This window comes from Ornithorhynchus anatinus, chromosome 7, assembly GCF_004115215.2.
Source record: "Ornithorhynchus anatinus isolate Pmale09 chromosome 7, mOrnAna1.pri.v4, whole genome shotgun sequence".
NCBI lineage: Eukaryota > Metazoa > Chordata > Mammalia > Monotremata > Ornithorhynchidae > Ornithorhynchus > Ornithorhynchus anatinus.
Window position 1 is genome coordinate 10436426 of NC_041734.1, and position 69139 is coordinate 10505564.

The 69139-nt window shown below is 44.6% G+C and overlaps 2 protein-coding genes across 3 annotated transcripts; both read left to right on the forward strand.

Moving 5' to 3' along the window:
• Positions 1 to 1435: 1435 nt before the first annotated feature.
• LYPLA1 (lysophospholipase 1) lies at positions 1436 to 27372 on the forward strand. 2 transcript variants are annotated; one of them, XM_029068879.2, is made up of 9 exons: positions 1436 to 1618; positions 3688 to 3719; positions 16391 to 16456; positions 18252 to 18299; positions 20214 to 20284; positions 20647 to 20720; positions 21412 to 21513; positions 23306 to 23482; positions 25407 to 27372. In XM_029068879.2, the coding sequence occupies exons 1-9, from the start codon at positions 1550 to 1552 to the stop codon at positions 25458 to 25460; spliced, it is 693 nt and encodes a 230-aa protein (XP_028924712.1). In that variant the 5' UTR covers positions 1436 to 1549; the 3' UTR covers positions 25461 to 27372. The 2 variants fall into 2 exon arrangements, with proteins under 2 accessions (XP_028924712.1, XP_028924714.1); XM_029068881.1 differs by having other exon boundaries at positions 1568 to 1618; positions 16391 to 16416.
• Positions 27373 to 31244: 3872 nt separating this feature from the next.
• Positions 31245 to 60475, forward strand: TCEA1 (transcription elongation factor A1). The gene is made up of 10 exons (XM_001514516.6): positions 31245 to 31436; positions 46565 to 46627; positions 49725 to 49830; positions 50958 to 51045; positions 52818 to 52966; positions 53356 to 53412; positions 54777 to 54931; positions 55909 to 56055; positions 57141 to 57212; positions 59434 to 60475. Exons 1-10 carry the CDS (start codon positions 31365 to 31367, stop codon positions 59440 to 59442), a joined length of 918 nt encoding a protein of 305 aa, XP_001514566.3. The 5' UTR covers positions 31245 to 31364; the 3' UTR covers positions 59443 to 60475.
• The last annotated feature ends 8664 nt before the right edge of the window (positions 60476 to 69139 follow it).

The following is a 69139-nucleotide window of genomic DNA, read 5'->3' on the forward strand; positions in this document are numbered from 1 at the left end:
TGCATATAGTCAGTGCTCAATAAATACTATTGAATGAATGGGCCGGGCTGGTCTCTATCTGGTGTCGAACTGTCCATTCCAAGCGCTTAGCACGGTGCTCTGCACATAGTCAGAGCTCAATAAATACTACTGAATGAATGAATGAATGGAGAAAATAGGTCCAAAGTCGCCATGGATTGAGAAGGCCTTGACGGCACCTGAAGAACTGAGGCCCAGTGAAATGACTTGCTCAAGGTCACCCAGCAGACCTGGGGCAGAGGTGGAATCAGAGAAGCAGCGTGGCTCAGTGGAAAGAGCCCGGGCTTGGGAGTTAGAGGTCATGGGTTCGACTCCCAGGCTCTGCCACTTGTCAGCTGTGTGACTGTGGGCGAGTCACTTCATCTGTAAAATGGGGATTAACGTGAGCCTCACGTGGGACAAACTGATGACCCTCGGTGCCTCAGTTACCTCATCTGTAAAATGGGGATTAAGACTGTGAGCCCCACGTGGGACAACCTGATTCCCCTGTGTCTCTCCCAGTGCTTAGAACAGTGCTCGGCACATAGTAAGCGCTTAACAAATACCAACATTATTATTATTATCTCCCCCAGCGCTTAGAACAGTGCTCTGCACCTAGTAAGCGCTAACAAATACCAACATTACTAATCCCGGCTCCGCCACTAGTCTGTGTGACCTTGGGCAAGTCCATTCACCTCTCTGGGCCTCAATTCCCTCATCTGGGGATTCAAAAATGTGAGCCCCACGTGGGGCAACCTGATGACCCTGTATCTCCCCAGCGCTTAGAACAGTGCTCAGCACCTAGTAGGTGCTTAACCAATACAATAATAATAATAATAGTTATTATTATTAGAAGCCAGGTCCTTCTGACCCCCGCCCCGCCCCCCCAGGCCCGGGGTCTATGGCCTAGGCCGCGCGACTCCTCGAGGCCAGGCCGCCTGAGGGAGCACGTGGGCGGGCCACCCTCAGGGCGCGCGCTCCCCGCCCTCGCGCTCCCCGCCCTCGCGCTCCCCGCCCTCGCGCTCCCCGCCCTCGCGCTCCCCGCCCTCGCGCTCCCCGCCCTCGCGCTCCCCGCCCTCGCGCTCCCCGCCCTCGCGCTCCCCGCCCCCGCAGCCAATCCGGAGACGAAGCGGTCCGAGGGAGGGCGAGGGCGGAGGCTGGGGGGGGGGGGGGCGGTGTGCGGGGCGCCTGTCACTTCTCGAGGCGGGCGCGCGCAGGGAGGGGGCGGGAGGCGCGGCCTCCGCGCACGCGCCGGGGGGGGAGGTGCGGCCTCCGCAGCACGCGCAGGGGTGGAGGGGAGGGGGCGGGAGGTGTGGCCACCACGCACGCGCAGGGACGGGAGGGGGGGCGAAGGTGTGGCCTCGGCGCACGCGCGGGGGAGGGGGCGGGAGGTGTGTCCTCGGCGCAGGCGCAGTGGGGCGGGGCGGGGCGGGGCGGTGGGGCGAGGGAGTCCGGCGCTTGGCGGGCGGCCGCCCCACACCGCCGACCCGCCGCCGTCGTCCTTGTCTCCTCCCTTCCGTTTCCGACGCTCCTCGTCGGTTGAGTCCGGTGCATGTGCGGCAATAACATGTCCGCTCCGCTCCCCGCCATCGTCCCTGCCGCCAGGAAGGCCACCGCCGCGGTGAGCAGGGGCCGGGGGGGAAGGGGAGAGGAGAGGAGAGGAGAAGAGAGGAGAGGAGCCCAGCCCCGGAGCCCAGCCCCCCGCGCGTCCCCCCTCGGGAGCCCCGGGGGCTTCTGCATTGCGGAGGAGCGTGGGGAAGGGCGACGGACGGGGGCGGCCCTCCTCTTCGCCTCCCACGCTCAACCCTCCTGCTCTGCCTCTGGTCAGTCCCCCCGGGCAGCCCCCCGATCAGTCCCAGCGGTCAGTCCCCCGATCACACCTTCGCTCAGCCCCCCGGGTCAGTCCTCCCGATCAGCTACCTGGTCAGTCCCCCCTAATCAATCCCCTCCGGTCAGTCATCCCCAATCAATCACCCCTAGCCTGTCCCCCCATGGTCATTCTCCCCTAATCAGTCCCCCCCCCGGTCATTCCCCCCTAATCAGTCCCCCCCCGTCAGTCCTCCCTAATCAATCCCTCCCCGGTCAGTCCCCCCATATCAGTCCTCCCCTGGTCAGTCCCCCCAATCAATCCCTCCCCGGTCAGTCCCCCCTAATCAGCCCCCCCCTTCCGGTGAGTCCCCCCCAATCAATCCCCCCGGTGAGTCCCCCCGATCAGCCCTCCCGGTCAATCCCCCTAGCCAGTCCCCCCCGGTCAGTCCCCCCTGATCAATCCCCCCAATCAATCCCCCCATGGTCAGTCCCCCCAATCAATCCCCCCCCCGTCAGTCTCCCCTAATCATTCCCCCCCCCCCCCGGTCAGTTCTCCCTAATCAATCCTCCCCTTGTCAGTCCCTCCAGTCAATCCCTCCTCGGTCAATCCTCCCTAATCAATCTCCCCCCATGACATTCCCGCCGATCAGCCCCCCGGTCAGTCCCCCCAAGTCATTCCCCCCAATCAGTCCCCCGGTCAGCTCCCCCTCCATCAGCCCCCCAATCAACCCCCTTGTGAGCCCCTCTGGTCAGTCCCCCCTAGTCAGTCCCCCCCCCAGGTCAGTCCCCCTTAATCCCCCTGGTCAATCCCCCCCATCAGCCCCCCGATCAACCCCCTTGTGAACCCCTCTGGTCAGTCCCCCCAGGTCAGTCCCCCCAAATCAATCCCCCTGGTCAGCCCCCCAATCAACCCCCTTGTGAACCCCTCTGGTCAGTCTCCTCTGGTAAGTCCCCCCTAGTCAGTCCCCCCCAGGTCAGTCCCCCCCAGGTCAGTCCCCCTAATCAATCCCCCCCAGTCAGTCCCCCCTAATCAATCCCCCTGGTCAGGTCAGTCCCCCATCAGCCCCCCGATCAGCCCCCCCGGCCAGTCAGTGCCCCCCTGGTCCTCCCCGCCGGACACCGGGTCCCCCCTTCGGGACCCACCAGGAGCCTCTTCCATCCCCTTTAAGGAGCTCCTACTCCGTGCAGAACCCTGCACTAAGCGCTCGGCCCGCATCTCCCGCCGGAGGGGACCCTTGAGGACACTTTTTTTAACTTCAACAGTTGCCGGAGCGATCCCCCGCACCGTCCCCCCCTACCCCCGTCCTGTTTTGGTAATAGGAGCCCGCCTTTGATTTTTTTTATTTTCACTTTTTTTCTCAGCATGGGTTTCTGAGAGCTTGTGCCCCGGCCAGAAAAATTGCCGACTTTCCACCCCCAACGGGCGTGCGTGGAAGAGGGCCTTCTAGAGGAGGGGGTAGCTCTTGAGAAACGTTTGGAAATATAAAATATCCAGTATTTGGGGGGCGGGGAAGGGCTTGGTCGTGTGGCCACGGATTTTGCAGTGTCGGAGGTGTTGGTTTCGAACCGAAAAACTACGGTGAAAAGAGACTCTGAGCTCCCCGGAGTCCGACTGGGTTTAGGACTTACAGAAGTCGGCCTTTAGGAATGCCTTTCTGGGCAATCTCGACGAGTTTGAGGTGCACAAATTAATTAATCCTCCCCGAGAGAGATGGAGGAAGTGCTATTGCCATCGTGGGTGAGGCACAGAGAGATTAATTAACTTGCCGATGATAATAGAGTCTAGCGGAAAGGCAAAAATGATCTGTGCCCCGATTTTCTCTCTTGGGCCAACCAAACGTTCTCCGTTGCCGTTTGTGAATTTTTGCTTTTTTATTCTAGGTTATTTTCCTTCACGGATTGGGAGATACCGGGTAGGTATCGCTTTTAATAGAGTAAAGAGAATCGTTTATAGGAGTGAGAACTGGCTTTATGCATCATAACCAAACAGGAAGTCAAGTTTCACAAGAAGGTGTTTGACTCCCAAATTTCTGGATCACGTGTCATGTGAAACCTAATTACATCTCCGTCGTATTTTGGTAAATAAGAGCTCCCTCGACTTTCTCGTGCTTTTCTGCCTCTGGATTTTAAATCGAGTTGGCCCCTCGTTTCCAGTTAAGGATGCACTAGATTGTAAACTCCCGAGGACACGGATGGCGTACTCTGTCGTACTTTCCCAAGAGTGTAGTAGAGGGCTCTCCGCACCTAGGCGTTCAGTAAGTAGCATCGATCGATTAGGACAACCTCTTTTAGCTAGGGGTTGGTTAGTGGAAGGAGCGAGCTGAGGTGAACAGAGTTGGTGGCCTCATGAGAGAGGCTAGAGGCTCGAGGGGGGCCGGCGACTGCCGGAGCAGATCAGTAATCCTGTAACCCATGCTTTACATACTCCCTCTCCACCCGAGCTGCCCCAGTTTTAATCCTAACAGCACACTCAACCTCCAGATCCAGCCATAATGCAGTTCTTCTGAGGATTGATTTGTCAGTGATGGAATTTCATCTTTAAAAATTGTGGCTGAAGTACCTGTAAAAGCTCCACTAACTTACCTCGCTCCTGATTAATTCGTTCTGGGTGAAAAGATTGTGCAGCCTTTCCAAACTACCTCCTGTGGAGATTTGCCCTGTGAGGGGTAAATTTAAATGAAATAGGAAGCGCCTGGGAATTTGCTGGCTCTGGGCAAGAAACTTTCCGCGGTTAAATGCCCAGCAAACAGCACCAAGTAGATTGTTTTTAGCACGCCTGGTAGAATTCTGTACAGGTGAGATTTGGGGGGGACCTTCCCTAGCCTGAGCTGAGCCATTCCCGATAGGTGTTGAGAAAGGCAGGTCTGGTCCACTTTTAATAAGTCTGGGCAAGAGAACCCGCGTTTAAAGGAGGTGGGCCCCTCCGTTTTCATGCCCTTCATTTTGATTTCCTCTGAAAGGATATATAAATGTCATCTCGGATGTATTCCTCTCTGTGTTGCTGGGCAGCAGGGGTGGGATTGAAGGGAGACTGGAAAGACCTGGTCCAAAATCAGAAGGATTCTATGCTGGCCTGGCTTGACCCGACTCTGAATTCAACAGGACCCACAGTTAGGGCTCCCGCAGCCGCTGTAGATATTTGCCCAAGGACCAGGAAGTTGAAATGGAAAATTGGGGGTTACAAGAGGAACCAGTGCTTCACTAGGGCCTGCGCAGTGACATAGTGCAATGTAGTGGGTCCCACTGCATTCTTTTGATAACTTGATGAGAGGTTTTTGTTTGGCTTGGAATGTTTTGTCTCCCTGCAAGCCGGAATGCTACCTGATGATTATGAGACCCCTGTGGGATAGGGACTGTGTATCTGACCTGATTATCTTGAATCTGCTCTGCACATAGTAAGCACTCAATAAATGCTATTGAATGAACTTGATTAGCTTGTATCTACCCCAGCGCTTAGTAGAGTCCCTAGCACATAGTAAATGCTTAACAAATACCATAAAAAATTGAATACCTCCGATATGACATCTTGTAGGAAAAAAGCAGCATGACCTTCCCCTCCCCTCAGCACTGTGCTCATTTGTATATATTTTTATTACCCTATTCATTTTGTTGATGAGGTGTACATCCCCTTGATTCTATTTATTGCAATTAAGTTGTCCTGTTTTTGTCCGTCTGTCTCCCCCGATTAGACTGTGAGCCCGTCAGTGGGCAGGGATTGTCTCTCTCTGTTGCCAAATTGTATATTCCAAGCGCTTAGTTCAGTGTTCTGCACATAGTAAGCGCTCAATAAATACGATTGAATGAATAAATGAATCTGCCTCAGTGTATAGTACAGTGCTTGACATATAGCAAGCCCTTAACATGTACCACAATTATTATTTTTTGATGAGCACCTGGAAATGAAGCCTCAGCATTAATCAGGGTATTTAAACTGGGTGTGGCCCCTTTCAACCTAAATCTGGGCAGTATATAGGGTGAAGCTCAAACAAAAAGCATTCATGGATAGAATTTAGTCAATTTGGGCTTAGGCGAGGCCGGTCCAGCCTGGTCTCTCCTTCCGGAGCTTGGTCTGAGGACTGGTTGGGTTGGAAATCATGGTTGACTACAGCTCAAGCAGAGCTCTAGAGCAGACTCAAGTTGCTACACTTAGAGAGGCTTAGTAGTATCCTCTAGTTCCCGATTAGACAAAGATTCAGTCTTTTTTTTCTTCTCGGTGTAGATTCCAGAAAGCTCTCACAGAGGAAGGTGATCTCCAAATGTTAGGTGTAAAGATGGGAATGAGTCGAGCTACTTCGTGAGAGTCTCTTGCTTCTGCGTCTGTTGGGTTTTAACGTTAGTTATGTTAATGTTTGACGTTAGTGAAATATTTTGACCTCAGATTGGAATTTCACATGTAAAGCCGGCAAGTGGCAGATCTGCAGAACTGAGGGAGGAAAAACCGCAACTAATTCAGTAATTCTAGAACTGTATAAGCAAAACAGTTTCTGCCCCTTGGTGACAGAAAATGATCAGTTTCATCTAGAATTAGATATTGTTAATGTAAGCCCTTTTTAATAGTTGAAAGCAGAGTGTTTGGGTACGTTTGACAACAGAGACTCCTAGCCGAAAGAGTTATTCCACTTCGTGCAGAGCGTCCCTTTCCATCTCAGCAGGGTCAGTGCCCATTTCCACTGTCTCCTGGGAACTCCAGTCCAAGCCTTGTAGAGAAGAGGAGCAAGAGCCCAGGCTGAGTTGGTAGGGTAATAGTGAACAGAGTCATGCTCAAAGCTACAACATCATCAGTGGTATTTATTGAACGCATACTGGTTGCAGAGCACTGTACTAAGCAGGATGCTCACCTTTTGCTGCTTCTTTCCCGTCAAGGGTTTTTCCGGGGTAAGAGTCAGCCCGCTTTCTGCATTGTACTCAGATAGCCAGGAGACATCATGCTTTTTCTGGAGCATCTACACAAATGATACGCAGGACACTGAGCTCCTTGATAGAAGTCCAAGCCAGTCCTGCTTGTATCTGCATCTGGCTGAGGTGCGATAGCCGTGACACTACGGCACTAACTACGGATGAGGTGGGGAGGACCAGAAATGGCTACAAGCTTGCTTCCAGGGGAGGCTGCAGTGCGTTCATCACAGCTGCCCCTGAGGCCACACTTGAAATGAATCCCAACATATGGTCATTTTTTCCCCTCGAATCACCAACCAAGTTTCCAGCCTTCTGGGGAGTTTGGCCTACCTTCTGGTTGAGTAGTATTGCAAACTACCCTGCCTGAAGTGAGGGTGGCCTTTTTTTTGGGGGTGTGTGTGTGTGTGTATGGTTTATTATATGCCAAGCTCTTACTGTATGCCAAGCACTGTACTAAGCTCTGGGATAGCTACAGCATAATCCGGTCCAACAAGGGACTCACAGAGTAAAAAGAAAGGAGAACAGAGTCCCTGTTTTGCAGATGAGGGAACTGAGGCACAGAGAAGTTGTGACTCACCCAAGATCACAAGACAGGTAAGTGGCGGAGCCAGAACTAGGTCCCAGGGCCTCGGACTCCCAGACCCATATTTTTTTCCACTAGGCCACGGTGCTGTAGAGAAGATTGGTGGATCACTGAAGACCAGCTAAATTGAGCAGTTTACCAATCTGGACTGGCCCCGGGACTTGAGAACCAGGAGGTTTTCCTGATTCACTAGGAGGCAATTTGGTCACTTCCAAATAGTAGAGGTGACTTGACCAAACTGACTCTGGAGCCCTGCTGATTGACAATCTGAATACGAGAAAATGATTTTAAGAAAAATGATGTTTCATCTAGAATTAGATATTAATGTAAGGTCTTTCGAATAGTTTATAACACAGTGTTTGACAAGCGGAGTTTTATAGGGAATGCATTGGCGGTATTTTAAATGCTATCATGCCACACCGAAGGGAGGCAGCCGGGTATAGTTGGGTAGAGTTTGAGCCGATTCTGCGGTGGTGAAAGCTTGGCTCTCACTGATCCTCCTTGCCCCAGGCCTCCCCAGCAATTGGCAGAAGAGGCCAGAGCAGCAAATCGGGCAACAGGGGCTTCAGTAGTAGAAGCAATGCAAACGGTGGGAGAAAGCACAGGAGCCCACCTGACAGTGCTCCGTCTGTGGCTAGGGATTGGCACGCTAGCTGGTGCGTTCTGGTTCGCTTGCTGCCCCCTCATGTGGGCCACGGATTAATAAAGTTTCCAAAACACTTTAAATGGCGTGGCATCTTTCCAATCAGGTGGGTGTGTATAAATAGAATTGACCTACCATTGTGACCAATTGATCATAAGGCTGTCTTTAAAGGTAGGCAGTAGAGTTGTGGCGCCCGATGGGGCTTGAAAAATTCTGGCCCACCCGAGAACCAGTCACCAAGTTTAAAGAAACATCTCCTGGTGTGAGGACAGATATTTAAAGGGGGTCACAGCTGCTCCGAACAGCTCCTAAATATACCTGTTTCAGTCAGTGGGGACAGTAAGAAGTAAATAGAGGTGTCCACATTCTTGGATTTCACCTTCCCGGTTGTCAGTCGGAGGTGAAACCAAAGCACGCGGCATTTCAGGATGTGTGTTTCTCCCTACTTCACCCTCTCTATTTATTAGCTGTCTTCCACAGGAAGGACCACCCAACCGTGGTCAATTCTCTCTCGGTACTAGCCTGAGGCCGGGGTTCCTGGGCTCGGCCCAGACAGGACTCTGCCATAGCAGAAAGGTAGCTTGGTAATGTAGTTACAGTCAGTATTATTTGCACAGGTCTTTTGCTGCATCTGTCCTCCTACTTAATAATAATGTTGGTATTTGTTAAGCGCTTACTATGTGCAGAGCGCTGTTCTAAGCGCTGGGGGAGATACAGGGTCATCAGGTTGTCCCACGTGAGGCTCACAGTTAATCCCCATTTTACAGATGAGGTCACTGAGGCACAGATAAGTGACTTGCCCACAGTCACACAGCTGACAAGTGGCAGAGCTGGGATTCGAACTCATGACCTCTGACTCCCAAGCCCAGGCTCTTTCCACTAAGCCACGCTGCTTCTCTAAAAAGGGAGTGTTCACTGAATAGTGTAACGGTTCTCATTAGTTCAGCACCCTGCGTGTGTAACAATTTTGTTATTTTCAGACACTGTCCAGTAGATCACAAATGGCAGTTTGGTGGTCCTGGTTGTCGTTCATTCAGTTGAATTTACTGAGCGCTTACTGTGTGCAGAGCACTGTACTGAGCTCTTGGGGAGAGTACGATACGACAATAAACCGGCATTCCCTGCTCACAGTGAGCTTATAGTTTAGAGGGAGAGGCGACAGCGTGAAGCTCCTGGTTCTCCTAGATTGCCAGGGCTGCACTGTGGAAAAACAGGCCCCGGTTCCGATGCTGCTCACATGCACGATTTCTTGGCTTACAAGCTGAGCCCGAACAGACTTGCATTGTTGGAAGAATGTCCCCTAATTCCCTAATCACCTTCTAGCCAAGACACGTATTGAAAACAAGTGTTAGGGGAGAACTGAATGTTATAGGAAGTGTGAGGGGAAAGAATAAGCAGTAGTATCAAAGTACTTTCCAGGATGCAGTCTGCTTACGGGGAGGGTTGCCCTACAGAGTTGGTTTTGTGGTGGGACACTTTAAAATATTTAATGTTTTTCTTCCTGAGCAGCCAAGGTTTTTTTTTCATTGTTAATCTTTAGATTCTGCTTATTTAAGGCACAGTTAATATTAACTAAGCTTTTACTTAACCCTCTCAACATTTAAACAAATTGTATTGTTGTCTGGAGATTTGTATGGATTTTGGACTCGGATCGCTAACCGATATAATTTAGCAATTAGTATGCGACTAGCATACTCCAGTACTTAATAGATTAAAACAGATAGGTCGATAGATTAAAAACAACTGTTTCTGATGGTAAGCTATATGAGGGCAGGGATCGGGCCTACCTATGCTGTGTGAGTTTGGGCAAGTCACTTAACTTCTCTGTGCCTCAGTTCCCTCATCTGTAAAATGGAGATTAAGACTGTGAGCACCACGTGGGACAACTTGATCTCCTTGTATCCTCCCCACCACTTAGAACAGTGCTTTGCACATAGTAAGTGCTTAACAAATGCCAACATTATTATTATTACTCTCCCAAGTGCTTAGTACAGTGCTCTGCGTGCAGTATAAGTACTCAAGTGCCATTGATTGATATTTCAAAATTTAGCTCTCTTGAGGATTTATACTTCACGCAGATCTGTTTGTGATGAAGCAGATTTATATAGCATGATTTCAACATAACACAGCTTCCTCATTTCCTTCCTCCTCCCTTTTTTTGAGGAACACTGGGATTTCCCTTCTGTGAGAGTTGTCTAATTATATGCAAATACTTGCTCCTTCTCATGTCTCTGTCAGAAGAGGGCAGGTTTCCACCTTTAGCAGGAAATTTGTATTCTGACTGGATATCTGTTAAGCCTCGGTTAATTCTCCGTACTCCATCCCTCTAGTCCGTGAGCTCATTGCGTGCAGAGACACACATCTACGTCTCTGTTGTTGCGTCCTCTCTCCGGGGTTTAGTATTACGCTCTGCCCCTAAGAATGCACTCAATGAGTACCGTTGCTGATGATGAAGTGATGCCAGAGGGAGAATAAGAGACACCCAAAACCAGAAGGAAGAGTAGACCAGGAAGGTTCATCTTGCATATGCAGGGGTGGAAACACTTGGAACCAGAGAGGAAGAAAAGCCATGCATTTTTTTAGGTCCAGTGATCACTTATCAAACTGTCCTTTTGCTATGTGCACACAAAAAGTGGGATCTAGTGGAAAACTTAAGCAATCTAAAATCTAATTTTGAATTAGGATAACATTTAAATCTTGAAACTTGAGATCTCAGAGCAGGGTCCTCTTTTCCTTGGAACAAATAACAGAATGCACACGTAAAATGTCTTTGGAAACATATGAGAACTTTCAAATGTGAGCCATTTAAATCTTAGCCTTGCCAAAGGGCTCGGTTTATATATTCCGAGCAGTGGATTTTTAAGTTAATGCTATTATGGATTTTTAAGGTAATGCTGTTTATTTTCAACTCACATTCCCTGTATTTCCTCCTAACCAAAAGGCTTTTTACTTTTAAGAAGACAAACTGTTTTGCAATAAAAAATTAATGTCTAGTATTCAAGTCAGACTTAATTGTACTGCTCCAGAGAAATCCAGTCGCATTTTTGTGGAGTTGAATGTAATCTTTCAAATTACTAAAGTAAATTTTCCCCTGCAAACTTGCTCATGTCTGAGGTGAGTAGTGGTAGTTTATGGTAGGTGCTAGGTGCTCTTAGCGTGACAGGGAAATATTTTGAATAGTCATTATGATGTTGCCTTTGTGAACAGTTCAGAATTTAGTCTAAATCAGAAAAATAATGATCCATTTCCAGAATGAAAAGGTGCCCCAGGGATTGGGACCGCCCCCCACACTCCACCTACCAGTCTCCTGGCCTACTTTTTTAGTTTTGCACTTTCTGTATTGGTTTTAGTGACATTGCTGATGCAGAGAGAGGGAAAGCACTTGGTTAAAATGGAAACAGGGAAGTCGTGTGCTAGAAACACTTTCCGTAGAGGGAAGGAAACCAGACAAGAGATGGAGATTGGATAGCATAAAGAATATGTTGATAGTTCAGGGGCGGACCTAAAGATGTTGGCAGTGTCTTGAATGTTGTGTCAGCAGAGGATGAGGGTGGGAGAAATGGTTGGTGAGTTTTGGGTGTGGAAGCCATCGCTCAGCTTTTGCCCACGCACTCCGATCCAGGATGTTACACTGGGAGGAGGCAGAAAATAACAGAAGGAAACAGGGTGGGAAGCAGGGTGGTGACAGAGGCCTGGGGATGCTCCTCATTATGGTGAGAAATGAGTCTGGGATCCTAGAGCTGTGGTGAGGGAACAGGCATGCCTGGAAAGATGGCTGGTGTGGCACCACTCTGCCACGTGTGCCAAGGTTGCTGACGCCCGATCGAAATTGTCAGACGCGGAAAGAAAGAACTAAGGGTTGCCTTCGGCGCTGTCACTTCCTGCTCTTTTTCCTGTGGAGAAGGACAGAAGGGTTTTTGTTCTGTTTGAACTTTTCTCTACTGTGTGATGCTAATTTGAATTGCTTATGTTAGTGAGAACCACATTGCTCTTGGATCGTCTTATGACATTGCAACATCTTTTTTTTTTGGCACCCTATCTTGTCAGCTAGTTCATTTACAACTGACATTTATAGATGAAACATTTCTTCAGTGTGTAAAGCAACGAGAATATTATTTTTACAGGCTGCCCTGTTTAGATTTTATTCCCTCTCTCCTTCGCCACCCACCAGGCCAGACTCAAATGCTTAGATAAGCCTTGTGAATCATCAGGGCCCTCAAGCCTGTTCTGAATCTCCACATGTTCCCAAATGGCTCTTAGTGGTCACTCTCCTCAAGATCTTCATAAACGCCGCCTTCTCCAACCCTCCATACCCCTGAGTCGGCCGCAGAATTGGAGCTGGTAGGGAGTAGTGTCTTTTGTTTGAGGCACGCTCATTATTCAGTCGATCATTTTTATCGATTGCTTACTGTGTGCAGAGCACTGTACTAAGCGCCTGGGTGGGTATAACAGAACAATAAACAGACACATCCCCTGCCCACAACGAGCTTAAGCACGAAGAGCGATCCTGCGCTTCGGCCACCCAGCTACCTTTCTCCGTGCCACAAGCCAAACGGCCACTAGCCTTCTTTTCCAATTTTTAAATTTGGGTAACAACACAGGGCTGGCCCGACCTGGCCTGGGGCACCAGGAAATCCTTAATGGGGCAGCGTCAGTGTGGGCTGATCTGGGTCCCGTCCACAGCCTCGGGCAGCCTTTGGCTCCTTATGGGCCCTAGACAGGCCTGAGTAACAGGTGGACGAAGAGTAGTGATCGTTGTTGTTGAGTGTCATAAGGAGTTTTAATGCCTGACATGCAGTGATGCTTTTTCTTTTTCCTCCCTCACTCTCAAACCTTCAAGCTGGAGACTTTGTGGTAGGTATTTTTGGAGGCAGGCGAGTCCTGGAGCTGCGTATCTCTCCGAGTTCCTACAAAATGAGGTTCTTATTTATTAGATTTATAAAGCGCTGGCTTGGCGCTAAGCTCTGGGCTAGACCTGAGAGAATGAGATCGGGCACAGTCCCCGTCCCACACGGGGCCCGCATTTGGGGAGAGCACAGAAATCACAGTCTGATGTTCTGAAAGCATCTTCTGTTTTAGAACCAGAATTTTGTTTTGGGACTGTTTAGATCAGGCTGTTAGCCCCAGGTCATAGCTAGCACCAATTTTTGTAATTGAGCATGCAGTTGCAGAATACGATTGAAAGGTTGAGAAAGTTTACCGTACCCTCACGTGTGGCTCAAAAATGTTATAATAAAGCTAGTGGCCAGCATCACCCCTTGGTAGCTAGCGAGGAGAAATGGAATAGCCCTCTGAAGTCAAATAGCTTGGTCAGAAATCAGCAGGGAAGAAAAGAAGCACCACGGCCCAGTGATTGGAGCATGGGCTTGGGAGTCTGAGGTGATGGTTTCTAATCCCGACTCCGCCGCTTGTCAGCTGTGTGACTTTGGGCAAATCACTTAGCTTCTCGTTGCTTCAGTTACCTCATTTGTCATTTTACAAATGATTAAGATTGAGTCCCACGTGGGACAGCCTGATTACCTTGTACCCCTCCCCCCAGTGCTTAGAACAGTGCTTTGCACATACTGTAAGCCCGTTAAAGGGCAGGGACTGTCTGTATCTGTTACCGATTTGTACATTCCAAGCGCTTAGTACAGTACTCTGCACATAGTAAGTGCTCAGTAAATACTATTGAATGGATAGTAAGCTCTCAACAAATGCCATTATTATTATTATTATTAATCCCAGCTCTACCACTTGTCTGCTGTGTGACCTTGAGTAAGTCACTTCCCTTCTCTGTGCCTCAGTTCCCTCATCTGCAAAATGGGGATTCAATACCTGTTCTCCCTGCTACATAAGGACCTGATTATCCTGTATAATCATATTATCATGTGCTTAGTACAATACTTGGCAGCTAGTAAGTCCTTAACAAATACCACCATTATTCAGGATAATCCTGTCAGACGCAGTCCCTGGGCATCAAGGCGCTGACCGTCTGACACTGTCATACTGTATTCAGTCGGAGCCTTGTTTTCAAAAGACCGTTCTCCCACTCTGCTTGTTGCATCCTATTTTCAATGACACGTCCAGGCAGAACTGAGTGGTAGGATAACAGAAGGTCCTAAAGAATTTCGATTTTTGTTTTAACCAGTTTCACAGCACCATCTGCTGCCAGAGAAACTGTCTCTGCAGTTGTTTCATCATTGCCATTGCGAAGCACAGAAAGGGTCCAGCTCGGCCTGCTCTCTGATCTCCTTCACTAGCCAGACTAGACGACAGCCAGTTCCCCCTAAACATGGGCGTTGTGTCCTTGAAGAAATTTTTCCCAGATTAGGGAAAACTTAAGTTTCATTGTTTCTGCATTAACTGATGAGGTGCGCAAGCACGCGATGGTTTCTTCCAAAACCATATACGTACTACAGGCGGATGTGCACTGTTCGGAAGAATGATATAGTCCTGGTAATAGTAGAGTATTAAGAACTGACTTTGTGCAGAACACTGTACTAAGTGCTGGAAAAGAATAAACAGTTGGAAATTAGCCGTGGTCCCTGTTCCTCAGGGAGCTTAGAATCTACCTCTGCCTAATTCCATCTTTGTGTTCTACCCAAAATGCATAGTGGAATCCCATGTTATGGCAGAACAGACTTTATGTATAAGATTGCAGCAAGTGGTGAGTGTGAATTTTGAGCATTGTTATTGTATCTGTTCAGCTCTTAACTATGTGTCAAGAACTGAAATAAATACTGGGTTAGCTACAAGGTTAGACCCAGTCTCTGCCCCACTTAGGGCTCACAGTGGGAGGGGAAACAGGTATTAAATTCCTTTTTTACAGCTGAGGAATCAAGGAAGTGTAGCGACTTGCCCATGGCTACACAGCGCGAGATTGGCAGAGCCGGGATTAAAATCCAGGACTTCCGAGTTTCCCTGGCCCATGCTTTTTCTATTAGGCCACCAAACCTTAATTAATTACATACATCGTTATTTATATCAACAATGAGAGAAGACCTGTTAACTCCTGAAAACACTTCTAATAATTTTTTTGATGGTTTCGCTTTAAAATTCCACTTCTACATTTTCTAATCAGTTGACAGTATAACTGATTGCATCTTACTCTGTCTTGATTTTGGCTTTGCAAGTAGCCACTTGGATGATGAAAAGATTGTAGGTGCAATCAATATGTAAAATGCAAATTCAGGTAATTGATGCTAATTCTAAATATCCTTGTTTAGTTTAAATTTCTTGGTCTTTTTCTAATTTTGAGTAGTTTCAGTTCTCTGAGCTCAACGTTATTGATTTTTACTCTCCATAGTTTGTACTAATGACCTCTGGGGTTGCTCAATTAGCCCTTACCATGTGTGCTACCGTCTGTTTCATCAGAGTTGAGGGAATAAGCAATCATTAAATTAGGCCTCTAGGGAAATGATGGTCATTGCTACAGCACTTTTATAGCAGTGATCTTGGCCTTAGGTAGCCTACTGCTCTGGGTCTCTATTTGCTGGAGATAGAATCAAAAACAGGACGGGCCAAACAATCTTTCTCTGCTGTAACGTGGTGGTTGTGTTGTTGAATAACTTGTATTATGATTCAGATCTCATTATAACCATTCATTTAATGGAATTAACTAGCTGGGATGGTTCAAAGATACTACGAATAGCATTTTTGGATAACAAATTCTTATATGTTTTCTTCACCACTTACACTTTTCCTGCTTTTTCTTATGTACTAGATAAATGTTGCAAATCACCTAGCGTCTCTATCTGCTGCCGGATTGTACATTCCAAGCGCTTAGTACAGTGCTGTGCACATAGTAAGCGCTCAATAAATACCACTGAATGAATGAATGAACATAATAACTACAGTAAGGAAAAGCTGAGGCAAGGGTCGGAAAGCTTAAGAGCATCACATCCTGACTCACACCACACACAACAAAGAACCATTTCTTCCTTGACGGAATCGACTTTGGCTCACTCGTGAATCGGGTTCTATCCAGAAGAGACGTTATGGGAAGAACATTCCCCGCCTCGTCCATCGTGTTCTATCCAAATTGTGCAGTGGAAATGCAAATTATTAAATAACTTACTGTAATTTCTAACTAGTTTCAGTTTTATTTCTAGTTTAGAGATGTCTTCAAATATGAGGACTGACAAATATATTCTAAAATTGCATTATAAATATACCTTGTGAAATGTGACTTTGTGCTTTCTTCAGTTCTGAATGTAGCCATATTTGAGCGGGACAAGTAGCAATTTATACAGAATTACTGGTAAAGAAAACTGTTTCCTGAGGACAGTATGAACTGCTAAATTTTTGTTATTCAGTTTCCAGGTGAGTGTGCAGATATAAGACAAGTAATTGAAATTGTATCCTTATTATAATTTAAACTTTCTCATAGTGCAATGTACAAGTATTGTCGTTGTTACTAACTGAAGACACTGTTGAAATGACATCAGAACATTTTTGATCTTTTTTTTTCCCTCTATCAGGCATGGCTGGGCACAAGCCTTTGCAGGTATCAAAAGTTCTCACATCAAATATATATGTCCCCATGCGTAAGTCTTTTTCTTAGTTTTTTCACTTCAAAATTTGGGGGGCTGGAGGGCCAGGGTAAGTGATTATATTTTGGAAATTCAAAGATTGACTGTACTTGAAATCTTTGTTTCATCTATTTTAAGTTAAAAGTTACCAAAAAGAGTGCCATAGGTTTTTTTTTTTTTCTGCTTCATTTCCTTGCATTTTGATTATTCTTTTAATACAAGTTTGTCTCTTGGAAGAGGAATCCCTGAAACAAAAGAATAATTGCACTTGTTCTGGGGAATCAGTTGACCTGGGTGCTATGTTATTAAAACTTAGAGTTTTTATTCTACTCAAAATTAGCTTGGACTGTTCTGAAATCTGTAGTCAGCCTGATACAGTATTTCCCCTCCACTTCTCCCTGTAACTTCTCTACTGTTAACGAAGAGAGGTTTTAAAGATTTTAATGTGTCTAGAAACTTGAAAAGAGGTCATTGGTTGAGTCCGGAGTAGGTTTCTACATCTGCTGCAGTGTACCAACCCGACCCACTCGCATCCAGTTCCAGCCTGCAGCTCCTCCAGACTCTCTAGACTATAAGCTTCTAGTGGGCAGGGATCATGTCTACCAACTCTGTTACATCCTACTCTCCCAAGCTCTTCAAATAGTGCTCTGCACACAGTGAGCGCTCGGAAATATAATTGATTGACCTAGAATTAGATTTGGGGCTGCCAGGGGAAGCTCCTGGGCAGGCCTAGTGTTTTCAGCCTCATGCAGTTGTCCTTGAGTGTTGCTCCGACTTGTTGACCCAACAGCCCACGGGGACAATTGTGAAAATGTAAAAAAAAAAAAATCCACACAATGGATTGGTGGATTGTCTGGTGGATTGTCTGGTCCTGGGAAGGTTTGATTTTTGTTTCCTCCTGAACTAGCTTGACTGTCCTGCCTCTGACGCCTAGCTCATGACCTTCCTCTTGCCTGAAACTCCTCGCCCCTTTTAGGCCACCTCTCCGCAACTCACTCTGTTGTCAAATCACTTCGGAAATCTTACCTCTTCCAGGAAGCTTTCTTTGATTCATTTACTTCCCTTCAGGTCACGTCCTCCCAACTACCACTCCTGTGCTTTTGTGCTCCTTCCAAATGCACTCCTATAAATACCAACTCGCCGGCTCTTTCGTCACTTTGCCAGTCACATATCCATCATTGCATTATCTCCTTCTTCCTGTCCATAAATTATCTTGTATCTGTTTCCCCTTTTATGCCGAGAGCTTGGGGCCAGGGATTGTGACTCCTCTCTGTATCGTGCTCTCCCAGGGATTTAGTACAGTGCTCTGCCCATAGTAGGCACTCCATAAATATTATTGATCAATTGTTGCCACTCAGTCCATGGACATTAAAATCTGCAGACCATGGCTACCCTAGAAAGAGGAAGCAGGCTTGAGTATTGTACCTTCCGGGAGCTTAGTCGAGTGCTCTGAACACAGTCAGTGCTTAATTAAATAGCACTGATTAATTGGGTAGAACCAGACCAACCCTCCTCTAGCTAATCTAGCTCTGAGGATGAGTAACTTGGTTAGATTGGATCTGGAAGGAGCAGAGAGGGGTGCCTCAAACCCAATCTAATCTAGCTCCACACCCTTCTTGAGTAAAAATAGTTTTAGAGGTTTGAGAACAACTGATCCGGGCCCAGATGCGACAGAGTATCCGAGGCCAATAATCTGAATTCACAATATGATATCCCAGTAGTTTTTCAGTTTTAATCATTGCAACTAATAGAATTGTGTATTAATTGGTAAGGGAACTAAAATCTTGCTTTTAACGCTTTTTTTCCCTAGGCCTATTATGCCCGTTTCCCTAAATATGAACATGGCCATGCCATCTTGGTAAGTGTATATTCACAAGAATTCTTTCTGCTTTTGCCTTCTTATCAACAGAGGAGCTTTTGTGTAGAGGTTTTTAAATAAGGATCCACATAAAAATTTGGGGTAGCATACTCGTTGGAAATTAGTAATTTAAAAGAATAGGAGTTGTTTTCCTTGACACCTTTTATGGATTCCCTAATATTTCAAACTATATCAAGTGAAGGAAAGAGCACACGGCAAACACAAACTCAAAATATGACTCAAATCAGTATGAAAAATACTTGACTACCGGGTACTGAGTCTTTAGTACTCCTCTAGTTTTTTTTTTTTCATGGATAATGCATGGAACAAGCAGTAGCCTTGGTAGAAGTAGCCTGGATGGGTTGTGAAGTGGGCCGGGAAATTTGTTCCCATTTTCCTGTCAAATTTTGATCGATATCAAAATAACTCAGCATGTTCTATTAGGGCAACGTGTTTCATTCCGACACGTTAAATAAAGCATTAGAAAATGGATTCAAAGAAGCCAGAATGGCCAAAATCCAGCGGTCCTTAACTTGAACCAAAACAGTTTGGGGATGAGCAACTGAGTCAGCAGGTTTGGAGCCGTTGGATGGATTGAGATCAGGATGTAAGATCGTGGGTTTTGTCAAGGAGGTCAGGAAAATCGGATGGAAGGGGAGGAGCGGCCATGATGTTTCTTACCTTGTACTCATCCTTTGCATGACCCTGCAGAGGAATTGATAGCGGCACTGATGGTTTGCCCAGTATCACTCGCACTGTTTTCGACCAAAGGAGACATTGGATCCAGCAAATATGTGGAGGGCAGGGGTGCAGTACATTGCCAAGTATACACAGTAGTCTGTAAACTCGTGGGCAGGGAATGTGTCGGTTTATTGTTGTGTTGTACTTTCCCCAGCACTTAGTACAGTGCTCTGCACACAGTAAGTGCTCAAAAAATAATGATACAATAATCATGTATATCAAACAGTTTGTCGCCAAAATGACTGCCACATAGAGCCCCTAGCACTGTTGTCCGGGGGCAGTTTCCAGGGTAGCCACCATGGTTGTCACTGACCGTCTTAGCCAGAGGTTTTCAGGATTCCTGCCGAACGTGTCCTTCACGTGAACTGCTCTAGGTGGTTGTTTGGTCAGAAACCACAATCTCAGGCATTCCCCTACTTTTTGGCTCTTCCACCCCCCCACACCGTGCAAGGTGTGGATCAGCCTCGGCAGGTGCCAACACGATGAAAGCCTTTAACAGAAATAAAATGTTGACATGCTGTGAATGGTTTAAAAGTCAGCCCGATTTGCAAAGCAGCGTGGCTTAGTGGCTAGAACCCATCTCGGAAGTCCGAAAGACCTGGGTTCTAATCCTGACTCTGTCACCTTTGCCAAGTCACTTAACTTATATGGGCCTCAGTTACCTCATCTGTAGAATGGGGATTGAACGTGAGCCCCATGTGGGACAGAGACTGTGTCCAACCTGATTACCTTGTATCCACCCCAATGGTTAGAACAGTTCTTGGCACATAGCACTTAAGTTCAATTTATTATTATTATTGTTTTCATTATTATTATTCTTATCCAGTTAGCCGAGAGGTAGATTGATACTCTTTAGGAAATGGTGAATAGAAGTCAAAGCCTATAGAAGCTGGGAGGCTTAGGAGCTAGTCCACCAGAATAGTTGAGGCAAGTGGGTCAAGGAATTGGCGTAAATTACTTTTGAAACGAATTGACCGGCCATCCCACCGACCCCTTTCTAAGAGTAGCGGGGACAAGGAGGTAGGAGCGTAGGCAACGTGTCTTGGCACCCAGATCCTCTCAGCTGCTTCACCCATAATGCTAGAGTTTCTGGAATTATTGCAAGGAAATTTTTGTTCTAGATCTCTTTAGCTGCATTATGAAGACAAAAAACTTATTCGGTGTCATTCCTAGGTTTGATATTATTGGACTCTCTCCAGATGCACAGGAAGATGATACTGGAATCAAGCAGGCAGCAGAGAATAGTAAGTTCAGAAAAAGCGCTCGTTTAATAGGGTTTTTTTCGAAAATCAATTTTGAATTGGTGATAAAAACTACTATTCAGAATTTTTGAAGTTGAAGTAAAACTAAAACCTAAGGACATCATCTTAGAATCATTGAGTTAAATGGGGATTCAATACCTGTTCTCCCTCCTGCTTTGACTGTGACCCCATGTGGGACCTGATTATTTTGTGTCTAACCCAGTGCTTGGCACAAAGCACTTAACAAATACCAGAATTATTATTCATTGTTACTATCATTACTATCATTGAGCAAATAGAACAAAATTAAATTTGAATGTAGAGCTAGCTGATTTTCTTTTTGTTGTTTTTTTTTTAATTTATAGTCAAAGCTTTGATAGACCAAGAAGTGAAGAATGGAATTCCTTCAGATAGAATTGTTGTGGGAGGATTTTCTCAGGTAAAATAAACAATTCAAAGCAATCTCATTTTTTTATAGGAATTTCTAGTTGTGATTTTTGCTATTGTAGAATTCTATTTTTCCAAAGTAAGGCATTACAGTATTATAGAATAAAGCCTCTAATGGTCCTTGAACATAGTGACTCGAGTTATTTGCTCTGAAGAAGATTTTTCCTTTCAGAAGTATTAAGTTTAAAGTATTAAGTATTTAAGTATTAAGTTTACAATCCATACTTCCAATTCTTCCCACTGCAAATTATTTCTGTTATCTATGCCTGGGCTTCCTTTAATTCTCATTTGTGCCATAAATTATGGTTTGCAAGAAATGGAGCCTTATAGGACAGTTACAGTACATTTGGAAAGGGTCAAAAAATTAAGCAGCATTTTCTTCTCCTCCTCCTTTATTTTGAAATAATCAATACTCCAGTATCAAAATTGTTGGATTTTATATTTCCCTGATTGTTCCTTTTTAATTAAATAAATCCACATTCTTCAATCCCAAGACAGTTCTAACATGTACAAACAAAATATCCCTGTAAGCATAATGGTGAATAAATAAAATGTTGAGGTTTTTGTGTAGCTTTCTAGAATGAAAAAGTATTAACTCACAAAGACTGAGAATAATTTTGTTGGGATGAAACCAGTTAATTTTAGGGAACTTTATCATTCACTTCAGTTTCATTTTTTCATAGGGAGGAGCTCTGTCGTTGTATACTGCTTTGACAACTCACCAGAAATTGGCAGGTGTGGTAGCCCTGAGTTGTTGGCTTCCTCTTCGATCTTCATTTCAACAGGTACTGGATTAATAGGTTGTAGGTCTAGCTGTAGAAATTTCTGATCTAAAGGAAGATTTAATTTTTCTGTTTTCCTCTGTCTCCCTCTCAGGTGCTTGAAGTAATTACTGTATTTGTAAGATTTGGTCTTTAAGGTTTATTTTTCCTCTCGTGGGAGACCCAGCTAATTGTTAGAGTTGCCCGCCTCCTTCCCATATTTTTTGATCATTATGTCTTTTATTAAAGCCTTTAAGATAACTTATGGCCATCTTTACTGAGGCCATAAGCTTTGAATATATAGTTTATTATTTTCTGTGTGTATGCCTATTCACCTAATTCTTCTGTAATACGGGGATCGTGTTCCTAAAGAACACTGCATTAAGGAAAACTCATTCTGTAGTTTCCCCAGGGACCAAGCGGCTCACGTGTGCACCACCATTTAGTTCTTCCACACGGTGTCATGTTGTATCCAGACATGCTTGCATTGTCAGTAGAATGGTCCCTAGTTCTCTAACCTGTGTACTTGGTGAACTGTGGTTATATGTAAATCAAATTCCCTATTGTACCATTATATACACAGAATAGTGTGCTTTAGCAGGATCCTCTCTCTTTCCCTCTCCCAACCTCGGATAACTAATTGGCAGGATATCCAGATTTCTCAGAAGGTGCTCTTCTCAAGACCTTTAGCACATGCAGCTAAATTGAGATTGCTGCCATTCAAATGGGTAAAAGGCAGTCCCAGAAGCACCGCGTATTCCGAGGCAGCGGGGAGGTGTGCTTTGCCTTCCCATTCCAGCGGCTGGTAAATGCCAGCAGCTTTGGTGCTTCTATGTGGTCGCTTCTTCATTGAATGAGGTCAGTAGAGATCGTTCTGTTGACCATTACACTCAAATATGGTCAGTGGGGACATTTTGCATGTTTCCAGTTTGCTTTTTGTATAGAACGCTATTAAGGAATCAGGGACATTGTAAGTCTGGAGTCAACACGGTGCACAACGTCAGTTCTCTAACACAAGCTTTCATTAATGCCAGATTCTTCAGAAGAGCTGACCCTACCTATATTGGTGTATGTTGGGTATGCAGGTGCTGAAGTTCGTAATTTGACTTCTTGCTAGAAGAGAACTGGATCTGATTTCAATGCACAGCATCCAAAAGAGATGGTGGAAATGTGGGCACTTAATAATAATAATTATAGTGCTTTACACACAGTAAACACTCAGTAAATACGATTGAATAAATGAATGATTGTGTCCGCTAGACTGTAAGCTCGTTGTGGGCAGGAAACGTGACTACCAACTCTGTTAGGTTATACTCTCCCAAGTGCTTAGACGAGCACTGCTCAATAAATACTTTTGATTGGCTGATTGATGGTGAAGCACTTACTCTAAGCCAGATACTGTAGTAAGCCCTGGGGAAGATGAAATGTAAGCAGATAGGTCACAGTCGCATCCCACGTGGAGCTCACAGTCCAAGGGGAAAGGTGAATGGTTAATTCTCATTTTACCAATGAGGAAATTGAGGCACAGGGAAGTTAAATAACTTTCCACGGAAACACAGCTGGCAAACGGTGGAGCCAGGATTAGAGTCTGTCAATCAGTGGTATTTATTGAGGGCTTTACTATGCACAGCACTGTAGTAAGTGCTTTGGAGAGCACCGGAAAACAGCGTTGGTAGACATGTTCCCTGCTCGCAACAAGCGTTCTTTGTAGAGGGGCGATTAGAATCTAGGTCTCCGGAGCTTCTCCTAGTAGGCCACACCTTTTCCCACTTCATAAAGGCTGGTTGTTGATTATCCTTTTTTGGTCTGCTTGCAGGGTCCCATCAGTGGGGTCAACAAAGATATTTCCATCCTTCAGTGTCATGGAGAATGCGATCCTTTAGTTCCGCTCATGTTTGGTTCTCTCACCGTCGAAAAGCTAAAGACTTTGGTAAATCCAGCTAATGTAAATTTCAAGACCTACGGCGGCATGGTGCATAGTTCGTGCAGTCAGGTAAATATTTTGACTTGGTGAAATTGAAATTGTTCTTGGTATTTTTGCTCCAAAGGCTGTTTTCCAAACGGACCAAATAGATTATTGTTGTTGTTGTTTTTGTTAAGCATCTACTACACATCAAGCACTGCTCTAACAGCTGGGATAGATACAGTCTAGAGGAGGAGTTTACAGATCACCACTCTCCCCACCGTCAGAGACTTTACTAAATTCACATCTCTTCCAAGATGCCTTCCCTGACTGAGCCCTCATTTCCCTTATTCTCCCTCCCTCCTACTTCACCTGTTCACTTGGGTTTGTACCCCTCAAGCACTTTTTAGTGTTCACCCACCCAAAACCCCACCGCACTTACGTACTTATCCTTATACTCAGCCATTTCCCTAATCTATTTTTTTCATGTATGACCCTCTCTAGACTAAACTCCTTGTGGAAGGGGATCGTGTGTACTAAATTCTGAATTGGACTCTCCCAAGCTGTTAGTACAGTGCGCCGTCCACACAGCGCTTCCTAAATTCTCTTGATAGACTACCAGGCGTGTACTTGCATAATCGGTCCACCTTTTCCCATAAAGTCTGCACCCCATAAAGAAGGGAAGGGTTATTACATAGGGAATTAAGAGGAAAAGGAAAAAAAAAAAGGAAAGGAAGAAAAAAGAGGCCATTTGAAATCACATGTCTTCTATTGCTGTCCCCCAGCTGCTGCATTCAGTCGTTATTTAATGAATTATGGTAACTCCCCCACCCCACGCCTCTCCTCTTCCTATCCTGGAGTTTGCGCCTCTCCACAAGTCTGGATCTGGATCTTCCACTTTGAATCCAGTGGCATTTGAGTGCTCACTTGGTGCAGAGTTCTCTACCAAGCACTTGGCAGAGAGTAGTAGAGTTGCTACACAAGATCCCTGCCCTTAAGGAGCTTACAACCCCACAGTTTGCCTGCCTGGTTAAAAAGATATTTTACTTCCTCCTCAAAATCTAGGAGGTAAGGCTAAGGCTAGTGGGTGGGAAGACATACGATGGGAGCAGTTTATTTTTTTTTAAGCAACTTCCCTATGTGGCAGGCACAGTACTAAGCGCTGAGATAGGCACAAACTAATCAGGTTGGACACAGCCCATATCCCATATGGGGCTCACAGTCTTAATCCCCATTTTACAGATGAGGTAACCAAGGCACAGAGTAGTGAAGTGACTTGCCCAGGGTCACGTGGCAGATCAGTGGCGGAGCAGAATTAGAATCCAGGTCCTTCTAACTCCCAGGCCTGTGCTCCATTCACTAGGCCAATTCTCTGGAAATTGTGAGAGTGAATTCAGTAATTCAATTTTTTTTCATAATTGGAACATATTGACGGTGCTATTTTGTGTTATTAGCTCTAATCATTGACTTTTTATAACTTTTTAAATACAGAACCCTTCAATGTATTTTACTTTATTTCCTCTGGGAAACTACTTTGTTTAGCACTCTTTGGCTTGACTCTATTTCCGTGGACCCGGTTAAGAGTGCTAAAAATGGGTTAAAGGAGAATAGGGGAATCTTTGAGGGAAGTGAAAATGTATAGACATTTATGGGATCTAAAAAGTTGCTTGTCCACAAAGGACTATTTAAATGAGAAGTTGAAGATTTTGTTCCTGATCACACCCCTGGTCCAGTTGAATTGAAACTGATATTGGACTTCAATATACACAGTAAAGTACGCCTCAATCAATCGGTGGTATTTATTGAGTTTTTACTGTGTGTGCAGAACACTGTACTAAGGGCTCGGGAGAATACAGTGCAACAGAATCGGAAGGCACGTTTCCCTCCCCACAACGAACTTAGAGAGTAGAGTCTTCGTAGCCACTAGCATTATTTTATTCATATAAAGTGTTTTTAGTGGGAAATTAATTTCTGAAGAATGGATAATGGCTTAAATTGTTTATTTCCCAAATAGGAAATGATGGACGTCAAGCAATTCATTGATAAACTCCTACCTCCGGTTGGTTAATTGACATCATTTGAAACCGTCTATACAAGTACACCAGCATCGTTGTAGTAGAGTATAAACCTTTTCACACACCCAGTCCTGAAACTTTATTTCTACTCTTGCAGTGTTAATACAGTTTTGCAAATACAGCCAATGGTAAGGACTAAATAATGTCTTCTCATGGGAAGTTACGGTATTTCAAAGTTTTATTCATATATTTAGAAAATATATGACGTAAAATAACAGGTATTACTGTAGACGAGGCAGCTGGTTTTCTTGAAGTATAATTCAGCCTAATAATTAAAGCACTGCTATCTGATTTTGGATTACTGTTTTTAAAAAAAGAAATATTAGTACGGTTAATGAAAATATGTCGAGGAATAATTGATCAGTTACATCAATCAATTTATGCATGCTGTGACTTAGTCTAAGGGTTTATTCTAAAAGTGGTTAGTCACCATGCACTTTCTATATTTTTTTTAAATATACGGAACAGCCATACAAGGTGCGAAATATGTGATCAGAATGGATCGGTATTATATTATCCAGTTAGGGATCAATGCTTTTAAGAAGTAGTGTAGGCTTGTTCTGTTGCTCTCCCTTCTAGGTAGGGGCTAGTCTGTATGTTGCCTTGCAGAATATTCCAACGAAGTAACATTTGGAAATATTCCCACTTGCATGACAGAGAAGCTTGTTCCTTATTTCTTATTTCTCTCCTCAACTCAATAGTAACCTCCATACTGTTAACCGCTGGGATAATTTACATATCGCAACAATTGGCCACCGAATCTTTAAACAATGGCTTTAGGCTATATATTATGAAATAAGGATCACTTTTCTGCATCACAGATTTCTTCTCTAGCGCAGATCGAGATCCTTTCAGTTATTCGTATTAACTGGGACATATGCGACCAGTTCACATGTTTTTCAGGCTTGATATTCAAGTAATTTTGTTCCGAAAGCCATATTATGTGAGTGTAAAATAGGATGGAAAAAATTTACTGCAGAGTGAAAGAAAAGAGCCTTGTTACAGCAATTATTTAGCTCAGGATTACTTGCTGAATATTACATAGGCACCTTTCCCTGCTTTTTAAAACTCAGTTCAAACAACATGAATCATAGGACTATGCAAAGCTATTAAGTGCCCCATAGTATTAGCCACCAGATTTCCATTCTGAAAGTAATTTAGGCTATTTTCTCGTTAAGGATGTGGGATATGAAATTCTATTTCAGTTTACTTCTTTTGCCATTTTTTAAAACCAAGCACTGTATAAAATAACTGGCCATGAGAGAACTGGGCCCTGTTCCGGCTAATAGTGGACTGATGTGAATTCTGTAAGCGGATTGAAAAAGCAAAACAAAAACCCAACAAACTTAAAAAAAATTAGTGCTTTTTCTTTATCGTAGTTAGAAATTCTCAGATCTCTGGTAAATGATTGGTAAACAAACTTGTTAAAACTATCTGAAGGTCTTGTATTTTAATCAGTACCTTGAAAATAGTAGTTTGAATGCAACACGGTTGAATAAATAGCAAAAAAGTAGGCTTGGTATTTTAGAGCTGTTAGTAATTAAATGTGTTCTGCTGTATTGCAACTCTTCTAAGCAATGTTATGAATGCATCTTTATAAATAGGTGCTAATCGACAAAATGGTTATAATTTAAGAATGTACTGTATAGAACGTTAATATCGAAGCCATAAATTAAAAGGTCTGGGTTAAAAAATTAAACAGTCTTTACTGAATCACTTTTCTTTATCTCAAAGAGCATAAACTGTTTAAGTTGATCTAAAAATCAGCAAGATGTTATGACTTTGTTCATTTATTTATGATAAGAGATCTTTATGTTCCATAGAAATATTTTGCTGTCGAATGGGGAAAATGTAAATCTTTTTCACAGTTTCTATCAATGTGAAATAAACTCGAAGCTGACAGTCTTGGGAGTGTTCTTTAAGGACTTTCATACCACTATTCGTTTTGGTTAATACTTATACACGATGAGCTGAGTGCCACAGAAACACAAACTGTGGTGAAGGAGGAAAAAACAAGGCCAAAACAGACACAAAGTCGATGTGTTTGCTTTCCCTCGATCATCTCCTAGCCATATTTGTCTTAAGGCATAACTCTGCCTTTTTCCTCTTCTCAGGAATGAATGAGTAGGATTAGGAGAAATAATAATTCTGGTATTTGTTAAGTGTTTACTATGTGCAAGGCGCTGTATTAAGCGCTGCGGTGGATCCAAGCAAATCGGGTTGGACGTGGGACTCCCAGTCTCAATCCCCATTTTACAGATGAGCTCACCGAAGCACGGAGAAGTGAAGTGACTTGCCCAGGTTCACACAACTGAAAACTGGCAAAGCTGGGATTAGTATTTGATGTTCATTGGATGCTGCGCGATGTACTCAACATTTGGGAAATAATAGAAAACCAAGAAATGACAGGCTTTCTTCCCACAAGGACTTACACCCACATGGGTATTGACGATATAAAAATATTTGCACCTGGTGTAGTCAAAATAAATGGTTGAATGTAGAGTTGCATCTATATATGTGTAAGTATGTGTGTATGTGTCTGTATATTTGTGGATACACTACCAGAACAATTGCAGAAGGAAGTGGGACGTTCTGGGAGAGATGTGTCCGTGGTGTTGCTGGGGGTTGGAGACGATTTGACAGCATAAAACAAAACATATATGTGTGTACGTGTGTGTATATGTATATGTATGTGTGTATATAATATGCATATATCATATAGTGTATATATAATATGCATACACACACAAAAATGCTGAGGATGGGCATAAATAAGTTAATGAAGAAGCCGGATGGGTTTATATGACTTAGGGCAGGGGAACCTAAGCCTTGCTAGAGGAGGTGGGATTTTAGGAGGAGAGTGCTGTGGTTTATTCTCTGTGCCTCAGTTACCTCATCTGTAAAATGGGGATTAAGTCCGGGAGCCCCATGTGAGACAGGAACCGCATACAACCCAATTACCCTGTGTCTACCCCAGTGCTTAGTACAATGCCTGGCACTTAGGGCCTACTTACAAAGGCCCCTATTATTATTATCAACAATAATAATAATAATAATAAAGCGCTGATCCTGGGAAGACCTGGAATGTAAACGTGGCTTAGTGGAAAGAGCACGGGCTGGGGATCGGAGGTCGTGGGTTCTAATCCCGGCTCTGCCACTTGTCTGCTGTGTGACCTTGGGCAAGTCACTTCACTTCTCTGTGCCTCACTTACCTTATCTGTAAAAATGGGGATTTAAGAAAAAAATTGTGAGCCCTATGTGGGACAACCTGATTACCCTGTATGTACTCCAGTGCTTGGAACAGTGCTCTGCACATATTAAGCGCTTAACAAATATCATAATTATCATTATTTAGGGTGGGATTTCCGAGCCGGGGTAGGGTGGGGAAGAGCTGAGAGGGAGGTAGAGCGACAAAGTCGGCTTGGGAGGAAGGACTAGGGCGAGCGGAGGAATAGCCGGTGCAGTCAGCGGCGGCAGGCAAGGCCGCAGAACTTGGAAGCCAATTCTGAGTTTTTGTGGGCTGCCCTTCTCTAAGACTTGTAGATTTCTTGTGGGCAGGGAAGGTGTCTCCCGACTCTATTGTATGATACACTTCCAGGCGCTTAGTACAGTGCTCTGCACACAGTAAGCACTCAATAAATACCATCGACGGATGCGGAGGGACACAAGGGAAGCTAGTGGAAGGTTGGAGGATATAGTGGCCGGAAGGAAGAGGGGGTGGCTAACCAGGGGATTGGTTACGTTTGGTCTAGTTGACCTCTCTCCTTGGAAAAATTAAGGATGGCGAAGAGGAAATTTGTGAATTCCTAACTGTGATCCCTAAGAGAACGAGGGGCAGGGATTGTCTGATTAGACCGTAAGCTCGACAGTGGGCAGGGATTGTCTCTGTTGCCGAATTGTCCATTCCAAGCGCTTAGTCCAGTGCTCTGCACATAGTGATTAATAAATACTGTTGAATGAATGAATGAGGGGCAACGCAAGGCAAATAGGAAGGAGAACATGGGCCATTGGGAGGTTGGGGACAGGGCAGTAAGCAATGCTGAATGTGAAGTATGTGTATGTATTTGTGTGTGTGTGTGTGTGTGTCACAATCAGGGCAGTAAGCAATGCCAAATCTAAGGGGTGTGTGTGTGTGTCACAACCAGGGCAATAAGGAATGCCAAATCTAAGGGTGTGTGTGCGGGTGTCACAACCAGGGCTATAAGCAGTGCTAAATCTAAGGGGGGGGGGGTGTGTGAGTGACAACCAGGGCAGTAAGGAATGCCAAATCTAAGGGATGTGTGTGTGTGTCACAACCAGGGCAGTTAGGAATGCCAAATCTAAGGGGGGGTGGTTACAACCAGGGCAGTAAGGAATGCCAAATCTAAGGGGGGTGTGTGGGGTGTGTGTGTGTGTGTGTGTGTGACAACCAGGGCAGTAGGCAATGCCAAATCTAAGAGATGGGGTATGTGGGTGTGACAACCAGGGCAATAAGGAATGCCAAACCTAAGGGGGTTGTGTGTGTGACAGGGCAGTAAGGAATGCCAAATCCGGGGGGGGTGGTATGTGTGAGACAACCAGGGCAGTAAGCAATGCCAAATCTAAGCGGGGGGGGGGGGTGTGTGTGAGACAACCAGGGCAGTAGGCAATGCCAAATCTAAGGGTGTGTGTGTGTGTGACAACCAGGGCAATAAGGAATGCCAAACCTAAGGGGGTTGTGTGTGTGACAGGGCAGTAAGGAATGCCAAATCCAAGGGTGTGTGTGTGTGTGTGTGTGTGTGTGTGTGTGTGTGTGTGTGTGTGAGACAACCAGGGCAGTAAGCAATGCCAAATCTAAGGTGGGAGTGTGTGTGTGAGACAACCAGGGCAGTAGGCAATGCCAAATCTAAGGGGTGGGGGTGTGTGACAACCAGGGCAATAAGGAATGCCAAACCTAAGGGGGTTGTGTGTTTGACAGGGCAGTAAGGAATGCCAAATCCAAGGGGGGTGTGTGTGTGTGTGTGTCACAACTAGGGCAGTAAGCAATGCCAAAGCTAAGGGGAGGGGGGGTGGTGTGTGACAACCAGGGCAATAAGGAATGCCAAACCTAAGGGGGGAGGTGGGGATGTGTGTGTGTGTATATGTGTGTGGGTGTGGGTGGGGTGTCCCTTCAGCTTCCAGCCGGGCCCGTCCGTTCAGCGGTCCAAAGGCCCCCCCTCCGCTGTCTCACGGTGGCAGTTGGGGTTCCCTTTTTCCGCCCTTAAAACGGCAGGCGCTGCCCCCATGGTCATTCATTCAGGCAGTCAATCGTATTTATTGAGCGCTTACTATGCGCAGAATACTGGACTAAGCGCTTGGAATGGACAGATCGGTAACAGAGCCAGTCCCTGCCCCTGGACGGGCTTCCAGTCTAATCGGGGGAGACGGGCAGACAAGAACAATGGCAATCAATAGAGTCGAGGGGAAGAACATCTCATTAAAACAATGGCAAATAGAATCAGGGTGATGTACGTCTCATTGAACAAAATAAATAGGGTGATGAAGCTGTAGAGAGTCGAGCGGAGGAGTAGAGTGTTGAGGGGAGAGGGAAACAGGGCCAGGGGCGGGAGGGCGGCCATGGGCCCCAAGCGGGGCCCGCAGGCCGGCCCGGCCTCTGCGCCTGCGCGGATGGACGCCATCGGCGGCCGATTAGTCCTGCCTGGTGGGCGGCGCCCGCCCGCCCGTTCGATTGGTCCGGCCTGCGCCGGCCGCCGGCCGCCCTTTATTTCGGAGCGGAGGAGGGTGCGCGTCCCCGCCCGGCGCGCTCCCGCCTCGGTTCGGCTCGGTTCGGCTCGGCTCGGCTCGGTCCGGCTCGGTCGCCCCTCCGGCCTTGCCCCTTCCACTCCCCCCCTCCCCCGCTTCTCGTCCCCGTTCGTCCGTCCGTCCGTCGGCCGGGAGCCATGAGCGGCGTGGAAGATGAAATCATCCGCATCGCCAAGAAGATGGATAAGATGGTGCAGAAGAAGAACGCGGTGAGCGGCGCGGGAACGCGCGGGGGGCGGCGGGAACGCGCGCGGGGAGCCCCGGGAGCGCGCGCCGCCTCCCCTCCCCCGAGCAGCGGGGGGATCCTGGGGAGGGGAAAAGGGGGGGGGACCCCCGGCCGGGGAGAAGGGGGGACCCCGGGCTGGGGAGGATGGGGGACCTTGGACTCGGGAGGTGGGGGACCCAGGGCTGGGGAAATTGGGGGACCCCAGGCTGGGGAGAATGGGGGGCCCCGGACTGGGGAGAGTAGGGGACTGGGACCGGGGGAAATGGGGAACCCCGGACTGGGGAGAAAGGAGGACCCCGGGCCCGGGAGATGGGGGATCCCGGGGTGGGAAGAATGGGGGATCCTGGATTGGGGAAAAGGGGGGGACCCGGGGTGGGGAGGATGGGGGATCCCGAACTGGGGAGAATGGGGGACCTTGGACTGGGGAGGTGGGGGACTCCAGACTGGGGGCAATGAGGGGTCGGGGCCGGGGAGAATGGGGGGCCCTGGACTGGGGGCAAAGGGGGACTGGGACCGGGGAAAATAGGGGACCCCGGACTGGGGAGGTAGGGGACCCAGGACTGGGGGGAATGAGGGGTCGGGGCCGGGGAGATGGGGGATCCCAGGTCGGGGAGAAGGCGGGGGGGCCCCTGGACTGGGGAGATGGGGGAGCCCGGGGTGGGAAGATTGGGGGGACCCCGGCTGGGGAGGATGGGGGACCCCGGACTGGGGAAATTGGGGGACCTCAGGCTGGGGGGAATGGGGGACCTCGGGGCCGGGCAGGTTGTGGGTTCGGAGCTGGAGGGCCCGAAGGGGCCCCTGCCTTCATTCGGGCGGGTTTTGGGAGCGCCAACTGGGTGCAGAGCACTCTACCGAATGCGTGGAAAGTACAATTCAGAAAGTACAAGAGAGACAATCCCTGCCCACACCGGGCTGGCAGTCTGAAAGGGGGGAGACGGACATCAAAACAAGTCAGCAGGCATCAATATAGATAAGTAGAATTAGAGGTCTATACACATCAAAACAAGTAAACGGGGAACATTATAAATAGGATTAGAGGTATAGACACATCAAGACAAGTAAACGGGGATCAGTAGAAATAGGATTAGAGGTGTATATACACATCAAAACAAGTAAACGAGGATCAGTAGAAATAAATAGGACCATAAATTTGTATCAATAATAATAATAATAATGTTGGTATTTGTTAAGCACTTACTATGTGCAGAGCTCTGTTTTAAGCGCTGGGGTAGATATAGGGGAATCAAGTCGTCCCACGTGAGGCTCACAGTGAATTCCCATTTTACCGATGAGGGAACTGAGGCACAGAGAAATGAAGTGACTTGCCCCCGCTCACACAGCTGACAAGTGGCTGCTCCGGGATTCGAACCCATGACTTCTGACTCCCCAGCCCGGGCTCTTTCCACTGAGCTTTCCTTCGATCCCCAGAAATGGGTCGGAAAGGCGCCTACCTGCAGGTGGACCTTTAAGGTCGGAGGCCGAGGGGTGGGGGATCACGGGGAGGCCTCGGGCTGGGGAAGGGCGATGCTCTCCCCGACCGAGAAACCCTTCCTGGGCTTCCCGAGCCCCTGCCAGCCCAGCCGAAACGCTGGCGCCCCGGGCTTGCCTGTGCGGCGCCCTGTGTGGTTGTGGCATTTGTTAAGCATTTACTGGATGCCTAGCGCTGTACCGAACGCCTGCGTAGATGCAGGATAATCAGACCCCACGAGGGGCTCACAGACTGAGTAGGAGGGAGAAAGGGTATCGCAGTCTCATTTTGCAGACGAGGGACCCGAGGCCCCGAGAAGTTAAGTGACTCGTCCAAGGTTCCACAGCAGATAAGGGGCAGGGCCAGAATTAGAACTCCAGGTCCTCTGACTCCCGGGGCTGTGCTCTTTCCGCTAGGCCACACTGCTTCTCGTGTGTTGTGTGTATCTGCCCTTCGTGGTCAAAGGCCACAGAAGCAGCGTGGCTCAGGGGAAAGAGCACGGGCTTTGGAGTCGGAGGTCATGGGTTCGAATCTCGGCTCTGCCACTTGTCAGCTGTGTGACTGTGGGCGAGTCACTTCTCTGTGCTTCAGTGACCTCATCTGTAAAATGGGGATTAAGACTGTGAGCCCCACGTGGGACAACCTGATTCCCCTGTGTCTACCCCAGCGCTTAACAAATACCAACATTAATTAAGGGCACCGCTGCCAGTGAAGCTCATCCTTTGGGTATGAGTGGCTGGAAAGGCCAATGTGTGCACAAAAAGGCAAAGGCCGTCTGTCCCCGTGGTGTGTTGTTGTGTTTGAGTTTTGCAGCACCTGGCACGGTTTTCTCTCTCCCCTTCTTGTCTCTCTTTCTCCTTGCAAAAAGCTTTTGCACCAAAAGAGCCATTCTGTGCCCACACATTGCCATCAGAGCAGTCCAAGGTGGTTAGGGGTGGAAGCAGTGCTAAGCCAAGTCTCTTGGAAAGGAATTTAACCTTTCATTCATTCATTCAATAGTATTTATTGAGTGCTTACTATGTGCAGAGCGCTGTACTAAGCGCTTGGAATGTGCAACTTGGCAACAGATAAGGCCATCCCTACCCAGTCATGGGCTCACAGTCTAAACAGGGGAGACAGACAGCAAAGCAAAACAGAACTAAACGAAAACAAGACATGCCTCTCTGGAATAATAACAATAATAATAATAATGGCATTTAAGCATTTACTAGGTGCCAGGCCCTGTACTAAGCACTGAGGTGGGTACAAGCAAATTGGGTTGGACACAGTCCCTGTCCCACATGGGGCTCACACAGTCTCAATCCCCATTTTACAGATGAGGTAACTGAGGCCCAGAGAAGTGAAGTGATGTGTCCAAGGTCACCCAGCAGACAAGTGGGGGAGTCGAGATTAGAACCCATGACCCGATTCCCAGGAAAGGTGCTAAAGGGGGTGTGCAGTGGAATCATAGACTTACAAATTTAGGCTAGGTGATCTTGCCAGGCTGCTTTAAACCTTCCCGAGGTTCTATAGAGAAGTCCATTTCATTTTGTTGCAAAGCACCCTTTAAATTCCTCGTGGATTTTTTAAAATTGTGTTTAAGTGCTTACTATGTACCAAACATTGTTCTCTGCTTAGGGGTAGAAACAAAGTTATTAGGTTGGACACAGTCCCTGTCCTGTACGGGGCTCACAGTCCAAGTAGGCGGAAGTAGTTGAGGTATTTAAAAAGAATAAAAATCTGAATTGGCCAGAGTTTCGGATGCCCTAAAGCAGGTGTGTGTTGAAAGGAAAAAGATTTTTCATAAAAAACTTTGTAATGAACGTAAACTATTTCTCCATGAAAGTCTCATTTAATTTGTGGTCGGGCCCCAAGACTGTAAGCCCATTGTGGGCAGGGTTTGTCTCTTTGTTGCTGAATTGTATTTTCAAAGAAAGTAGCCCGGTGCTCTGCATACAGTAGTGCTCAATAAATACGATTGAAAGAATAAATCAGTTCTGTTTCTGATAGGTTAAATTCATCTTTTACAGTTTGGTTTTGAGATCCAGATGTCTTCCCATTCTCTCCAGTTGTAGTGTGGTAGACATATTCACTTGAGAACTGAAATGAGCCGCTGAGTGGGTCTCGTTTTAATTTCAGTTTCCACTTGTATTGAATTTGTTGCTGAAGGCAGTTTTTCCCCCCCTACAGAATGGTTTTATCCTGTAGTGAGGCAATAAGCGTTTAAGTTTAATACATATACCCCTTACCAATTTTTCACATTTTTGAGAAACCTGTATGTCTCTTCCCTTTGTTAGTCTGAACCCCCTTCACTAATGAAGCAAAATAATTTGAAATCATATAGATGAGACGGAAGCTCACGTCATTTGCACTTTCCCTAATGGCAAGCATGACCATCCTGAAAGACAAGCTCAGAATTTGTCAACGGCTCAGCCCCTATGCAGTCACCTTTGATAACTAAACAGCACATCAGAAGTGACCTGTGGTAGATTGAAACTGGGATATAGAAAGTTCTTGTTAAATGTAATAGTAAATTTTAAAATATTAAGATTTTTGTCCTTTGTTCGCTTTTTAAAGCCAGCGACTGCTCACTCCACGTCTTCCTTCTCAGAAACTTCCAGTGATGGCTCATCCATCTCTGGATCAAACCAGCAGCTTCTTACCAACAGCTTTAAAGGACTCAATCAGTTGGCCCCCTCCTACCTTACCTCCCTGATCTCTTGCTACAATCCAGCCCACACACTTTGCTTCTGTAGCACCACCTCCTCACCGTACCTTTCTTTCTGGCCTCTGGCCTCCCTCAGATCTGCTCAGTAGACCACCACTCTCCCCAACTTCAAAGCCCTACTAAAATCAAAGCTCCCCCAAGAGGGATTCCCTGCTTAACCCCTCCCTTTTTACTTGCTTGCACCCCTGAGGCACTTTGATATTCACCCCTCCCTTATCCCCAAAGTACTTATTTAACATACCTCTCTGTAATTTATTTTAATGTCTGCCTCTCCCTCTTTTCTGTATGCTCTTTGTGGACATGGCTCATGTTTACCTACTTTATTATACTCTCCCAAGTGCTTAGTATAGCTCTCTGCACCCGGTAAGCGTTCAATAAAATCTACTGATTGATAGACTGGGCAAGACATGGTTCAGCGTACACGATCATCGGTACTGCTCAAACAACTCAAGTGCCCGTGGTAGGACGTACCCATCCCCTCTTAACCATTGAGATCGGAGCAGTGCTTACCTCGAAAGGCGAGGACCGGAAAAGGTGCTCTGCTGCATTTTTATGGGCACGGTGTGCAGCTGTGTAAGAGATGGCAGTGCCGTCTGCCTTAGGGCAGTGCTCTCTGTCTTTTTCTAGTTGTCGTGTTATCTGAGGAAAAACGGACAGTTTTTGGTGCCTGTATTTGGTTTTGTTTAACCAGCTTACCTAATTTAGCTGTTATGAGGATAGCAAAAAGGGAAGGGCGATTGGGAGGATTTAAAATGTAAAGTTGGAGATTTAAAAGTTGTATTATGCCCTGTTTTTGGAATTGGAATTAGAATTGTCCTATCAAAGGAGGAAATCGTACAGAACTCTGCCTGTGTTTACCAATAAAGAAACTAGGGAGGCCATTCAAGGTTATTAGTTAATTGCAGTAGTGTTGTTCTTGGTCAGGTCAATGGGAAAATGAGGGTCAAGGAAAAAAATGTAAAATAGCTCCAGTAATGAGGCTTGCACTTGGATTTTTGCATACAGAGAACCATGTAGATGGGGTTCAGAGGCTGAAGCAGAGGTTCAGGAGGAGAAAGGACAAGGCCTTGTTCAGGCACCACACTGTTCTTTGGCTCATCATCATTCCCAACCTGGCATTGGGTCTGGCCCAGGGTTGGTGGAGCCTGGAAAGAGTCCCAGTTGTTACTGAAGGGGAGCGGAGAAATACTGGTGCAAGTGTACACTCTGTTCACTGTATCCCAGGAATGCCTCATTCCTTCCACCTCACCCCCGGAGGCTTTTGGTACTTTGATTACCCAAGGAAGCCAGTTGCCAGCAGGCCAGTTGCGGAGACTAAACGGGATTGTTAAGTCCAAGTCATGTGCAAACCAAATCAACCAGCCTGGGGTGCAGGTACATACTATTGAGGTTGCCCTAGAGACTCTGAACAGGTGAAGAGTGCTTTCCCTTCACGAGAGCCACAGCAGTAGTAAAGGGTGGTGGTAGAGAGAGTGGGGGCCTTGCTCCCCATTTCCCCCTCCCCGGTTGCCATCTTTGGAGTGGCAGGAGCAGAGCGGACGCAGGAGCAACTTTTTTTATTTTATGGTATCTGCAAAATGCTTACTAGGTGCCAGGCATTATACCAAGCACAGGGGTCGATACAAGATAATCGGGTTGGACGCGGTCCCTGTCCCAGATAGGGCTCTCAGTCTTAATCACCATTTTACAGATGAGGTAACTGAGGCACAGAGAAGAGAAATGACTTGCTCATGGTCACACAGCAGACAAGCGGCACAGCTGCGATTAGAACCCACCTCCTCTCGCTCCCAGATCCGTGCTCTTTCCACTAGGCCACACTGCCTCTCTTTGCCTGCTTTCCCCATCCTCCTTACTTCAAGGAAAGGGGATACGACTGGTCTGAGATCTGGCCTTCTAGGAAGAATCCAGAAAAGAATATTTAAAATGTGTTTCATGTAAAAAGACTAAAGGAATTGGAATTGTTAGATGGAAAATGAGAAACTAGGAGGAGAGGGAAGTTAATAGGCTTTGAGTTCAGAACATAGAAGAGTGTGTATGTATGTGTTGGGGTGGGTAAGGAGCGGTTTCCTCTCTTTCATCCAAGGGATATTAAATTCCAGGAGAGAGAATTTGGGTTGGCTATTAGGAGAAACTGTCTAAGTCTAGACCCAGCACATGTTTCAAAGGGAGAGTAGAATTTTTTTGTTTATAGATTTGAAGGTTTGGGGGCAATTCTTCCTGAAAATGGAAGGATGAATTAGTTGACCTGCTGAGGTCACTAACACATTTTGTCTTTCCATACTGGAAAATTATTCCCTAAAAGAGCACAAAGAATATAAAAGCATCACTTTTCAAGAAGGTTCAGAATTTAGGATTTCTAGGAGTGAGAAAAGAATTGTTTATGCCCACCTTTTCCCTTTTTTTCCTTCATTAGCGGTGTATCAACCACTGCCAAATAAATTTGATTTTGAAAACCACACTGGTTCCTTTCTTCTTCTTGCATCATTACCCGTAGTTGATGCAAGTGGTGCTGAACTGTAGAGGCGATACTGAACAGGAAGAAAAATAGAATCAAGTGGATTATTTCCTTGGATCCATCAGATCTGTGCATTTTAAAAAATGCAACATCTCGAAGTCATTGTGTATCTGAAGGTCTGTTTTCACTTCTTCAAAATGTAGCTTAAATTTACATTTCTAGCCGTTGAAGGAATGTAGGCCTGTTAGAAAAGTGTTTATTCCTTTAAACTAATACTCTGACAATGGTAAAAGTAACTTTGTGTTTTGAAAGTACAGTTTTCAGGTTTTAATTCATGTGGATTTACTCTTTTTTGCACTACCTATTTCATCTCCTCTCTACTGCCCTCAAACCCCAAATGATTTTGTGAAATGTAGTGATTGTTGTGGCTGTCATTGGATAACAATTCCTCCTTTCTTTCCTTTCCTTCATATAAGTTCAAAAGTTTGTTTTGCCAGTGAAAACTCCTGAGTTGTTCTAGAACAAACCTTGATCTGCTTCAGACTAACTGTCCAGAATGGCATGTTAACTTTGCCAACTAAATCACAATAATCTGCGTGTCTCTGTATATGTGCCTCCAGCATACTGGAGGTGCTGGAGTCACCAGCATACTCTAGCTCATGGATGACTTACTGCTTCAACGATGTTAGTTTTCCAGTTGGTTTCGAGGTAAGTTGTAGGGATCTTTTGAAGGGTGTGTGGCTGGAGTCTTTTTGAGGCATTCTGGCTGTTGTTTTTTCTAGAGTCTAGTCTGCTTTCCGAAAGAAAATGTTCAAGGAAGTTCCAAAAGACATTCTCTCTTTTCCGTGTAAATTGGTCTCTAACAGTTGACCGTACTGGATTATATCCTCGTGCACTCGTGCTGCATTCGGTGTCGGGGTCATTTTCTTCCAATGGGCATTTTGAAATGTCAGCTGACACTTGTGTAGTCGGGACTTGAGGAGAGTGGGCATCTTCCTCTGCCACTTTTTTGCTGTTCATCGACCTCTTCTAGTGCCGTGTCTAAGTAAGTTGAGTTATTTGCCCATTTCAACATTTTTGGCTACCTCTCCAAAGCAGAAACAAAATCCCGGATACATTTTTCTGCAAACACCATTTAAATTGGATTGTTTCATTTCATTCCAGCCCTCACCTGTGTTCTTGACCGTGTGGTAAATCAGCCTTTCCAGAATCCACCTCTTTCTCGGTTGTCCCGGAAGCCGGGACAAGTGCACTTAATTTGGTAGGCCTTGAAAGATGCTTGTAGCCCCCTGGTCCAGCAGGGGTTGCAACAGCGAGGTGGGGTGGGGAAGGAGGCACACCACTTGGCATGTCATCAAGGATGCTTGGATGATCCAGGGCAAGTCGAAGGCAAACGACGCTCTGAATGCAGGACTTTGATAGGAAGGGAAAGCTATGGTAATCCTTGCCAGATAGCACAAAATGTTCTTACTGAACCAGGAGTTGATGTTAGCTTTCCACGTCCCTAGGAGAAATGCCTTGCATTATCCTTGGGAAGCGCTGGAATTTTCCAAATGGTGGAAAAGCCGTGGTTTAAGTGTGAAGTCGTGAGCAGCTTTGGAACCGAGCAAATGAGGAAGTGTGGTTTTAGCAGGTTTGTATCCTGACGTGGATTTTTCTTTGGCAACTTCCCAAGAGTCCACTTCCATCGACATTTAACCACCAGAAACTACAGGCTCTCCTCCCTGTGCATTCTCAGCCCCCATCCACAGCGGGCAAGCATGCTTCCTCTCCACTGTAGCTCATCACTCCCGACTTGCTCTGCATGTGCTGGGTCAGGGATAAAACCTGCCGCTCTTGACATTTTCCCCACCAGAAAGCCAGCCAGTCACACTACCTTCCCGGGAATGGGCCCCTACTCTTCTCCGCTCCATCCAGACTACTCCAACCCATCCTGCCTTCCACCACCACAGTGGGAAAGAGAAGCACTCTCAGCATGAGGCCTCCACAGAACCTTGGGCAGGCCGGTAGCCGCTGTGGCTTCGGGTGTGCTGTGGATTCAGAGGCATGAGGAACCTGAAATTTTGCTCCTCTAGCCAGAGGTCCCTGATGATGTTTGGTTTTGTTTTATGTTTTTTGTCCCTGTCGTATGTTTTTAGTGTTTTATTGTTTCGTTACTCCTTAGGTATCTACCTTCAGTCCACTCTTCCCAATTAGGTTGTGATTCCTTTGAGGGACAGGGACCATATCCCGCATTTGTATTTTTTTCCCCCTGCACACAGTAAGCACTTAATAAATACTATTACTACAACAGCTAAAACCTTCTCCGGCACAAAAATGTCCCAGGAAAAGCACAACTGCCTCCTCAACAGCCCTGGCAGCTTCACCCGAGATCTTGATGTTATGCAAATTAGCCCTGACTTAAAAATACCAAAAATATCCCCAACCTGCATTGAATGGTTTTGCATTTGAACTGCCTGCTTGTTGACTGCGTGTTCTAGAATTATGCCTAAACTAACCGGAGGGGCATGGCTTTCATCGTTCGGATTAGCAGTCTTGCAACCTGAGCAACTAGTTTGATGTGCTGCTTTGTTGTCCCAGTTGACTGCACAGGGGCTGAACTGTAATAATATATCCTTGAATTCTTTGCTCTTCTCTCAAGGTGGTGCTGATCCTCCTTGGGGATAGGTGTAGCTCTACTATCTAAGCTGCCTTCCACCTTTTTCAGACCTTTTAATCATTTCCATTTTAGTTTCCATGGAAATTGTTCTGTTTCTTAGGAAAAGAAACCTCAAACGCCCCGACTCTTTGTCACCTGTATTGTCCTTGGAAGGGAGAGAAAATGATCAGACCAGAATGTTGTTGCAAGCAGTGGGTAATCCCTGAACTTTGACCTATTTCATGAGCACCAGCAGGAGAAGCAGCAAGGGCGTGGGAGTCGGAAGGACGTGGGTTCTAATCCTTCTTTGCCACTTGGCTGCTTTGTGATCTTGGGCCGGTCACTTCACATGCCTCAGTTACTTGATATATAAAATGGGGACATGGATTATGTCCAACCTGATTAGCTTGTCTCTCTCCGAGTGGCTTGTATAGTAAGTGCTTCAGAGATACCATTAGAAGAAAAAGAACACCACGACATTTTTGGTTGAGTTAGTGTGGCAGGTTTTGGGGGGTGTTTTGTTGTGGTTTTTTTTGGCTCCAGCTGGGGCGAAAGTATCAACCCCTCCCTGTGCTCCAAGCTCGCCACTCCCGATCTTCTGCCCAGTGCCCTTTTAGGAAGGACTTTTTCAGTAGCATAGTAACTTGCTGCCCCATTTAGCAGCATCCGCCCATCCCGCTCTCGGAGGCCTGCCAGGGCAGAGCATTGAGGGAAATGACTGAACCTTATTTGTGACAGGGAAGGAGGATCTTGCAGGACAGTCTCATTGCAGCTCTCGGTGCAGCTGTCAGCCGTAGAGGGGAAAGGAGGGTCTTTGTGTTCTGCAGCAGAGAGAAAGGAGGGAGCCCAGGAGCTGAATGTTCTTGTGGCTCAGTGGAAAGAGCACGGGCTTTGGAGTCAGAGGTCATGGGTTCGAATGCCGGCTCTGCCACTCGTCAGCTGTGTGACTGTGGGCAAGTCACTTAACTTCTCTGTGCCTCAGATACCTCACCTGTAAAATGGGGATTAAGACTGTGAGCCCCACGTGGGACAACCTGATTCCCCTGTGTCTACCCCAGCGCTTAGAACAGTCCTCTGCACATAGTAAGTGCTTAACAAATATCAACATTATTATTATTATTATTGCCAGAGCGTGATTCTTGCTGCTGCTGCTGCTTCTCACTGGCAGAGGGGGAGGTGGGGAGAAGGAAGCTGCACAACAATCCTTGCAGCTACTGCTTCAGCTGCATCTGCAGTCTTGGCCACTGATTCCGGGCCTCGGAAGACTGGGCCCAGGAGCGACGATGACCAGGGAGGGGATGGACGATGGATGGGGACTGAAACCCCGTGAGGACGGAGCAGGCAGAGTTATGAAACCCAGTCGGAGCTGTACGCATCAAATTATATGTTGTGAGCCTGGAAAGGGATGTAAATTCAGGGATGTCGTAAGTACCGTTTGTCATGACTTGGGCAGACACAAGGCGGGGATCGCCTCTAGTCATCAGGACTTTGCAGGTTTACAATTTAGAGTCTGACTCGGAAAGCCTGACCTGCGTTGTAGTTCTCCTACCCTCTCCCTCCTGGCGGCGTTGATGATTTAAATTCACACAGTGGGGAAAGGTTGGCACGGCTTCGTGCACTTCTGTTTTTTATTCTGTGAAAATCACAGCCTCTCTACTGCCTCGGTGTGACCCCACGCTGAGATTCAGGGAGGGCGTGAATACAAATATTCTTCAGCAGCCTTTCCGGAAAGATTTTGGTGAATTTTGCCAGTCGTTGCACGATCAGTTCCCTCCCATTTTCCTTTTTGAGGATGCTGCTCTTGGTGGTTTGTGGCATATCCGTGTTCCATATTTGAGGAAAAACCCATGCCAAAGTTTTAAGTCCCTTCTTTGCTTGTAGGTGCTTCAGGAGTGCTCTGTCAAGTGTTTTACATCCCAAACCTAGAACTTGAGGACAAGCAAGAGTCATCACAAGATTTTCCCCTAAAGTATCCTGTTACCACTTCGGAAGTTGAAATATTGGGCTGTTTGGACTATTGATGATGACAATAATAATTGTGGTAATTGTTAAGGGCTTACTATGTGCTAGGCGGTGTATAAGCGCTAGGGTAAGTACAAGCAAATCGTGTTGGACACAGTCCCTGTCCCACATGGGGCTCATAGTCTTAATCCCCATTTGACAGGTGAGGAAAATGAGGCACGGAGAAGTAAAGTGACTGGCACACGGCAGCCAGGGGGCAGAGCTGGAATTAGAACCCAAGTCCTTCTGACTTTCAGGCACATGCTCTATCCACCAGGTCGAGCTACTCCTCACGATCTGGTTTGTAATTATGGCTTAAGGTAAACCTTAAAGCATCTGCGGTGCCATTCTCGGTCAGGCCATCTGCCCGTCTAGCCTACTATTCTGTCACCAGTGAAGGCACCAGGGGATGCTGTGAGGAACCATGTGATTAACTGCTCTCCTTGACCTTCTTCCCTCATGGGGTATTGATGTACCATCTAACATCCCGACCTTTTCCCTCTAGTAACCTATTTAGTGTCTAGACTGTAAGCTCGTTGTGGCCAGGGAATGTGTCTACCAACTCTGTTATATTGTAGTGTTCGGCACACAGGCTGATTCATCTATAAATAGGATTGATTGGTAGTCATGGTATTTAGTAAGCACTTACTGTGTGCAGAGCATTTTCTGGGAGAGAATACCCACGTGGGAATTAGATACGGTCCCTATCCCTTGGGGGCTTACGGTCTATTTCCCTCTTATCCACTTTCAATCGTATTTATTATCCATTGCTTATCTGTCAGTCACTTGTATTTACTGAGCGCTGAATGGGTGCAGAACACTCTATTAAGTGCTTGGGAGAGTACAGTATAACATTAGAACAGACACATTCCCTGCCCAAGTTCCTGAGATAGTGAATTCTGTATGCTTCCCCCTTACTCTGTGAATGTTTCCTGTTGATAATTTTGAATTTACTGGTTTCAAGATTCAGTGGGTACCCCCTCATCCAAGCAGTACAGGATTTTGTGAGCAGTTCTGTTGTTCTGTACACCTACTTTGTGATTTTTGTAAACTCCAGTCAGGTTCCCACCCCGCGACCTGCCTTTGTCTTTTCGAACTGAAAAATCATAATCTTGGTCTGGTCCATGTGAAAGTTGCTCCATCACTGCCTCGGTGATTGTTGTTTTGGTTCCATTTCTTTGAACTTTTCCACTGCTATTTTGACTTTTTCTAAGATGCAGCCAGAAAAAACTGTGCAGAGCATTTCAGAAAAGAAGGGCAAAACTATTGTTTTCATTTTCTGTACCCTTGCTGATGGTGCACAACTTTGTGCTGGATTTTTTTTTGTCTGTCTCTGCACAATGTTCTGATGATTCAGAGCTAAAGTTGGAGCTAAGGGCTTAACTCGATATTGTGCCTAGTTCTTTATTCTTCATAAGGCCTCCTCTTCAGTGGTGTCAGACATGCTCAGTGGATTACTAATTGGGCCTATCAATGGCATTTATTGAGTGCTTATTGTGTGTTGAGCACTGTACTAAGCCCTCTGAAGAATTCAGTATAACAGTTGGTAGACTTGTTCCTTGCCCAACAGGAGTTTGCACTCGAGAGGGAGACAGACATTAAAATAAATTCTGGACGTGTACATAACTGCTATGGGGCTGTGGGTGGAGTGAATATCAAGTGCATAAGGGGGAGCAGATCTAAGGGCAAGGGTGACAGAGAGAGGGAGCAGAGGAATTGAAAGATTAGTTGAGGAAAGCCTGTTGGTGAAGATGTGGTTTGGAAAGTGGGAAGAGCGGTGGTCCATTGTACGTGAAGGGAGTGCCACTTCGGAGGACGGATACGGGCAAGGGGTCGACATTGGGATAGGTGAGATTGAGGTGCGGCAAGTAGGTTGACGTGAGAGGAGTGGAGTGGTAATCAGGTTGGACATGGTTTGTGTCCCACATGAGGCTCTATAATCCTCCCTGAGGCTCTCTCCAGCTGCCACTCTGACCTTCTTCAGAAGGTCAGCAGCGTGGCTTGGGGGGAAAGAGCATGGGTTTAGGAGTCAGAGGTCATGGGTTCTAATCCCAGCTCTGCCACCTGTCAGCTATGTGACTTTGGGCAAGTCACGTAACTTCTCGGTGCCTCAGTTACCTCATCTGAAAATGGGGATTAAGACTATGAGCTTCACATGGGACAATCTGATTACCCTATATCTACCCCAGCTCTTAGAACAGTGCTCGGCACATAGTAAGCATTTAACAAAACCAACGTTATTATTATTATCATTATTCCTGCAATGGTACCTGCCTCCAGCTGCAGCCTCCCTCCACGGGGCCTCCTGGGCCAGGCTGTCACAGCTGCCCCTGACCCCCAGCTCCAGGACCTCCAGTTTTCTTTAGCCTTATTTTCTGTAGGATCTTAATTCCCTTCTTTCTTGGAACTATTCCTAGTCCCACTTCCTCCCATCTTCCCTGTCTTCCCCCCAACTCTGACAGAAAAGAACACATTAACCTGCCTTTTGGGACTGAGGCATTGAATTTGCTTGCAAATTCAGTCATTTCTCCTATGATTTGTTTTCATTACATGATTTTAAATATATGATCGAAGTGTTAGGGAATTTTGGATATCACACTTGATAAGTTGGTAGAAGTAGATATGCTGTAGGAAAAAAATGGTTGTCTACATATGCCTGGCTTTGATCAGGGTGCTCTGACCAAGGCATGATGCTGATGTGCTTCTCAGACTTATTCAGTGGTTTATTATAGTGTTTTTGCAATTTTACAGAATTGAGTATAGTAAAATAGGTGACAAGGATATAAAACATTCCTCTTTTGATGGACATAACAGTAATATAGGAATTTGTATCAAAAAATGCCAGTCATGGTGGTATCTTTCACTCGTCTGTCCCCCCCCCCCCCCCAAATCCAATAATTCTCACTGAATCAATAGTTACTGTGACTCAGTTTTTCCCTAACAGAAGATTCTTCAGGAACACAACTGCCATTTACCCATTAAATAACAGACAGTACATGGAGTATTGCGTGAGGTATAGGATTTTTAAGAAGTTCTAAAATCACTGCCAGTAGAATTACAGACCTGTAACCCTCCAGCCACATCTGCAGGAGTAGGCCCAGAGGTCGACCATCCAAGGATGGGATGAAGTGGGATGAATGTCATGGGAGGGGAAGGAAAATGAGCTGATATCTCCTCTCCCTTCCTTCCTTATGGAGGTCCATAATTTTTATTGGCCATTTTTAAAGTTATTAAGAGTGATGTTAATGATGCATTATGTGTAGTGAGAGGCACTGTGGCCCAGTGAAAAGAGCATGGATCTGGGAGTCAGAGGACTTGGGTTCTAATTCCACCTCTCCCACTTGCCTGCTGGGTGATCTTGGGCAAATCACTTAACTTCTCTGTGCCTCAGTTTCTTCATCTGTAAAATGGGAATTCCATACCTGCTCTCCCTCCTACTTAGAATGTGAGCCCCATGTGGGACAAGGACTGTATCTGATCTCATCTCTCTCTTCCCCAACACATATTACATTACTTGGCACAAGCAAGCCCTGATCAAATACTATTTTACTATTATTAATATTGAGAAAGGGGCTGAGTCAAGTGTCACTTTGAAAAGGGGTTGTGGGGAGGGGGTCTCACCTATATCTGTGGTGAAGCAAAACTACTCTGGGGCAGCTGGGGATGGGGCGTTCGTGCTTCACAGTCACAGGCCCAGCCACTGGTCGTTCCTTAAGGGACATCGAACCCAGTCCAGCTCAGATAAACTCTATCCGTAAAACTAGAGAACTAAGTCAGTTCGTTTTGGATTGTGAAAAGTCGATGATTCAAGTTTAAAATATATTTTCCATTTTCTTTCACAGGCTGGGGCTCTGGATTTGCTAAAGGAACTTAAAAACATTCCCATGACCTTGGAATTACTGCAGGTATGTGCAGGTGCCATTATATTCATTAGTACCTTCTAATAAAAGGCTGAAACAGCACCGACCCTTATTTTGTGTTTGAAATTCTTTGCATTCCCTAGTACAAAGCAAGATAGCTCTGTAAAATTATATCATCCTATAGCATTTATTAAGTAAAAGGGAGGGGCTTTATGGAATTTAGATGAGTTTTCTCCTTAAAAGCCAGGTGGTGTTCTTGAGAAACTTGCCTTGGAGCTGATTATTGATTGATTCTTTACTTGGTGCAGGGGAAAAAACTGAAAACGCAGAGAACATTTGAATTTTTCATATTTAAATTTGAGGACTTCTCTTAAAGTACTAGGCCTGTGCAGTTTTTCTCTGAGAAAGTTGCTTTGTGGTTGGGGGAGAGAGGAGCATATAGAGTATGTGTGCGTGGAACTGGAAAATTGAGAACATTTTCCAAACCCAGATTTGAAAGATTTCATATTACAAATATTTGATAGCTTTCTTCTCTTTCCTAGTTTCTTGAGCTGGGAACTCTGTTTAAACATATTCACTTTAGAAAATATTAGTTGCGCACATTGATAAAGGAACCATTTACATTAGCAATTACCTCCTTCAGTATTTCTTATTGGCAGCTGTAGAAACTTTAGATCAGAGCAACTAAAGATGCTAAGAATGCATAATGGGGACTCTGGAACGATATTAGAGAAAAGTACTAAAAAGAATTATGGCAGTCGATGCAACCGCATTCCCATGTTATGTACAGTATCTCATATTTTTATCATAAGGAAAAGTCATCCAAGAGGACTTTTCTCTTACCTCTATAGGTGGCAGTAGCTGACTAAATTTATTCATTGCCGACAAACTCCAAGACTCTCGTAAACTCTTGGGATTATTAAAGAGGCCAAGAAGCACACCCCATTACAGTAATGTAAAATGCTAGCTGCTTCACTGCTTTACCACTGAAGTTACAGTGAAATAAGAGATCATGCGTTTTTACCAACTTGCCCCGCCTCCATTGAGGTGAACAAGTTGAAAGAATAGTGAAATATTTTCATTTGAGGACTGGCTGGTATAAATTGGGGTATTGATCAGTGGAACAACCCTTTGCAGTGAGTTGGTGATCTCTCATTCATGGTAGAGGAAGCAAGCCTTCCTGCCCGAACTGACTGATCTAGTTTCTTGAGGCGTTGGTGGGAGCGGAAATGAGACCCTCTAAGTGAACAATATTGTATCTTTTGACCTTGAGATTTATAAAAGCAATTTTTCTGTTGCTTATCGCGCTACACTTTGAAAAAAGATCAATCTCTAGAAGAAGTGATAGCAATTCAGCTGCTTTGAGTGTGGGAGTTCGGGTCTTCTTTGGGCAGCTGTGCAATCCAGGGAGAGACTGTGGACACTTGCTCACCCCAGGCAAGTCTAGGAGCCATAAACTGCTCTCAGCATGTGATGTGCTGCACTATAACTCAAGCAGGGTCAGTGCTAAAGTCCTGATGCTTCATAGATACTAGAGAGACAGGAAGAAGTGGGGGGTGGTGAATTGCTACACTGTAGCATTAGGCTTTATCTACCTCATCTGAATGCTCTGCAGCCGACTCCCTCTCCCTTCTATGCCCCAAAGCACATATGTACTTATCTGTAAATTATTTATTTTAATGCCCGTCTTCCCCTCTAGATTGTGCGCTCATTGTGGGCAGGGAACTTGTCTACCAACTCTGTCGTGTTGCACTCTCCCAACCACGTAATACAGTGCTCTGCACATAATAAACACTCAGTAAATATCATCGATTGATCTGTTCAGTGTACAAATAGAGAAAGAAGAGTACTTCTTCAATGGGATTGCCACTCTGGGGGCCAAGTCAGTAATAACAGTACTTGTGATATTTATTAAATGCTATGTGCCAAGCCCTGTATTAAGGATTGGGGTAGATATAAAATAATGAGGACACAATCCTTGCCCCTCCTGCGGCTCACAGTCTAAGGGGAAGGGAGAAACAGGTATTTTTTCCCTTTTTAGCAGTGATTGAATTGTGGTATGTGTTAGTACTTTCTATGTGCCAGGCACTGGTCTAAGCACTGGGGTAGGTCAAGATAATTGGGTTGGACATAGTCCCTGTCCCACATAGGGCTCCAAGTCTTAATCCCCGTTTTACAGACGACATAACTGAGGCACAGAGAAGTGAAGTGACTTGCCCACAGACACACAGCAGACAAGGGACAGAGCTGAGATTAGAATCGAGATCCTAGTGTCTCCCAGCCCCTTGCTGTGTCTACTAGGCCCCGATATTTAACAGGTGAGGTAAACGAGACCAGAGCAGTTAACTGACTTGTTCACGGTCACGTAGCAGGCAAGTGGCAGACCTGGGATCATAACCCAGGTCCTCTGACTCTCAGGCTGGTGTTCTTTCCAGTAGGCCACACTGCTGCTCCTCTCCCCTGTAGTGATATAGGCAGGATGGGCAACCAGAGTTAGCTCTCTCTGTTCCTTGAAGCCGGATTAGGTGGAGCCAAATGGATGCCGGGTCCACCCTCCCATCCCTTCCGCTGGCAAGTCGACGCTCCCCCTCCTAATCCTGGCCTTTCTGTGTTTCTTCTCATCTCCACCGGGCTGTCGGTCCATGTCAGAGGCTCCTCTCAACCCCAGCCCCAGAGCTCAGTGGGAATGAGCCATGCACCCACTTCGGATGGGTGTCTGGGCTCTGGACCAGATGCAGCCATTTGGTGAGCTCTACAGGGCCGCTGTGCCAGCTACTCAGCCGCTTCAGCCACGGAGCTGCCACTCTGTGCCGCAGCTGTCGTCTGGGACCAGCACCATAACTCTTACTGTTTGGGTGCTGGCGCGGGTGGCAGAAGGTGGCATAGATAACATGGCAGTGGTGGATAAGTGCCCTGTCACTCGCTTCCTCCATTCCCTTACCGCTTCAGCGCCCTGCCTAATATCCCCCCTTGCTTGGAAGGAAAAGTTAGTACCAGGCTTGGTTCCAACCAATCTGTTGTTCTGTTTTATGAGAGGCTCAGTAAGGTTACAGCTGGTCAACCAGTATTTGAGAGGTGGCAGGAAGGAAATTCAAAGTGAAATGAGCGTAAATGAATAACTTGGCCTGTCTTTCTTTTCTAGTCAACAAGAATTGGGATGTCAGTAAATGCTATACGTAAGCAGAGCACGGATGAGGAAGTGACATCTTTAGCAAAGTCTCTCATCAAATCTTGGAAGAAGTTGCTAGGTATAATTGGTATATGTTTTTCTCTTCATCTCTCATTCACCTCCTCTCTCCTGCAGAAACTGAAATTGTGTCCTTTTTTCACCTCTTAATCCTTTAGTTTTTTTCTCCTGTCTTAAGATGCTAGCTTTCGGGGGGGTTCAACCTTTTGGGGGGAGGTTCAGGGGGTGGAGATATTTCATGCGATTTGCCTTATGTCAGTGGAGAGCCTCTGCTGGAAAGGGCAAGCAGTTGATAGAAGCAGAACGGAGAACTAAAACAAAACTTAGAGATGTCCAACTTCAAGGGAAAAAAAACCTCTTTTACATTAGATAAGTTATTTAAAGTATATGGATTGCACTCATTTTCCCTTAATACAGGCCCTATAGTAAATTCTCTGAGGAATCCCAGGTTGAATACTACGTGGTATGCTGAGAAAACACTAAGCCTACAGATTCAAAGGTGAAACCAAGATATTAAGTAGTAGTAGCCTAAAATACCGCACCATCCTGAAATTTCCGTAAGTAAATCTAGTGATATTCCACTTTTGACTTTGCCCCATTTTTTTTTAAATGGTATTTTGTTAAATGCTTACTATGTGCCAGGCACTGTCCTAAGTGCTGGTGTTGATACAAACTTATCAGGTTATAAGCAGTCCATGTCCCACATGGGGCTCACAGTCTTAATCCCCATTTTACAGATGAGGTAACTGAGGCATAGAGAAGTGAAGTGACTTGCCCAAATTCACAAGAGGGCACAAAAATTGACAAGAGGGTACAGACCTTTTCTTCTGAGTCCATGTTGCGTTGTACCCAAATAATCTAGTGTTTTTTGGACAAACCTCTAATTCCCTGATGTTTTAGCCAAAGTACATAGTAAAACACGCTTTGTGGCTAAATGCTCAATTCACTTAATTTGGTCTTCATAAATGACAACTGAAATATTTTGACTAAGAGAAAAGAGGAAATGCATGGCTATTTGCCTAGCAAAGCCTTCATCGGGAGTGCAGTGACTCGATTTTCCTTGCAAATTCAGGTTTAAGGTTTAGAGTTTTTCTTTTTCATTTTGGTAATGCTTTTTTCTTTGTATTTCACTAAAAAGATTGGTTTTGGTTGTTTATGTTGAAGTTTTGTGGTTTTACAAATTTTCAGATGGCCCATCAACTGAAAAAGAATCTGAAGAAAAGAAAAAAGAACCTTCCGTCTCATCTCAAAACAGTCCTGAAGCAAGAGAGGAAAGGTATTTTTAACTTAAACATATCATTTTAATTTGGAGTATATTCCTTTTGGAGAGGAACCCACATTTTTCACTTGTGTTCCTACCCTTTTCTCCTGATCCCCATATTTCTAATCTAAAAGAACATTGTTTCTAGCCAAGTACTGTGAGGTCACCCTCAAAAATTTCCCTGAACCCAAAATTCAAGAACAAAAAGAGCCACAGGTTTTGGCTATATATTAATAAAGTGTTTTATGTTGGATTTCTCAATCATATGGTTACAAAAATTGGACTTTAAAACAAGTTTTAAAATGCCACGTCTTCTTGAAAAATGCCATCAAATCTCCTAACCTAGTTCCAAGCCACATTAACTTCTCTCCCTGATGATAATTGTACTATTTGTTTAGCGCTTACTGTGTGCCAGTCAGTGAACTAATTGCTGGGGTGGATATAAGCAAATAAGGTTAGACACAGTCCCTGTTCCATGTGGGGCTCACAGTGTCCATTCCCATTTTACTGATGAGGTAACTGAGGCACAGAGAAGTGAGATGACTCTCCCAAGGCCCCACAGCAGACAAGTTTCAGAGCCGGGACTAGAACCCATGACCTGATTCCCAGGCTTGTGCTCTATCCAGAACACCATGCTGCTTCACATCTAGAGCATCATTATCAGGTGAACATCTTCTAGTTCATGCACAGCAGAGTCGGTCTGATTGGAATGACTTGGTCCGCCTGCCTGGCAATGCCCAAACTTCTGATCCTTGGACTCTAGCAAAGAGACCTTTTTCCTGGGCTACCCTAACCCGAGCAGGGCCCCTCAATTCCATCTCTTCTCCACCACCCCACTCCCCCCTACCCAAAAACAAACAAAACAAAACCAAATAACCATTTTTATTGCCCTGAGCCTTCCAGGTCACAGGACCTCTTCAAAGATACCTGCATCCTCATTAATTCTTTCCCTAAAATTTTCCATTGTAAAATATCTGTGCTTCCTTTAGTCCAATAGACTAAATGTGGTAAGTCTTCGTGGTTGGAGCAATTGAAAGGAATGAAAGCTCAGCAGGAAACAAGCCAAAAGATTCTTGCAATTCCATCCACCGTCTAATCTATGCTGTCTTCTCAGACAAGTTTTCCCTCTGTGGCTTTAAAATTTAAGTGTGTTTGGGTGGTGAGGGAGGAAAATTTCTGCTCGAGTCATGAAGCTTCTTACCTAGTGGCAACAGTCTAGCAGTGATTCTTTGGAAAGTACATCCAGTGCTAATAAAGGCTCTCTTGTTCGCGTTTGTCACCTGTTTGCCTTTCTGTGAAACTTTCCTTCTTATGGAAACCAGCTTTGTCAATGCTTAATAGTACAGTGCTCTGCACACAGTAAGCGCTCAATAAATACGATGGAATAAATGAATAATGTGCTCACCTAGTAATAAGCTTTAATTTTCCCCTTGACTCTATTTATTGCCATTGTTCTTGTCTGTCCGTCTCCCCCGATTAGACTGTAAGCCCGTCAAACGGCAGGGACTGTATCTGTTGCCGACTTGTTCATCCCAAGCGCTTAGTACAGTGCTCTGCACATAGTAAGCGCTCAATAAATACTATTGAATGAATGAATAATTGAAGTAGTATTTCAGTGGAAATGTTGGTGCTTGGTTTGGAAAACATTTGGAGGTGACTAGGTTATTGCAATTTAGATACTGGACTTTAATGACAAGAAATCTCCCCGTTTAGTCCACAGGGAGGATTTTTGCCCAGGGCGACTGTTATAAGTAAATTGATTTAATTTCTTCATTATCTCATTCTAGTAGTTCCAGTAGCCACACAAGCAACAGAAAAGATGAGGCAAATGCTTCTTCTGATTCCTTCATTCCATCTTTTCCTCGCGCACCAAGTACTTCAGATTCTGTCCGAGTGAAGTGCAGAGAGATGCTTGCTGCAGCTCTCAAAACGGGAGGTGAGTTGGAGAGTGACTTTTTCCAATTTTCTTTCTCCTTGGTAACTTAGCCCTTTTATTCATGGTAATTGTTAAGAATAATGTGATTAATGTCTGCTTTTCAGACTGTTCCTACCTTCGAGAAGCTTTTGTGCTTCAGAACATTTTCTAATATTGTAAATACTTTGATAAATACTACGTTTTGGTCATTCAAAAATGCATGAATGGTACCTGCTGGAAGAAGCAGATGGGTGAAGTGGAGAAATTGGGTAGAGTTGGTACCCTTAGTTAAATTGGGTAGAGTCCAGAAGAAACATATCATATTCAGAAAGCCAGTGATCATATCAGTATTGGAGCATTTTCTCCAATTATATTTGCTGTTTTTTTCTCCTTCGTTCACTTTATTCCAGATGACTACATTGCTATTGGTGCTGATGATGAAGAGCTGGGTTCTCAGATTGAAGAAGATATCCTTTAATTGTGATTCCAAGAAGTGTTTACTGTATGTGGGGGCTTTTCTCTCTGAAGTCCTCTAAAATTATATTGCCGATTTTCAAAAATGTCCAAGGATGATCTTATCGATCAGTGGTTTTTATAGAGCACTTACTGTGTGCTGAGCACTGTTCTAAGCTCTTGGAGGGTACAGTACAACAGAGTTGGTAGACACATTCCCTGCCCAATAGGTGCTGTCTGTCTAGAGGGGGAGACAACTATTAAAATAAGGATATGCACGTAAGTACTGTAAGGCTGAGGGTGAGGGCATATCAAGTGCTTAGGGTTACAGATCTAGGTGCGTAGACAGTGCAGAAGGGAGAGGGGACAGGGAAAAGAGGGGTTCATTCCTTCAATCATATTTATTTAGAGCCTACTGAATGCAAAGCACCCTACTAAGCGCTTGGGATATTACAGTTGTCGGTGAAGCCTTTTTGGAAGGAGATGGGATTTTAGTAGGGCTTTGAAGTTGAGGAGAGAAGTGGTCTGTTGAATATGAAGGGGGGAGCGAGTGCCAGGGCAGAGGGAAGGTGTGGGCATGGGAATGGTGATGAGACAGATGAGATTGTGGTACAGTGAATGGCGCAGCATTTAGAGAAGCGAAATCTGTGAACTGGGTTTTGAAGGAGACCAGTGAGGTAAGGAACGGAGAGAGATGATGGGATGCTTTAAAATCAGTGGTAAGGAGTTTTTGTTCCATGTGGAAGTGGGTGGCCAAATCACTGGTGGCTGTTCCTTCAGTTGGGATCATTTCAGTGGTATCTAAGTAACTGGAGTGTTCGAGAAAGCTAGGACCAACGTCCATTCCTCTGTGTTTTTCCTAGGCCTTGAGTCTCACAAAAATAAGGGGTATAAATGTAAATGGTGCTACAGTTATCCTTTTCCTTTATCTTCCTCACCTCAGCATTAGGACTGCCTGGCCCTCTGACTAGGAGTCCATAAAAGGTGAACGACACCCACTTGGTCGGAGGTTGCCACAGGCTCCTTTTTAAAAACTTCCTTAATAGCTACAGGGATTGCTTAGTACAGTGCTCTGCACATAGTAAGTGCTCAATAAGTGCCACTGATTGAGGAAACTTGTGATGCTTTGTAGTTTGGGTGTTATTGGCTTTATTCCCTTAGCGAGGAAAAGATCACTTATTTCACTCTGTTACCTAGTTGGAGTATGCAGCTGTTTTTTGTTGCAGAGCTCAGAGAAGTGCAAAACCTGAGGTTCCTTGCCCTCGTTATTGCTGTCATGAAATTCAAAAAAGTTATCAAAGGTTTAGTAATTTGAGTGGATACTATCTGTAGGCAAATTCAAACAATGAAATATGATTATTCCTTAATAGCCTTGTACCTATATATCAAGAGTTAAGGAACACGGACATGAAATACAAGAATAGAGTGCGGAGTAGGATAGCGAATCTCAAAGATGCTAAGAATCCTAATTTAAGAAAAAATGTTTTGTGTGGAAACATACCCCCTGATTTATTTGCCAGAATGACAGCAGAGGTAAGTAAACAATAATTTGTTGAAATTGGTCTCTCTGCCTGATGTAATGGTCTTTGTTTGGTTTCAAGAGAATATTTGATACTGTACAAGCAACTTGCAAAAATCCAAAAAGTAACTAGGAATTCTGGCCGCTAATCTGTGTAAAACATGACCTGGAATAAGTCTCTGTCCATTTACCGGGATACCCAGCATATCTTTTGCCAGATTAAGACCAACAAAAGTCTACTGAAATATCCACTCTATGATTTTTGAACTGCGGGGATTTAATGTTTCTGGGTAACAATATGCCTTTTTAACGGAAAGGGCATAAGCACTGAAATGTGTTGCATCTATCTTTTTTTCCTCCCAGTTCAAGTTTTCCCCTAAAAGACCTTTGTGAGGGAAAAGACAAACTCTTTACAATTGCCATCTGAGTTGATGTTTAGTTAAATGTTTTTATGACTAACTACCATCAGTTGTCCTGTGACATGGGGCTTGTTTTCTAGCAGAACTTCATATAAAGAAAACTTTGTAGTCTTTGTAGAAGATTTTGTAGGTAAATATTGTGGTATTTGTTTTGTATTTGACAGTGCATGCACACCCTTGTTTCTCTGATTTCACACTGTGCTATTTCCAAACAGATGGGCATTGTCAAAAGACCATTCTCTAATTCTGTCATCGAGTTCTATCCAAAGTGCATAGTGGAAATGTACTTTGTGGCAGAATTGACTATAATGTTTCTCCAGCATAACTTCTATATAGTGTACTTTTTTGAAAACCTTCCAGAATAGTTTTAATAATCACCTTTAAGTACAAAGTGTATCCAAAGAATTTGGCGACAATGAAGCCCTGAAAAATTTCTAATTAGAAAGTTGGTCATAGTGTGAATTTCAAACATTTTTCTAACTCTATGTTATAGTAAATGGAGAGAACTTTGAAGATTCCTGATAAATTGAAAATGCTGTAGTTGAGGAGTTTTATTACTGTGCTTGTAACAGGAAATGGCTAGCGATGAGCTGAAAGAGATGCGTAAAAATCTGACCAAAGAAGCGATCAGAGAACATCAAATGGCCAAGACAGGAGGCACCCAGACTGATCTATTTACATGTGGCAAGTGTAAAAAGAAGAACTGCACCTATACCCAGGCATGTAATCATTCATGTTTTTTCTTTAAAAACCACATTCATTTTAGGGTTTTTGAAGCTACTTGAACTAATATTTGAAGTAACATTTGAAAATTTTACTTTGAATTCCCTAGCCCTTAGGGAGCATAAGGCCTGGAATTCCTAGCCCCCGTTATAACAGGGATACTCAATGGTGTTCATCAAGCTCTTAGTACAGTGCTCTGCACATAGTAAGCGCTCAGTAAATACTATTGAATGAATAGAGTTCAGGGGATCTGTTCTAAGCAGGCACCCAAGGGGGAATTTATCTCTGCATCACCATTTTCATTTCAGAGGGAGAGTTTTTGATGCCCTCTGGCACCCTGCTTCAGGTATTGGATCTGGGAGAAGATGCAGCAGAGCCCTTCCATCAAACTAGGCCAAATGGATTGTGCTCCCTGACGACCATAAAACGTCTTGTATTCCCATTTTAGGCTCGTTCCCAAGGCTCATAAGCAAGTGTTTAAGATTTTTCTAAGCGTAAATCTACTATTTTAATACCTACTGTAATTTCCCAGTCAGTCAAAAATTGAATTTGAGCAGTCACCCAGGAGCAGAGCACAGGATGTTAGAAGCATGGGATGCATATTAAGAAGTAGATGTGGTTATTGCCCCCAGGTATGTGAGAGGCACAGACATTTAATCAACATAAATATAGATGCAGAGATATTAATTACGAGAGTGAGTTGAGGAGCAAGAATGGATTATGGATTTTCCCAACAGGAAATGAGAAAGGGAAAGATTCCTGGAGATGGTGGATCTTGAGCTGTAAGATCATTGTGGACATGGAATGTGTCTTGTTTATTGTTATATGGTACTCGCCCAAGTGCTTAATACAGTGCTCTGTGCACAATGAGTCCTTAATAAATAGACTGATATGACAACAAGATGAACGCGGTGTTGCAGATAGGAAAACTGTTAAAAGGATAAGGAATCAATTGGGCAGTGGAGTGGCACTGGGAAAGAGAATCTGTTTCTCCAAAAGAAAAGTTTCAAGTTTGAAAGTCTATAACTTGACTGCAGTTCTGCTACAAAATCTTATATTCTCACTTTTACCCTTATTGCAGGTTCAGACTCGCAGTGCTGATGAGCCTATGACAACATTTGTCGTGTGTAATGAATGTGGAAACAGATGGAAGGTATGGGTCCAATTGTGTGCACAACCCTGCTTTATTAGTTGTGTCGGTCTGTGTAGATACAGAGAATGGTACAAAAATAATTTCTCATTTCATTTCTCACTAAATATTCACATGAAGCTGAAATTGCATGAAATATTAAAACATGGGAAATGGGGAGTTATTTTTGACCCTAGTCTCAATTAGTACCGTGGCAGTTTTGCTAACATTGAATCAGCAGCTGTATACAACATTGACACTATAAAATTCCTTGTCCACCACCTCATAGCCAGTCAAAAGGTGTCTTTATAGCATTGAAAGCCACAAACGTTGCCCAAGTTATTCTTCAATCAGTGGGCCAAAGAGATATGTTAATCAGAGGGCACACAGTCTGGGTGAGTGAGAGTGTTAATCCCAAGGCCTCTACCACCCTCTTATATGTGTGGACTAGTTGTGGTCAAGTGGAAGTAGCACCTTGCTCATATTTTGGTCAGGACAAGTAGTTTGTATGCAGCAAACTCACTTCCCCTTTAATGAGAAAGGTGTCAAGCAAGACTCCCCCTCTGGCCTTCAGCACCTGTATATTACCATGATGGCAGTGGCAGAGAGCTGCTGCATAATGATCTTTGCAGATATCTGCCTCGTGCCACCCTATTCACTGTCATTTAATTTGGGGTTCAAAAAGTATAATCCCCAGGGGTTATACTCCGTTAAGAATTATTCACCTTCACTGTCATAGTGATCGAAAGGGTGCCTTTCAGATGGCCCTCCAATTTTCCTTTTGCTGTTCCTTTTCCATACTCATCCTCCGGGTGCCATCGTGCACAAATCTTGGAATATTTGAATGTGATGTGTGCCCATTGATTTTTCCAGTCCTCACTGTCTTGCAAGAGTTATTTGATGTGGTGAGCCTATTTAATGAGCACTTCAATCCAGTCTTCTTTTCCGGGGCCACCGCCTTTGCAGGCTGAGCATTTGGAGGCTTCTTGCTGATACTAGTTTCCCTGCCCTTGAAAAGCTTTGCCCACCGATTAAGAGGAGGAACCATTTTTGTAGTAAGACATTAAATAATTATTCTTTGTTCCGTAGACTCAACTTGTGAGACTATCATTTTGAACATGATGCAGTATTTTCCTCCAACCCACAGTAGTAAAACACACCTTGAAATGGGTTGGAGATTCATTCCTTTCATCCTGATCTCACAGAGCTTCCACTTTGGTGGAAGGCAGAAATAAGACATAATACTTTCAGGCCAGCTATTTTATAAATTATAGTTTAGCATACTTGCAAAGAGCCATTTATCCAGAGATAATACCAATTTATGCCCATTGGCTAATAAAGAATTTTGGTTTTTTTCTCCCCACTTTTCAATCTATATTCCTTGAGAAATTGATCCTTGTAGGTGTGTGATTGCTTGGGGATACTAGAGTCTACTCTAGTTTCTTGCCTTGTTCCTTACCTTCCAGGTAGAATTAAGAGTTTTCCACCATTATTGGGGAACAAGAGAATCAATTTTAATGCCCCCTGAGGGCATCTGTTCTTCAGTGGGTTTCATGATTTGTTGGCTAGTTAGCTTAGCTCAGCTGTTTACCTGGGGAAAGTGGCGAACCTACATCTTTTCCCGGTGTACTCACTGAGCTAACATTTTCTTGGGTCTTGTTGGGATAAATTACTTGTTTCAACTGCAAAATACTTTGAAATAATTTTGACTTGTGAGAGAGAACACCACAGCATATCAAATAATTTCTGGCTAGGAAAGAAAATCAAATGGATTTGAAAATGAAGGGTTTAGGCTTAAGTTCACTAAATGCTATTCCAGGCATTTTTAGGATTTTTTTTTTAATCTAGCAAAGCTAACTTGCCTCTGCCTTGTACAGAAGAGGAATTATGACTGTCTCCTAATATTTGAATGCCTGCTGGGTGTTTGGTGCTGCTTAATGTCATTGTGCTCCTGACAGTATATATATAGTCTGTGCCAGCTTTCAGGGGATTAAGCTAAAGAAAGGTACTATTTCAGACATACAGCTCAAGGGAAATTCTCATTAATAACATCTAGACAGGTTAAGGTTATTGTTTGCCCACTACAATTTTGAATCAAAAACATTTTAAACTCTTAAGATGCATTTCTACTCAAGATTAAAGAGCACAGTGCTATTTCAAAAGTACATATCCCAGTTCATGGAGGGAAATAAGGTTTCAGCAGTTTGCACAAAAGTCTCATAAACTATTTCTTCTTTTTTGACAGTTCTGTTAGAAGAAGGAATTGTCGAGACACCTGGACCAGTATGAAAGAGCATTTTGTAATTAGCTTTAAAAACTAGGCTAAGCCTCTAGCTTTCTTGCAAGCGAGATTTTTAAAACAGCATACCTTTTTGGGGTTTGTCTTTGTTTTTGACACAACCATCCTTTCCTTTAAACGCCTTCCCATAGCTACTAGTCAGTAGGAGGACCGGGACCCACAGTCATATGGTGTTTGTTTAAAGATTTTTTTTTCATTTTTATAAGTAAGTTGACATTAAATTTTTATCAATTAAACTTTGGTAACTTGTTTTGTTTTTTTCTTAACGAACATAACGTGACATTTAACTTTTTTACAATCCAAAACATGCACACCAGAAATTTTTACTTCTCCCCCTCTGCTAAATAGCATTAAAAATGTGCATTTGTTTCCCAAACTGGCATATTCCTGGCCTGTAATTCAGAGGGAAGGAAGGCTAGTGTGATTTTAATTGAGCCAGATGTGTTGTGATGTTGAAATATCAGTTTGTCAACTTGTTTGTTTTGTACATACTGTTTATAAACTAGCACTTGACTTTGATCATTACTATTGCTGATGAATTTAGTTTGGTGGGATGTTATCTTGCTAATGTAATCAATAGTGATCAGTGCAGTTTATTGTACAATGACATTTGCTGTACTTCTCTAAGTCTCTCTCTTACTTGCGCTTAATAGATTTTTACTCCTGGAAAAATTACTTAAAACAGTTTGTTTAAAAAAAAAAAGTTTTTGTTTCTTATTTACCTGTTCAATGCCAGAATTTATTTTCGGTGTGTGGGTGAACAAAATCATTGTTTTGGTACTTTATTTCATCTATCCAGACCAGCTCTTCACAAGAAGATACCTGGAGTGAGGCAGAAAATGTCAACTTTCATCAATTACTATAAATGATAGTAGTTATTGTAAACTGTTCATGAATTTTTATTTTGTTGTGTAGAAGAATGGTGACCAATGATCAAACTCGAGGCCAGTATAAATCATTAAAGTGGTGGTCTTTCTCTTGATAGAAAGATTTTTCTTTTCCTTCTCCTAGAGTCTGTCTTCTGACTGTGCCATAACAATTTCATGGAGTGTTTTAAACAGAACTGCGATGGAGGTGGTCATTTGTGTACTTCAGGGATCGTTGCTTCACTTCACATCCTATCCCAGACTAAGATGTTCATTCCGTGAATGAAAAAAAATGTTTTAGAGGTCCAGAAAATGCCCTATATATTAATATTCCTATATCCATCCTGAAGATTGGAATGGAAAACTGAAATTGCTTTAGAGATTTTTCATCAAAACTTTCTCAGCAGGTACCGCCAAAAACATTTTTAGGGAAGTTTTAGAGATTGAAAGAGAGAATGTGTTTGTTTTAAGACATGATTTTTAAATTATAAATTAGTAAGAATATCTTAAAGCATTTTACTTGATGTAGAAATTTTGCAACCTAACTTGTTAACCCTGACCTAATCTTTAAAATTACTGCACAGCAGCACAGGTCTGAACTGGCCATGGTGAATTGATGGGATAAAATACTTGGCAACATTTTCATGGAATTAGGTGTCTAAAACATAAATAACAACTTTTCTATAGGAGATTTGAAACAATTATTGAACACATACATGTTGTAGGATATTGTGCTAGATTATCTAGTGCAAGAAAATGTGTTAGAGGGCCAAGATTATATGTAATTTATTTCCTAATCAGTGAATTTGAAGAATTAATGCCAATTTAATACTAACATTGCATTTGGATGAAAATCTCGATCCCCTACCGGATTTGGAGAGCAGTAGGACAAAACTGTTTCCTCCCGGTAATGTGCCATCTCTTATTTTGAAGTCAAAGTTTATTCATTTTATGACTACTACCCTGTCATTCATTTACAGAGTTTCCTGCAAAGCATTGAACCCAATTTTTTTTTTTCATTTTAAATGGTATTTGCTAAGCACTTACAGTGTGTCTCGCTGTGTTCTAAACGCTGGGGTAGATACAAGGCAACCAAGGTGGACACAGTCCGTGTCCCACGTGGGACTCAGTCTTAATCCCTATTTTACAGGTGAGGTAACTGAGGCACAGAAAAGTGAAATGACCCAGGGTCACCCAGCAGACAAGTAGTGGCCAGATGCAGTAAGGGGGATTTAAATACATAAATTGGGTAGGGTTTGTTTCTATCTGTTGCCGAATTGTACTCTCCAAGTGCTTTGCACGCAGTAAGCGCTCAATAAATGCAATTGAATGAGTGAATTAGAATTTTTCTTAAATGAATTAACCAATGCCAAACTTTAGCACAGTTAGTTTAAAACCACCAGTTTTTTAGTTGTTTCATATTACAACCCTCCTGAAACCTATCAAAATTCCCCCTCCTCCCAAGTTGCTTTGTTGGATTTATGTTGGGATAAAGAGAGGAGTGTTAGAGTTGGAGAGCAAGGTTGCAGCCTGAGCAAAGTGTTTTAAAGGGGCTGGCAAGAAGTTTTTAAGGAAGGGAGCACAGCCCACACAGGACTGACAGATGGCAGTCTGTATTAGTTCTGTAAAATGAGTTTCAGTACAGAATACTGTAGACATGAGTAACCCGTGAGTTATGTCACATCATAAAAGACAGCGCATCGCGGCATTAACCGTAGATTGGAAAAACGCACTGCCCCTTGAGCATCTCATAGCAGCTGTGTCCCTGAGCACGTGCTGGGCCGTTATATAACAGTGCAAGAATGGGGAAAAAATAATTGGAGCTGCCGAGTGTACTCTGTGTTCTGGGTTTATGAAGCCTTGGAAGATAGCGCTCACCGTCTCCATTGTGTTTCAGGAGACACGTGTGGTAAGCGTGCAGAATCAGAAAGATTCTTAACACAACAAACAAGCCTCTTTGAGAGCGTGGGAACTGCTAGCCCTATTTACTAAATGCTAGGAACAGTTGAGGAAAGAAATGTTATCCCAGACATAGCAAGGTAATATATCACACTTGAAACCGGATTATTCAGCATAATTCATCCAGTTTAGAGAAGCAGTGTTGCCTGTCGGAAAGAACACGGGCCTGGGAGTCATGGGGCCTGGATTCTAATCCCAGCTCTCCGACTTGTCTGCTCTGTGATCTTGGACAAATTGCTTAACTTGTCTGTGCCTCAGTTTTTCCGATGAGGAAACGGGGGATTAAATCCCACTCCCTCCTACCTAGACTGTGAGCCCCATATGGGACGGGGATTGTATCCAAGCTGATAAATCTGTATCTATCCCAGTGCTTGGCACATAGTAAATGCTTAACATATATTATTATTACTATTATTTAATGTAAATTGAAGACACTAGGATCAAGTAAGATGAGAGAGAAATCTACATTTGAGTTTAAGGATCGGCTCAAGTGAAATATTAAAATGGATGAATGTCAGAAATGGTTCAGATATCGTAGCAGCCATGAGCTGAGCAAGTCTGATTTTTCATTCATCTGAAAAAGAATGGGAAGCCTCTCCATTTGCACCATGGGGTGTGATTAGAAGCCGTACTGAGGAGGAGGCTTTGCTCCAAATGACAAGACTCTAGCTCAGCCCTTAAAAGAGGATTTGGACCTCATTTGAAGCTTTCACACTGAGGGGGATACAGAGACAATAAAGAATAAGGTGTCCTGTAGATGCATCCCAGAAAAATTCAGATCACGTTACTGGTGAACAATACCTCTCCCCTTCCAATTACATTCTCTTACAGTTCAATGAAAGGGAAAATAATTCGTGTGGGACAGATGCAGGAAAAGCCCTGCTGAGTAAGCCATTTCTACTCAGTGGTCCTAGAGTGTGGATGAGCGTGGGAGACGGAGGGAAAGCCTGGAAAGGGAAGGATGGCGTGGATTTATGAAGACAGAAAGAGGCAAATGCTGGAGTCAGCTTAAACTCTTGCTTTTTTTTTCCATAATCCACCTTTCTTAGCATTCCTAAAGCATTTTGCTGGCCAACAATAGGGGGATTTGATTGGGTTTTTTTGGGTAGAATTTAAGTGCTTCCTATGTGCCAAATATCGTTCCTAAGCACTAGGATGGCCACAGTATTAATGGATTGGATTCAGCTGCTGCCACACACTGGGGCTCACAGTCTTAGGTTGGGGAGCAGAGCAGATATTTAATCCCCATTTTACAAATGAGGAAACTGAGGCACAGAGAAGTTAAGTAACTTGCCTGAGATAGAGTAGGCAAGTGGTGGAGCCGGAACTAGAGCCCAGAGTCTCCTTGCTCCTTGGGCCCTTGGCCTTTTCACAAGGCTACACTGCTTTTTAATTTGACAGTGATCAGTGTCTCAACTCTACAGGAAAGACCTCCAAGGAATTAGTTTGAGATTGTGAAGATTATGTCCATAATCATGCCCCCTGATGAGTCCAAGTCTGACCAGTTCAAAGTTTAGGGAGGTTTAGGGAGTACTGCCAGAATTCTACAGGTCTCTGTAGCCCACTGGCTGCCCAGAGAATGAGGGGAGGGCTCAGGGTGGAGTCGCAGAACTAGTAGCCAGAAAGCCTGTCAATTAGGCAAACGTACTGAAGATGTGGAGCAGACCACAGTGCTGAGCTCCAGACAGATTGGTCTTATCAGCACAATATAGTTCAAGCCCTTCTGATGCTAACATAGTGTTTCAAGTTTGCCCTTCTTGGATTTGTATTACAAAAGGCTATTGGGAAGGTAATGTTTCACAGAATGGAGTATTCAAGGCCTAGCAAAGCTCTAAACACCTTCACGTGATTGTGCTGGCACATGGTTTCTTTTTCTCACTCCTACAGACTGGTCTTGGACTGGCCCAGCTTCTGGGAGGCTAACAAGGTAGTTAGTGGAGGTGCAAATAATAATAATGATGACATTTGTTAAGCGCTTACTATGTGTAAAGCACTGTTCTAAGCGCTGGAGAGGATACAAGGTGAGGTGGTCCCACATGGGGCTCACAGTCTTAATCCCCATTTTACAGATGAGGTAACTGAGGCACAGAGAATGTAAGTGACTTGCCCAAAGTCACACAGCTGACAAGCGGCTGAGCCGGGATTTGAACTCATGACCTCTGACTCTCCAGCCCGGGCTCTTTCCACTGAGCCACGCCGCTTCTCTTGGAAACGGTAGTGGCGAGCAGACTGGAGTCTGGAGAGGATGCGGTAGGTGGTCCAGTAGAAGGACCCTAAAAAGGCATTTTTGAAAATTGCTCTTCCTTTGAAATATACAGAAATGTGAAAATACGTAGGTGGGAGGAATTTTTGAAAAATGGTTTTCCTTTGAAATGCACAGAAATGTGAAAATATGTAGGAAGAAATTCTAAGTAATATTGGAGCTGTTTATTATGGGCTGTCACTATGAATTGGAGAGTAAAGCTCCCTTTAAGCCTGTCAAAAAAATCAGTCTTCTTGGATCAATCAATGGTTTTGCATGCCTCTTGAGTGCAGAGCACTGGCAAAGTACAACACGTGTCCCCTGCCCTTATTGGATGGAGAAATCCATGCTGTATTGGTATGGGCACTTACAGCTTTCTTAAGGCCATACTCAGTATTGTGAATATTCTGTGGGAGAAATATCATGCAGCGGTAGAGGGCATGCTCCTTGAGGAAAGGACTGAGGACTACTAATTCCGTTGTCCTCTCTCAAGTGCTCAGTATAGTGCTCTGCACACTGTAGGTGTTCAGCAAATGCTACTGATTGATACTCATTGAGTAATGGTCTGGGAGCATCTGAATGATTCATAAATGCCAGACAAAACAGAGACCCATTTTCAAATTGGGACCCATTGAGCTAAGTGACATGTCTTCTTCTATTTTAATTATAAACATGGACAAGAATAAATAGAAGAACTTTTTTACTCTACCATAATTAAACACCTTTACTCCAGTTCACCCAACAAACGTGTGCTTCACCAGAGACTAGATAACTTTTAATTATAGATATGATGCCTTATAATGAACTCTTCTAGTGAAGAGTTCATTAAATATATATTAACTCTGGGACGAACCAGTAATTTTCATGCCAAATGTTTAAGGTTAAATTCAAATATCTTGAAGTCAGTTCTTGACATGGCAAACAGTTTCAGGCGTCCCTGAGTTCTTTAAGATCTACCTAGGAAGGTCCGGTCAATCTTGCTGGGAAGCAGCATGACGTAGTGGATAGAGCATGGTCTTGGGAGGCAGAGGACGCGGATTCTAATCCCGGTTCTGCCGTTTGTCTTTGGTGTGATCTTGGGCAAGTTTCTTCCCTTCTCTGTGCCTCAGTTACCTCATCTGTAAAATGAGGATTGAGACTGTGAGAGTTCCATGTGAGACAGGGACTGCGTCCAACCGAGCTTGATAGAGTGCCTGGCACATCGTAAGCGTTTAACAAATATTATTATTGTTGTTGTTATTAAGAATAATTGCTTTTGGATTTAGCCCTAAAGACAAATTGATGGATTCCATTAAAGTGTAAACTCTTTGTGGGCAGGAAACCTGTTGCTTCTTTTTCGCACTCTCCCAAATACAGTGCATTTTACCCGCAAGTCATGCAATAAATAATATTAATATGATTACTACCACCACCGCCAAGTCAGCTCCTCATTGTCATCCGCCCCCCAGCTGTGAGAGCAACTGAGCAAGCTAGACTGGTTTCATTCTACTTTTGTCAGAGAGAGGGTAAGAAGACAAACTCTAATTTCACCTTCCACTGAGGTGATTTTAATTTTACCTTCCCTGGAAAGGTGCCATTAGAAAAACCCGTAATAACTGGCAGCATTTTAGTACTTTGACCAAAAACACAATGCTGCTCCTCATGTGAATAAACAATAACAGTTCCAGGCCACCTGACACCAGAACAGTTTTTTTTCCACCCTTTGCCATCTTTATCCCCTTTTTAGTCTCTTAGGGTCAGCTATCTCTCTTCACTTCTGCTCATATGCACAGTCGATAGTTCTGTGACAATAAGCTTCCTGTGGGCATAGAATATGTCTTGTACTTCTGCTGACTCCCAAATGCTTCATACATAGCCCTTCACTCAGTAGGTGCTTAATAAATGCTGTTACTACCTGTACTGTTTGCGGGCACAAGAGAAGGAACAAAAGGGGAGAGTGCAGGTTGCCTGAAACAATGTCAAATGATGTGTCAAATATGTCACTTGAAATAACTGTGGCCTAGTGGAAAGAGTGCAGGTCTAGGAGTCAGGAGGACCTGGGTCGTAATTCTGGCTCTGCCACTTGTCTGCTGTGTGACATTGGGCAAGCCACTTAACTCCTCTGTGCCTCAGTTAATTCATCTGTAAAATGGGGATTAAGACTAAGTTTGTGGGACAGGAACTGTGTCCAGCCCGCTTAACATTAAAAAAAAAAAAGTTTTTACCCCAGATGATTAAGGCTGCTTCCTGAATTAAACCAGTGACCTGGGTGTGAAAACACCTATTGATTTGCCAAACCAGGTGGTCTTGTCCCGGCATTATGGTTTCAAGATGGGCGGTGGCAACTATTCTTCGCTTTCTGGTTGGACCAGTGGCAAGCTTTGGCAGAACACCGGAATCCCTCAACGTCTGTTGTGAACATGCAACGACTTGGAGAAGTTTGAGCATGCTGTGGGACTCTGGGCTTAAGTTTGCTCCTGTAAAATTACCATCAAATTTGCCAGCTTCCTGCCTTATTAGTCATTGTCAACACTAATGAGATCAGTTCTGTTAAAGCCTCTGAGCACCTATTGAGATAATTGCTCAGTTGCTCCAAGAGGGCACGAGTGGGCACCTAGGAGTGAATGCCACTCAGAAGATTTCATTCTGAGTCTGGGGCTCTAGCTGTCCCAGGAACTGGCAGTTGAGATAACTGAGGGAGTCACTGAACTTCTCCCCTGGAGATTAGAAAAAAATCAGTTAATGTATTTATTCAGGACTTAATGGGTGCAGAACACTGTGCTAAGCAGTAGCTGAAAAGTTGCTGCTTATCTGGAAGAGTCAGGAGACTGGAAGGGTCTGGGCATTAACTAGATAGTCCAGCTCTAGGATTGGTCCACATGGAGCAAGTCTGTTTTGGAAAATATTTCCAATAGCAAATTCCGTTTAGATCTATTTATGTCAATAGATAATAGACATTGCTTCCCCGTCTATATTGTAAGCTTGTGGTGGACAGGGAATATATTTATCAACTATATATCGTTCTCTCTCGAGTGCTTAGTACAATGCTCTGCACACAGTAAGTGCTCAATAAATACCATCAATGATGATGAAAAAGCAGTAAAGCTAATGCTAAGTGCCAATCTAGGGTTTACGCCAGCAGGGTTAATGCATTTGGAGCCACTTTGCCTGCCTCCTGGAATGCCCCAGGAACCCCGTGCCAGCAGCTCTGTCTATTCAGATGGGTAGTTCCAGCTCTCTACATCTCCAGCATGCAGCTACTTCCCTGGGTAGCCAAAAGTCAGAGTTCATGACCCAGGCAGGAAGGTTGAGTAACAGCACCTCAGAAAAACAACTTGTCCATCCGGCGGACTCCTGAGCCAACAAAGGTAGGCATGAGGATATGGTCTGGCAGAAATTCCCAGTCTCTCTAGGTCAGCCTAGCATTTTTTGGCCCAATCATGCTGAATTGTGTCCAAGTGCGCTAACAACACATTTCCATATTGTAGTCTGGCTAATGAATCATAGACACCAGTAATTCACAAATGGGTGCATTTCTTCCAGAATGTGACATTTTAGAGTCTGATTGGGACAATCTAATAATCGGGAGGCAGTCTGGAGAAGCTGTCATGGGAGCTGAGAGACCAGGATTTTAGCCTGGCCTCCGCCCCTTGCCTACTGTGTGACCTTGGGTGAGTCATTTTAACTTCTCTGTGCCTAAATTCCTTCACCTGTAAAAATGAGGAAAGGTACCTATCCTCCCTCCTTAAAATGTGAGCCAGGTGGGACAGGGTCCATGCCCAATCTAATTAGTAAGCGTTTAATGCCATGTTTTGGGGCATTGCACGGGGAAACACTGTTGATACTGTTGGCTGGAAAATTAACTCAGCTTGATTCCCAGTGTCATGGCCTAATGGATAGAGCACGGGCTTGGGAGTCAGAAGAACCTGGGTTCTAATCCCTGTTATTCCACTTGTCTGCTGTGTGACCTTGAGCATGCCACTGTGTGCCAAGCACTGGGATGGATAACACAGCCCCTGACACACGTGGAGTTCACGGTTTCAATCCCCATTTTATAGATGAGGTAGCTAAGGCCCAGAGAAGTGAAATGACTTGCCCAATGTCACACAGCAGACAAGTGGCAGAACCAGGCTAAGAACCTATGACCTTCTAACTCCCAGCACTTAGTACAGTGTCTAGCATATAGTAAGCACTTAAGTGCCATTAAATAAACAAATTTGGAGGTCTTTGACTTTTTATCTCACTGAAATTCATTTTGCCCAGTGCAGACCTGGACATTTGTATGCCCAAGTCTCGCTCTGGCATTTTGCTATAAACTCAATCCAATTTTCAAACTCCATTCTCTATGAACTCTTGTACACCAACTTGTTTATAGAATGAGCATATGGAAAATGAAGCCACAGGTGACCGTCCCACAAATGACTTACCTTGTTCCCATTCATCTCCCTAGGCAGTCTTCAGTGGCAGAGCTAATTATTTAGTTTTTAATGAGGCTGATTATAAGGACAGAGGAACCTACCTCCTATTTGGTGAACCGAATAGTCAAATAAATGAACAAATCGTGTGTTTCTCGGTTGCTTTTCGAGCTTTCTTTAAAAGAGCCATA

Coding starts and splice junctions, on each gene's coding strand:
- LYPLA1 (XM_029068879.2), top strand. CDS start 1,550: ATGTGCGGCAATAACATGTCCGCTCCGCTCCCCGCCATCGTCCCTGCC. Junction 20,285..20,646: donor CAAGCAGGCAGCAGAGAATA/GTAAGTTCAGAA, acceptor TTTAATTTATAG/TCAAAGCTTTGATAGACCAA. Junction 21,514..23,305: donor TTCGATCTTCATTTCAACAG/GTACTGGATTAA, acceptor GTCTGCTTGCAG/GGTCCCATCAGTGGGGTCAA.
- TCEA1 (XM_001514516.6), top strand. CDS start 31,365: ATGAGCGGCGTGGAAGATGAAATCATCCGCATCGCCAAGAAGATGGAT. Junction 52,967..53,355: donor TGCAGCTCTCAAAACGGGAG/GTGAGTTGGAGA, acceptor ACTTTATTCCAG/ATGACTACATTGCTATTGGT. Junction 56,056..57,140: donor AGAACTGCACCTATACCCAG/GCATGTAATCAT, acceptor CCCTTATTGCAG/GTTCAGACTCGCAGTGCTGA.